Source organism: Abramis brama (assembly GCF_963993115.1).
Source record: "Abramis brama genome assembly, chromosome: 13".
NCBI lineage: Eukaryota > Metazoa > Chordata > Actinopteri > Cypriniformes > Leuciscidae > Abramis > Abramis brama.
In genome coordinates, this window is record NC_139975.1 from 39,375,638 (window position 1) to 39,447,726 (window position 72,089).

At 43.7% G+C, this 72,089-nt stretch overlaps 1 long non-coding RNA gene across 1 annotated transcript; it reads left to right on the plus strand.

The window, feature by feature from the left end:
• Positions 1-30,130: 30,130 nt before the first annotated feature.
• Positions 30,131-30,608, plus strand: LOC311095085. Its single transcript, XR_014608768.1, has 3 exons — positions 30,131-30,200; positions 30,273-30,367; positions 30,442-30,608. It is a non-coding gene; the product is annotated as an uncharacterized lncRNA (long non-coding RNA).
• Positions 30,609-72,089: the final 41,481 nt, after the last annotated feature.

A 72,089-nucleotide genomic window follows, 5' to 3' on the forward strand; every position in this document is an offset into this window, starting at 1 on the left:
TCGATAGACCACACAGATATAGCCACGTTAAGCCAGACATAGACAGGCCTCGATAGACCACACAGACATTGCCGCGTTAGGCCAGATATATACAGGCCTCGATAAACCACACAGATATAGCCACGTTAGGTCAGACATATACAGGCCTCGATAGACCACACAGACATTGCCACATTGGGCTATACATATACAGGCCTCGATAGACCACACAGATATAGCCGCGTTAGGCCAGACATATACAGGCCTCGATAGACCACACAGATATAGCCACGTTAGGCCAGACATATACAGGCCTTGATAGACCACACAGATATAGCCGCGTTAGGCCAGACATATACAGGCCTTGATAGACCACACAGATATAGCCACGTTAGGCCAGACATAGACAGGCCTCGATAGACCACACAGATATAGCCGCGTTAGGCCAGACATATACAGGCCTTGATAGACCACACAGATATAGCCACGTTAGGCCAGACATATACAGGCCTCGATAGACCACACAGATATAGCTGTGTTAGGCCAGACATAGACAGGCCTCGATAGACCACACAGACATTGCCGCGTTAGGCCAGATATATACAGGCCTCGATAAACCACACAGATATAGCCACGTTAGGTCAGACATATACAGGCCTCGATAGACCACACAGACATTGCCACATTGGGCTATACATGTATAGGCCTCGATAGACCACACAGATATAGCCGCGTTAGGCCAGACATATACAGGCCTTGATAGACCACACAGATATAGCCACGTTAGGCCAGACATATACAGGCCTTGATAGACCACACAGATATAGCCACGTTAGGCCAGACATAGACAGGCCTCGATAGACCACACAGATATAGCCACGTTAGGCCAGACATAGACAGGCCTCGATAGACCACACAGATATAGCCACTTTAGGCCACACATAAATAGGCTTTGATAGACCACACAGATATAGCCACGTTAGGCCAGACATAAACAGGCCTCGATAGACTACACAGATATAGCCGCGTTAGGCCAGACATATACAGGCCTCGATAGACCACACAGACATTGCCACGTTGGGCTATACATATACAGGCCTCGATAGACCACACAGATATAGCCGCGTTAGGCCAGACATAAACAGGCCTCGATAGACCACACAGATATAGCCGCGTTAGGCCAGACATATACAGGCCTCGATAGGCCACACAGATATAGCCGCGTTAGGCCAGACATATACAGGCCTCGATAGACCATACAGACATAGCCGTGTAAGGCCAGACATAGACAGGTCTCGATGGACCACACAGACATAGCCACGTTAGGCCATACATATACAGGCCTCGATAGACCACACAGATATAGCCACGTTAGGCCAGACATATACAGGCCTCGATAGACCACACAGACATAGCCGCGTTAGGCCAGATATATACAGGCCTCGATAGACCACACAGATATAGCCACGTTAGGCCAGACATATACAGGCCTCGATAGACCACACAGACATTGCCGCGTTAGGCCAGACATAGACAGGCCTCGATAGACCACACAGATATAGCTGTGTTAGGCCAGACATAGACAGGCCTCGATAGACCACACAGATATAGCTGTGTTAGGCCAGACATAGACAGGCCTCGATAGACCACACAGATATAGCTGTGTTATGCCAGACATATACAGGCCTCGATAGGCCACACAGATATAGCCGCGTTAGGCCATACATATACAGGCCTCGATAGACCACACAGATATAGCCACGTTAGGCCAGACATATACAGGCCTCGATAGACCACACAGATATAGCTGTGTTAGGCCAGACATAGACAGGCCTCGATAGACCACACAGACATTGCCGCGTTAGGCCAGATATATACAGGCCTCGATAAACCACACAGATATAGCCACGTTAGGTCAGACATATACAGGCCTCGATAGACCACACAGATATAGCTGTGTTAGGCCAGACATAGACAGGTCTCGATAGACCACACAGACATTGCCGCGTTAGGCCAGATATATACAGGCCTCGATAAACCACACAGATATAGCCACGTTAGGTCAGACATATACAGGCCTCGATAGACCACACAGATATAGCTGTGTTAGGCCAGACATAGACAGGTCTCGATAGACCACACAGATATAGCCACGTTAAGCCAGACATAGACAGGCCTCGATAGACCACACAGACATTGCCGCGTTAGGCCAGATATATACAGGCCTCGATAAACCACACAGATATAGCCACGTTAGGTCAGACATATACAGGCCTCGATAGACCACACAGACATTGCCACATTGGGCTATACATATACAGGCCTTGATAGACCACACAGATATAGCCGCGTTAGGCCAGACATATACAGGCCTCGATAGACCACACAGATATAGCCACGTTAGGCCAGACATATACAGGCCTTGATAGACCACACAGATATAGCCGCGTTAGGCCAGACATATACAGGCCTTGATAGACCACACAGATATAGCCACGTTAGGCCAGACATAGACAGGCCTCGATAGACCACACAGATATAGCCGCGTTAGGCCAGACATATACAGGCCTTGATAGACCACACAGATATAGCCACGTTAGGCCAGACATATACAGGCCTCGATAGACCACACAGATATAGCTGTGTTAGGCCAGACATAGACAGGCCTCGATAGACCACACAGATATAGCCACGTTAAGCCAGACATAGACAGGCCTCGATAGACCACACAGACATTGCCGCGTTAGGCCAGATATATACAGGCCTCGATAAACCACACAGATATAGCCACGTTAGGCCATACATATACAGGCCTCGATAGACCACACAGACATTGCCACATTGGGCTATACATAAACAGGCCTCGATAGACCACACAGATATAGCCGCGTTAGGCCAGACATATACAGGCCTTGATAGACCACACAGATATAGCCACGTTAGGCCAGACATATACAGGCCTTGATAGACCACACAGATATAGCCACGTTAGGCCAGACATAGACAGGCTTCGATAGACCACACAGATATAGCCACGTTAGGCCAAACATATACAGGCCTCGATAGACCACACAGATATAGCCACGTTAGGCCAAACATAAACAGGCCTCAATAGACCACACAGATATAGCCACGTTAGGCCAGACATATACAGGCCTCGATAGACCACACAGATATAGCTGTGTTAGGCCAGACAAGACAGGCCTCGATAGACCACACAGATATAGCCACTTTAAGCCAGACATAGACAGGCCTCGATAGACCACACAGACATTGCCGCGTTAGGCCAGATATATACAGGCCTCGATAAACCACACAGATATAGCCACGTTAGGTCAGACATATACAGGCCTCGATAGACCACACAGATATAGCTGTGTTAGGCCAGACATAGACAGGTCTCGATAGACCACACAGATATAGCCACGTTAAGCCAGACATAGACAGGCCTCGATAGACCACACAGACATTGCCGCGTTAGGCCAGATATATACAGGCCTCGATAAACCACACAGATATAGCCACGTTAGGTCAGACATATACAGGCCTCGATAGACCACACAGACATTGCCACATTGGGCTATACATATACAGGCCTCGATAGACCACACAGATATAGCCGCGTTAGGCCAGACATATACAGGCCTCGATAGACCACACAGATATAGCCACGTTAGGCCAGACATATACAGGCCTGGATAGACCACACAGATATAGCCGCGTTAGGCCAGACATATACAGGCCTTGATAGACCACACAGATATAGCCACGTTAGGCCAGACATAGACAGGCCTCGATAGACCACACAGATATAGCCGCGTTAGGCCAGACATATACAGGCCTTGATAGACCACACAGATATAGCCACGTTAGGCCAGACATATACAGGCCTCGATAGACCACAGAGATATAGCTGTGTTAGGCCAGACATAGACAGGTCTCGATAGACCACACAGATATAGCCACGTTAAGCCAGACATAGACAGGCCTCGATAGACCACACAGACATTGCCGCGTTAGGCCAGATATATACAGGCCTCGATAAACCACACAGATATAGCCACGTTAGGTCAGACATATACAGGCCTCGATAGACCACACAGACATTGCCACATTGGGCTATACATATACAGGCCTCGATAGACCACACAGATATAGCCGCGTTAGGCCAGACATATACAGGCCTCGATAGACCACACAGATATAGCCACGTTAGGCCAGACATATACAGGCCTTGATAGACCACACAGATATAGCCGCGTTAGGCCAGACATATACAGGCCTTGATAGACCACACAGATATAGCCACGTTAGGCCAGACATATACAGGCCTTGATAGACCACACAGATATAGCCACGTTAGGCCAGACATAGACAGGCCTCGATAGACCACACAGATATAGCCACGTTAGGCCATACATATACAGGCCTCGATAGACCACACAGATATAGCCACGTTAGGCCAGACCTATACAGGCCTCGATAGACCACACAGACATAGCCGCGTTAGGCCAGACATATACAGGCCTCGATAGACCACACAGATATAGCCACGTTAGGCCAGACATAGACAGGCCTCGATAGACCACACAGATATAGCCACTTTAGGCCACACATAGACAGGCTTCGATAGACCACACAGATATAGCCACGTTAGGCCAGACATAAACAGGCCTCGATAGACTACACAGATATAGCCGCGTTAGGCCAGACATATACAGGCCTCGATAGACCACACAGACATTGCCACGTTGGGCTATACATATACATGCCTCGATAGACCACACAGATATAGCCGCGTTAGGCCAGACATAAACAGGCCTCGATAGACCACACAGATATAGCCGCGTTAGGCCAGACATATACAGGCCTCGATAGGCCACACAGATATAGCCGCGTTAGGCCAGACATATACAGGCCTCGATAGACCATACAGACATAGCCGCGTAAGGCCAGACATAGACAGGTCTCGATGGACCACACAGACATAGCCACGTTAGGCCATACATATACAGGCCTCGATAGACCACACAGATATAGCCACGTTAGGCCAGACATATACAGGCCTCGATAGACCACACAGATATAGCCACGTTAGGCCAGACATAGACAGGCCTCGATAGGCCACACAGATATAGCCACGTTAGGCCAGACATATACAGGTCTCGATAGACCACACAGATATAGCCACGTTAGGCCATACATATACAGGCCTCGATAGACCACACAGATATAGCCACGTTAGGCCAGACATATACAGGCCTCGATAGACCACACAGATATAGCCGCGTTAGGCCAGACATATACAGGTCTCGATAGACCACACAGATATAGCCACGTTAGGCCATACATATACAGGCCTCGATAGACCACACAGACATTGCCGCGTTAGGCCAGACATAGACAGGCCTCGATAGACCACACAGACATAGCCACGTTAGGCCATACATATACAGGCCTCGATAGACCACACAGATATAGCCACGTTAGGCCAGACCTATACAGGCCTCGATAGACCACACAGACATAGCCACGTTAGGCCAGACATATACAGGCCTCGATAGACCACACAGACATAGCCACGTTAGGCCAGACATATACAGGCCTCGATAGACCACACAGATATAGCCACGTTAGGCCAGACATATACAGGCCTCGATAGACCACACAGACATAGCCACGTTAGGCCAGACATATACAGGCCTCGATAGACCACACAGATATAGCCACGTTAGGCCAGACATATACAGGCCTCGATAGACCACACAGATTTAGGCCAGACATAGACAGGCCTCGATAGACCACACAGACATAGCCGCGTTAGGCCAGATATATACAGGCCTCGATAGACCACACAGACATTGCCGCGTTAGGCCAGATATATACAGGCCTCGATAGACCACACAGATATAGCCGCGTTAGGCCAGACATATACAGGCCTCGCTAGACCACACAGATATAGCCGCGTTAGGCCAGACATATACAGGCCTCGATAGACCATACAGACATAGCCACGTTAGGCCAGACATAGACAGGTCTCGATAGACCACACAGACATAGCCACGTTAGGCCAGACATAGACAGGCCTCGATAGACCACACAGATATAGCCGCGTTAGGCCAGACACATACAGGCCTCGATAGACCACACAGATATAGCCACGTTAGGCCAGACATATACAGGCCTCGATAGACCACACAGATATAGCCACGTTAGGCCAGACATAGACAGGCCTCGATAGACCATACAGACATAGCCGCGTTAGGCCAGACATAGACAGGTCTCGATAGACCACACAGACATAGCCACGTTAGGCCATACATATACAGGCCTCGATAGACCACACAGATATAGCCACGTTAGGCCAGACATAGACAGGTCTCGATAGACCACACAGACATAGCCACGTTAGGCCATACATATACAGGCCTCGATAGACCACACAGATATAGCCACGTTAGGCCAGACATATACAGGCCTCGATAGACCACACAGATATAGCCACGTTAGGCCAGACATAGACAGGTCTCGATAGACCACACAGACATAGCCACGTTAGGCCAGACATAGACAGGTCTCGATAGACCACACAGACATAGCCACGTTAGGCCATACATATACAGGCCTCGATAGACCACACAGATATAGCCACGTTAGGCCAGACATAGACAGGTCTCGATAGACCACACAGACATAGCCGCGTTAGGCCAGACATAGACAGGTCTCGATAGACCACACAGACATAGCCACGTTAGGCCATACATATACAGGCCTCGATAGACCACACAGACATAGCCACGTTAGGCCAGACATAGACAGGCCTCGATAGGCCACACAGATATAGCCACGTTAGGCCATACATATACAGGCCTCGATAGACCACACAGACATAGCCACGTTAGGCCAGACATAGACAGGCCTCGATAGACCACACAGATATAGCCACGTTAGGCCAGACATATACAGGCCTCGATAGACCACACAGATATAGCCGCGTTAGGCCAGACATAGACAGGCCTCGATAGGCCACACAGATATAGCCACGTTAGGCCAGACATAGACAGGTCTCGATAGACCACACAGATATAGCCACGTTAGGCCATACATATACAGGCCTCGATAGACCACACAGATATAGCCACGTTAGGCCAGACATATACAGGCCTCGATAGACCACACAGATATAGCCGCGTTAGGCCAGACATAGACAGGCCTCGATAGACCACACAGACATAGCTACGTTAGGCCAGACCTATACAGGCCTCGATAGACCACACAGATATAGCCACGTTAGGCCATACATATACAGGCCTCGATAGACCACACAGATATAGCCACGTTAGGCCAGACATATACAGGCCTCGATAGACCACACAGATATAGCCGCGTTAGGCCAGACATATACAGGTCTCGATAGACCACACAGATATAGCCACGTTAGGCCATACATATACAGGCCTCGATAGACCACACAGACATTGCCGCGTTAGGCCAGACATAGACAGGCCTCGATAGACCACACAGACATAGCCACGTTAGGCCATACATATACAGGCCTCGATAGACCACACAGATATAGCCACGTTAGGCCACACATAGACAGGCCTCGATAGACCACACAGATATAGCCACGTTAGACCAGACCTATACAGGCCTCGATAGACCACACAGACATAGCCACGTTAGGCCAGACATATACAGGCCTCGATAGACCACACAGATATAGCCACGTTAGGCCAGACATATACAGGCCTCGATAGACCACACAGATTTAGGCCAGACATAGACAGGCCTCGATAGACCACACAGACATAGCCGCGTTAGGCCAGATATATACAGGCCTCGATAGACCACACAGACATTGCCACGTTAGGCCAGATATATACAGGCCTCGATAGACCACACAGATATAGCCACGTTAGGCCAGACATATACAGGCCTCGCTAGACCACACAGATATAGCCGCGTTAGGCCAGACATATACAGGCCTCGATAGACCATACAGACATAGCCACGTTAGGCCAGACATAGACAGGTCTCGATAGACCACACAGACATAGCCACGTTAGGCCAGACATAGACAGGCCTCGATAGACCACACAGATATAGCCGCGTTAGGCCAGACATATACAGGCCTCGATAGACCACACAGATATAGCTACGTTAGGCCAGACATATACAGGCCTCGATAGACCACACAGATATAGCCACGTTAGGCCAGACATAGACAGGCCTCGATAGACCATACAGACATAGCCGCGTTAGGCCAGACATCACAGGTCTCGATAGACCACACAGACATAGCCACGTTAGGCCATACATATACAGGCCTCGATAGACCACACAGATATAGCCACGTTAGGCCAGACATAGACAGGTCTCGATAAACCACACAGATATAGCCACGTTAGGTCAGACATATACAGGCCTCGATAGACCACACAGATATAGCTGTGTTAGGCCAGACATAGACAGGTCTCGATAGACCACACAGATATAGCCACGTTAAGCCAGACATAGACAGGCCTCGATAGACCACACAGACATTGCCGCGTTAGGCCAGATATATACAGGCCTCGATAAACCACACAGATATAGCCACGTTAGGTCAGACATATACAGGCCTCGATAGACCACACAGACATTGCCACATTGGGCTATACATATACAGGCCTCGATAGACCACACAGATATAGCCGCGTTAGGCCAGACATATACAGGCCTCGATAGACCACACAGATATAGCCACGTTAGGCCAGACATATACAGGCCTTGATAGACCACACAGATATAGCCGCGTTAGGCCAGACATATACAGGCCTTGATAGACCACACAGATATAGCCACGTTAGGCCAGACATAGACAGGCCTCGATAGACCACACAGATATAGCCGCGTTAGGCCAGACATATACAGGCCTTGATAGACCACACAGATATAGCCACGTTAGGCCAGACATATACAGGCCTCGATAGACCACACAGATATAGCTGTGTTAGGCCAGACATAGACAGGCCTCGATAGACCACACAGACATTGCCGCGTTAGGCCAGATATATACAGGCCTCGATAAACCACACAGATATAGCCACGTTAGGTCAGACATATACAGGCCTCGATAGACCACACAGACATTGCCACATTGGGCTATACATGTATAGGCCTCGATAGACCACACAGATATAGCCGCGTTAGGCCAGACATATACAGGCCTTGATAGACCACACAGATATAGCCACGTTAGGCCAGACATATACAGGCCTTGATAGACCACACAGATATAGCCACGTTAGGCCAGACATAGACAGGCCTCGATAGACCACACAGATATAGCCACGTTAGGCCAGACATAGACAGGCCTCGATAGACCACACAGATATAGCCACTTTAGGCCACACATAAATAGGCTTTGATAGACCACACAGATATAGCCACGTTAGGCCAGACATAAACAGGCCTCGATAGACTACACAGATATAGCCGCGTTAGGCCAGACATATACAGGCCTCGATAGACCACACAGACATTGCCACGTTGGGCTATACATATACAGGCCTCGATAGACCACACAGATATAGCCGCGTTAGGCCAGACATAAACAGGCCTCGATAGACCACACAGATATAGCCGCGTTAGGCCAGACATATACAGGCCTCGATAGGCCACACAGATATAGCCGCGTTAGGCCAGACATATACAGGCCTCGATAGACCATACAGACATAGCCGTGTAAGGCCAGACATAGACAGGTCTCGATGGACCACACAGACATAGCCACGTTAGGCCATACATATACAGGCCTCGATAGACCACACAGATATAGCCACGTTAGGCCAGACATATACAGGCCTCGATAGACCACACAGACATAGCCGCGTTAGGCCAGATATATACAGGCCTCGATAGACCACACAGATATAGCCACGTTAGGCCAGACATATACAGGCCTCGATAGACCACACAGACATTGCCGCGTTAGGCCAGACATAGACAGGCCTCGATAGACCACACAGATATAGCTGTGTTAGGCCAGACATAGACAGGCCTCGATAGACCACACAGATATAGCTGTGTTAGGCCAGACATAGACAGGCCTCGATAGACCACACAGATATAGCTGTGTTATGCCAGACATATACAGGCCTCGATAGGCCACACAGATATAGCCGCGTTAGGCCATACATATACAGGCCTCGATAGACCACACAGATATAGCCACGTTAGGCCAGACATATACAGGCCTCGATAGACCACACAGATATAGCTGTGTTAGGCCAGACATAGACAGGCCTCGATAGACCACACAGACATTGCCGCGTTAGGCCAGATATATACAGGCCTCGATAAACCACACAGATATAGCCACGTTAGGTCAGACATATACAGGCCTCGATAGACCACACAGATATAGCTGTGTTAGGCCAGACATAGACAGGTCTCGATAGACCACACAGACATTGCCGCGTTAGGCCAGATATATACAGGCCTCGATAAACCACACAGATATAGCCACGTTAGGTCAGACATATACAGGCCTCGATAGACCACACAGATATAGCTGTGTTAGGCCAGACATAGACAGGTCTCGATAGACCACACAGATATAGCCACGTTAAGCCAGACATAGACAGGCCTCGATAGACCACACAGACATTGCCGCGTTAGGCCAGATATATACAGGCCTCGATAAACCACACAGATATAGCCACGTTAGGTCAGACATATACAGGCCTCGATAGACCACACAGACATTGCCACATTGGGCTATACATATACAGGCCTTGATAGACCACACAGATATAGCCGCGTTAGGCCAGACATATACAGGCCTCGATAGACCACACAGATATAGCCACGTTAGGCCAGACATATACAGGCCTTGATAGACCACACAGATATAGCCGCGTTAGGCCAGACATATACAGGCCTTGATAGACCACACAGATATAGCCACGTTAGGCCAGACATAGACAGGCCTCGATAGACCACACAGATATAGCCGCGTTAGGCCAGACATATACAGGCCTTGATAGACCACACAGATATAGCCACGTTAGGCCAGACATATACAGGCCTCGATAGACCACACAGATATAGCTGTGTTAGGCCAGACATAGACAGGCCTCGATAGACCACACAGATATAGCCACGTTAAGCCAGACATAGACAGGCCTCGATAGACCACACAGACATTGCCGCGTTAGGCCAGATATATACAGGCCTCGATAAACCACACAGATATAGCCACGTTAGGCCATACATATACAGGCCTCGATAGACCACACAGACATTGCCACATTGGGCTATACATAAACAGGCCTCGATAGACCACACAGATATAGCCGCGTTAGGCCAGACATATACAGGCCTTGATAGACCACACAGATATAGCCACGTTAGGCCAGACATATACAGGCCTTGATAGACCACACAGATATAGCCACGTTAGGCCAGACATAGACAGGCTTCGATAGACCACACAGATATAGCCACGTTAGGCCAAACATATACAGGCCTCGATAGACCACACAGATATAGCCACGTTAGGCCAAACATAAACAGGCCTCAATAGACCACACAGATATAGCCACGTTAGGCCAGACATATACAGGCCTCGATAGACCACACAGATATAGCTGTGTTAGGCCAGACAAGACAGGCCTCGATAGACCACACAGATATAGCCACTTTAAGCCAGACATAGACAGGCCTCGATAGACCACACAGACATTGCCGCGTTAGGCCAGATATATACAGGCCTCGATAAACCACACAGATATAGCCACGTTAGGTCAGACATATACAGGCCTCGATAGACCACACAGATATAGCTGTGTTAGGCCAGACATAGACAGGTCTCGATAGACCACACAGATATAGCCACGTTAAGCCAGACATAGACAGGCCTCGATAGACCACACAGACATTGCCGCGTTAGGCCAGATATATACAGGCCTCGATAAACCACACAGATATAGCCACGTTAGGTCAGACATATACAGGCCTCGATAGACCACACAGACATTGCCACATTGGGCTATACATATACAGGCCTCGATAGACCACACAGATATAGCCGCGTTAGGCCAGACATATACAGGCCTCGATAGACCACACAGATATAGCCACGTTAGGCCAGACATATACAGGCCTGGATAGACCACACAGATATAGCCGCGTTAGGCCAGACATATACAGGCCTTGATAGACCACACAGATATAGCCACGTTAGGCCAGACATAGACAGGCCTCGATAGACCACACAGATATAGCCGCGTTAGGCCAGACATATACAGGCCTTGATAGACCACACAGATATAGCCACGTTAGGCCAGACATATACAGGCCTCGATAGACCACAGAGATATAGCTGTGTTAGGCCAGACATAGACAGGTCTCGATAGACCACACAGATATAGCCACGTTAAGCCAGACATAGACAGGCCTCGATAGACCACACAGACATTGCCGCGTTAGGCCAGATATATACAGGCCTCGATAAACCACACAGATATAGCCACGTTAGGTCAGACATATACAGGCCTCGATAGACCACACAGACATTGCCACATTGGGCTATACATATACAGGCCTCGATAGACCACACAGATATAGCCGCGTTAGGCCAGACATATACAGGCCTCGATAGACCACACAGATATAGCCACGTTAGGCCAGACATATACAGGCCTTGATAGACCACACAGATATAGCCGCGTTAGGCCAGACATATACAGGCCTTGATAGACCACACAGATATAGCCACGTTAGGCCAGACATATACAGGCCTTGATAGACCACACAGATATAGCCACGTTAGGCCAGACATAGACAGGCCTCGATAGACCACACAGATATAGCCACGTTAGGCCATACATATACAGGCCTCGATAGACCACACAGATATAGCCACGTTAGGCCAGACCTATACAGGCCTCGATAGACCACACAGACATAGCCGCGTTAGGCCAGACATATACAGGCCTCGATAGACCACACAGATATAGCCACGTTAGGCCAGACATAGACAGGCCTCGATAGACCACACAGATATAGCCACTTTAGGCCACACATAGACAGGCTTCGATAGACCACACAGATATAGCCACGTTAGGCCAGACATAAACAGGCCTCGATAGACTACACAGATATAGCCGCGTTAGGCCAGACATATACAGGCCTCGATAGACCACACAGACATTGCCACGTTGGGCTATACATATACATGCCTCGATAGACCACACAGATATAGCCGCGTTAGGCCAGACATAAACAGGCCTCGATAGACCACACAGATATAGCCGCGTTAGGCCAGACATATACAGGCCTCGATAGGCCACACAGATATAGCCGCGTTAGGCCAGACATATACAGGCCTCGATAGACCATACAGACATAGCCGCGTAAGGCCAGACATAGACAGGTCTCGATGGACCACACAGACATAGCCACGTTAGGCCATACATATACAGGCCTCGATAGACCACACAGATATAGCCACGTTAGGCCAGACATATACAGGCCTCGATAGACCACACAGATATAGCCACGTTAGGCCAGACATAGACAGGCCTCGATAGGCCACACAGATATAGCCACGTTAGGCCAGACATATACAGGTCTCGATAGACCACACAGATATAGCCACGTTAGGCCATACATATACAGGCCTCGATAGACCACACAGATATAGCCACGTTAGGCCAGACATATACAGGCCTCGATAGACCACACAGATATAGCCGCGTTAGGCCAGACATATACAGGTCTCGATAGACCACACAGATATAGCCACGTTAGGCCATACATATACAGGCCTCGATAGACCACACAGACATTGCCGCGTTAGGCCAGACATAGACAGGCCTCGATAGACCACACAGACATAGCCACGTTAGGCCATACATATACAGGCCTCGATAGACCACACAGATATAGCCACGTTAGGCCAGACCTATACAGGCCTCGATAGACCACACAGACATAGCCACGTTAGGCCAGACATATACAGGCCTCGATAGACCACACAGACATAGCCACGTTAGGCCAGACATATACAGGCCTCGATAGACCACACAGATATAGCCACGTTAGGCCAGACATATACAGGCCTCGATAGACCACACAGACATAGCCACGTTAGGCCAGACATATACAGGCCTCGATAGACCACACAGATATAGCCACGTTAGGCCAGACATATACAGGCCTCGATAGACCACACAGATTTAGGCCAGACATAGACAGGCCTCGATAGACCACACAGACATAGCCGCGTTAGGCCAGATATATACAGGCCTCGATAGACCACACAGACATTGCCGCGTTAGGCCAGATATATACAGGCCTCGATAGACCACACAGATATAGCCGCGTTAGGCCAGACATATACAGGCCTCGCTAGACCACACAGATATAGCCGCGTTAGGCCAGACATATACAGGCCTCGATAGACCATACAGACATAGCCACGTTAGGCCAGACATAGACAGGTCTCGATAGACCACACAGACATAGCCACGTTAGGCCAGACATAGACAGGCCTCGATAGACCACACAGATATAGCCGCGTTAGGCCAGACACATACAGGCCTCGATAGACCACACAGATATAGCCACGTTAGGCCAGACATATACAGGCCTCGATAGACCACACAGATATAGCCACGTTAGGCCAGACATAGACAGGCCTCGATAGACCATACAGACATAGCCGCGTTAGGCCAGACATAGACAGGTCTCGATAGACCACACAGACATAGCCACGTTAGGCCATACATATACAGGCCTCGATAGACCACACAGATATAGCCACGTTAGGCCAGACATAGACAGGTCTCGATAGACCACACAGACATAGCCACGTTAGGCCATACATATACAGGCCTCGATAGACCACACAGATATAGCCACGTTAGGCCAGACATATACAGGCCTCGATAGACCACACAGATATAGCCACGTTAGGCCAGACATAGACAGGTCTCGATAGACCACACAGACATAGCCACGTTAGGCCAGACATAGACAGGTCTCGATAGACCACACAGACATAGCCACGTTAGGCCATACATATACAGGCCTCGATAGACCACACAGATATAGCCACGTTAGGCCAGACATAGACAGGTCTCGATAGACCACACAGACATAGCCGCGTTAGGCCAGACATAGACAGGTCTCGATAGACCACACAGACATAGCCACGTTAGGCCATACATATACAGGCCTCGATAGACCACACAGACATAGCCACGTTAGGCCAGACATAGACAGGCCTCGATAGGCCACACAGATATAGCCACGTTAGGCCATACATATACAGGCCTCGATAGACCACACAGACATAGCCACGTTAGGCCAGACATAGACAGGCCTCGATAGACCACACAGATATAGCCACGTTAGGCCAGACATATACAGGCATCGATAGACCACACAGATATAGCCGCGTTAGGCCAGACATAGACAGGCCTCGATAGGCCACACAGATATAGCCACGTTAGGCCAGACATAGACAGGTCTCGATAGACCACACAGATATAGCCACGTTAGGCCATACATATACAGGCCTCGATAGACCACACAGATATAGCCACGTTAGGCCAGACATATACAGGCCTCGATAGACCACACAGATATAGCCGCGTTAGGCCAGACATAGACAGGCCTCGATAGACCACACAGACATAGCTACGTTAGGCCAGACCTATACAGGCCTCGATAGACCACACAGACATAGCCACGTTAGGCCAGACATATACAGGCCTCGATAGACCACACAGATTTAGGCCAGACATAGACAGGCCTCGATAGACCACACAGACATAGCCGCGTTAGGCCAGATATATACAGGCCTCGATAGACCACACAGATATAGCCACGTTAGGCCAGACATATACAGGCCTCGCTAGACCACACAGATATAGCCATGTTAGGCCAGACATAGACAGGCCTCGATAGACCACACAGACATTGCCGCATTAGGCCAGACATATACAGGCCTCGATAGACCACACAGATATAGCCACGTTAGGCCAGACATATACAGGCCTCGATAGACCACACAGACATAGCCGCGTTAGGCCAGACATATACAGGCCTCGATAGACCACACAGATATAGCCACGTTAGGCCAGACATATACAGGCCTCGATAAACCACACAGACATTGCCACGTTAGGCCATACATATACAGGCCTCGATAGACCACACAGATATAGCCACGTTAGGCCAGACATATACAGGCCTCGATAGACCACACAGATATAGCCACGTTAGGCCAGACATAGACAGGCCTCGATAGGCCACACAGATATAGCCACGTTAGGCCAGACATATACAGGCCTCGATAGACCATACAGACATAGCCGCGTAAGGCCAGACATAGACAGGTCTCGATGGACCACACAGACATAGCCACGTTAGGCCATACATATACAGGCCTCGATAGACCACACAGATATAGCCACGTTAGGCCAGACATATACAGGCCTCGATAGACCACACAGATATAGCCACGTTAGGCCAGACATAGACAGGCCTCGATAGGCCACACAGATATAGCCACGTTAGGCCAGACATATACAGGTCTCGATAGACCACACAGATATAGCCACGTTAGGCCATACATATACAGGCCTCGATAGACCACACAGATATAGCCACGTTAGGCCAGACATATACAGGCCTCGATAGACCACACAGATATAGCCGCGTTAGGCCAGACATATACAGGTCTCGATAGACCACACAGATATAGCCACGTTAGGCCATACATATACAGGCCTCGATAGACCACACAGACATTGCCGCGTTAGGCCAGACATAGACAGGCCTCGATAGACCACACAGACATAGCCACGTTAGGCCAGACATATACAGGCCTCGATAAACCACACAGACATTGCCACGTTAGGCCATACATATACAGGCCTCGATAGACCACACAGATATAGCCACGTTAGGCCAGACATATACAGGCCTCGATAGACCACACAGATATAGCCACGTTAGGCCAGACATAGACAGGCCTCGATAGGCCACACAGATATAGCCACGTTAGGCCAGACATATACAGGCCTCGATAGACCATACAGACATAGCCGCGTAAGGCCAGACATAGACAGGTCTCGATGGACCACACAGACATAGCCACGTTAGGCCATACATATACAGGCCTCGATAGACCACACAGATATAGCCACGTTAGGCCAGACATATACAGGCCTCGATAGACCACACAGATATAGCCACGTTAGGCCAGACATAGACAGGCCTCGATAGGCCACACAGATATAGCCACGTTAGGCCAGACATATACAGGTCTCGATAGACCACACAGATATAGCCACGTTAGGCCATACATATACAGGCCTCGATAGACCACACAGATATAGCCACGTTAGGCCAGACATATACAGGCCTCGATAGACCACACAGATATAGCCGCGTTAGGCCAGACATATACAGGTCTCGATAGACCACACAGATATAGCCACGTTAGGCCATACATATACAGGCCTCGATAGACCACACAGACATTGCCGCGTTAGGCCATACATATACAGGCCTCGATAGACCACACAGATATAGCCACGTTAGGCCACACATAGACAGGCCTCGATAGACCACACAGATATAGCCACGTTAGACCAGACCTATACAGGCCTCGATAGACCACACAGACATAGCCACGTTAGGCCAGACATATACAGGCCTCGATAGACCACACAGATATAGCCACGTTAGGCCAGACATATACAGGCCTCGATAGACCACACAGATTTAGGCCAGACATAGACAGGCCTCGATAGACCACACAGACATAGCCGCGTTAGGCCAGATATATACAGGCCTCGATAGACCACACAGACATTGCCACGTTAGGCCAGATATATACAGGCCTCGATAGACCACACAGATATAGCCACGTTAGGCCAGACATATACAGGCCTCGCTAGACCACACAGATATAGCCGCGTTAGGCCAGACATATACAGGCCTCGATAGACCATACAGACATAGCCACGTTAGGCCAGACATAGACAGGTCTCGATAGACCACACAGACATAGCCACGTTAGGCCAGACATAGACAGGCCTCGATAGACCACACAGATATAGCCGCGTTAGGCCAGACATATACAGGCCTCGATAGACCACACAGATATAGCTACGTTAGGCCAGACATATACAGGCCTCGATAGACCACACAGATATAGCCACGTTAGGCCAGACATAGACAGGCCTCGATAGACCATACAGACATAGCCGCGTTAGGCCAGACATCACAGGTCTCGATAGACCACACAGACATAGCCACGTTAGGCCATACATATACAGGCCTCGATAGACCACACAGATATAGCCACGTTAGGCCAGACATAGACAGGTCTCGATAGACCACACAGACATAGCCACGTTAGGCCATACATATACAGGCCTCGATAGACCACACAGATATAGCCACGTTAGGCCAGACATATACAGGCCTCGATAGACCACACAGATATAGCCACGTTAGGCCAGACATAGACAGGTCTCGATAGACCACACAGACATAGCCACGTTAGGCCAGACATAGACAGGTCTCGATAGACCACACAGACATAGCCACGTTAGGCCATACATATACAGGCCTCGATAGACCACACAGATATAGCCACGTTAGGCCAGACATAGACAGGTCTCGATAGACCACACAGACATAGCCGCGTTAGGCCAGACATAGACAGGTCTCGATAGACCACACAGACATAGCCACGTTAGGCCATACATATACAGGCCTCGATAGACCACACAGACATAGCCACGTTAGGCCAGACATAGACAGGCCTCGATAGGCCACACAGATATAGCCACGTTAGGCCATACATATACAGGCCTCGATAGACCACACAGACATAGCCACGTTAGGCCAGACATAGACAGGCCTCGATAGACCACACAGATATAGCCACGTTAGGCCAGACATATACAGGCCTCGATAGACAACACAGATATAGCCGCGTTAGGCCAGACATAGACAGGCCTCGATAGACCACACAGATATAGCCACGTTAGGCCATACATAGACAGGCCTCGATAGACCACACAGATATAGCCACGTTAGGCCAGACATATACAGGCCTCGATAGACCACACAGATATAGCCGCGTTAGGCCAGACATAGACAGGCCTCGATAGACCACACAGACATAGCTACGTTAGGCCAGACCTATACAGGCCTCGATAGACCACACAGACATAGCCACGTTAGGCCAGACATATACAGGCCTCGATAGACCACACAGATATAGCCGCGTTAGGCCAGACATAGACAGGCCTCGATAGACCACACAGACATAGCTACGTTAGGCCAGACCTATACAGGCCTCGATAGACCACACAGACATAGCTACGTTAGGCCAGACATAGACAGGCCTCGATAGACCACACAGACATAGCTACGTTAGGCCAGACATATACAGGCCTCGATAGACCACACAGATTTAGGCCAGACATAGACAGGCCTCGATAGACCACACAGACATAGCCGCGTTAGGCCAGATATATACAGGCCTCGATAGACCACACAGATATAGCCACGTTAGGCCAGACATATACAGGCCTCGCTAGACCACACAGATATAGCCATGTTAGGCCAGACATAGACAGGCCTCGATAGACCACACAGACATTGCTGCATTAGGCCAGACATATACAGGCCTCGATAGACCACACAGATATAGCCACGTTAGGCCAGACATATACAGGCCTCGATAGACCACACAGATATAGCTGTGTTAGGCCAGACAAGACAGGCCTCGATAGACCACACAGATATAGCCACTTTAAGCCAGACATAGACAGGCCTCGATAGACCACACAGACATTGCCGCGTTAGGCCAGATATATACAGGCCTCGATAAACCACACAGATATAGCCACGTTAGGTCAGACATATACAGGCCTCGATAGACCACACAGATATAGCTGTGTTAGGCCAGACATAGACAGGTCTCGATAGACCACACAGATATAGCCACGTTAAGCCAGACATAGACAGGCCTCGATAGACCACACAGACATTGCCGCGTTAGGCCAGATATATACAGGCCTCGATAAACCACACAGATATAGCCACGTTAGGTCAGACATATACAGGCCTCGATAGACCACACAGACATTGCCACATTGGGCTATACATATACAGGCCTCGATAGACCACACAGATATAGCCGCGTTAGGCCAGACATATACAGGCCTCGATAGACCACACAGATATAGCCACGTTAGGCCAGACATATACAGGCCTGGATAGACCACACAGATATAGCCGCGTTAGGCCAGACATATACAGGCCTTGATAGACCACACAGATATAGCCACGTTAGGCCAGACATAGACAGGCCTCGATAGACCACACAGATATAGCCGCGTTAGGCCAGACATATACAGGCCTTGATAGACCACACAGATATAGCCACGTTAGGCCAGACATATACAGGCCTCGATAGACCACAGAGATATAGCTGTGTTAGGCCAGACATAGACAGGTCTCGATAGACCACACAGATATAGCCACGTTAAGCCAGACATAGACAGGCCTCGATAGACCACACAGACATTGCCGCGTTAGGCCAGATATATACAGGCCTCGATAAACCACACAGATATAGCCACGTTAGGTCAGACATATACAGGCCTCGATAGACCACACAGACATTGCCACATTGGGCTATACATATACAGGCCTCGATAGACCACACAGATATAGCCGCGTTAGGCCAGACATATACAGGCCTCGATAGACCACACAGATATAGCCACGTTAGGCCAGACATATACAGGCCTTGATAGACCACACAGATATAGCCGCGTTAGGCCAGACATATACAGGCCTTGATAGACCACACAGATATAGCCACGTTAGGCCAGACATATACAGGCCTTGATAGACCACACAGATATAGCCACGTTAGGCCAGACATAGACAGGCCTCGATAGACCACACAGATATAGCCACGTTAGGCCATACATATACAGGCCTCGATAGACCACACAGATATAGCCACGTTAGGCCAGACCTATACAGGCCTCGATAGACCACACAGACATAGCCGCGTTAGGCCAGACATATACAGGCCTCGATAGACCACACAGATATAGCCACGTTAGGCCAGACATAGACAGGCCTCGATAGACCACACAGATATAGCCACTTTAGGCCACACATAGACAGGCTTCGATAGACCACACAGATATAGCCACGTTAGGCCAGACATAAACAGGCCTCGATAGACTACACAGATATAGCCGCGTTAGGCCAGACATATACAGGCCTCGATAGACCACACAGACATTGCCACGTTGGGCTATACATATACAGGCCTCGATAGACCACACAGATATAGCCGCGTTAGGCCAGACATAAACAGGCCTCGATAGACCACACAGATATAGCCGCGTTAGGCCAGACATATACAGGCCTCGATAGGCCACACAGATATAGCCGCGTTAGGCCAGACATATACAGGCCTCGATAGACCATACAGACATAGCCGCGTAAGGCCAGACATAGACAGGTCTCGATGGACCACACAGACATAGCCACGTTAGGCCATACATATACAGGCCTCGATAGACCACACAGATATAGCCACGTTAGGCCAGACATATACAGGCCTCGATAGACCACACAGATATAGCCACGTTAGGCCAGACATAGACAGGCCTCGATAGGCCACACAGATATAGCCACGTTAGGCCAGACATATACAGGTCTCGATAGACCACACAGATATAGTCACGTTAGGCCATACATATACAGGCCTCGATAGACCACACAGATATAGCCACGTTAGGCCAGACATATACAGGCCTCGATAGACCACACAGATATAGCCGCGTTAGGCCAGACATATACAGGTCTCGATAGACCACACAGATATAGCCACGTTAGGCCATACATATACAGGCCTCGATAGACCACACAGACATTGCCGCGTTAGGCCAGACATAGACAGGCCTCGATAGACCACACAGACATAGCCACGTTAGGCCATACATATACAGGCCTCGATAGACCACACAGATATAGCCACGTTAGGCCAGACCTATACAGGCCTCGATAGACCACACAGACATAGCCACGTTAGGCCAGACATATACAGGCCTCGATAGACCACACAGACATAGCCACGTTAGGCCAGACATATACAGGCCTCGATAGACCACACAGATATAGCCACGTTAGGCCAGACATATACAGGCCTCGATAGACCACACAGACATAGCCACGTTAGGCCAGACATATACAGGCCTCGATAGACCACACAGATATAGCCACGTTAGGCCAGACATATACAGGCCTCGATAGACCACACAGATTTAGGCCAGACATAGACAGGCCTCGATAGACCACACAGACATAGCCGCGTTAGGCCAGATATATACAGGCCTCGATAGACCACACAGACATTGCCGCGTTAGGCCAGATATATACAGGCCTCGATAGACCACACAGATATAGCCGCGTTAGGCCAGACATATACAGGCCTCGCTAGACCACACAGATATAGCCGCGTTAGGCCAGACATATACAGGCCTCGATAGACCATACAGACATAGCCACGTTAGGCCAGACATAGACAGGTCTCGATAGACCACACAGACATAGCCACGTTAGGCCAGACATAGACAGGCCTCGATAGACCACACAGATATAGCCGCGTTAGGCCAGACACATACAGGCCTCGATAGACCACACAGATATAGCCACGTTAGGCCAGACATATACAGGCCTCGATAGACCACACAGATATAGCCACGTTAGGCCAGACATAGACAGGCCTCGATAGACCATACAGACATAGCCGCGTTAGGCCAGACATAGACAGGTCTCGATAGACCACACAGACATAGCCACGTTAGGCCATACATATACAGGCCTCGATAGACCACACAGATATAGCCACGTTAGGCCAGACATAGACAGGTCTCGATAGAACACACAGACATAGCCACGTTAGGCCATACATATACAGGCCTCGATAGACCACACAGATATAGCCACGTTAGGCCAGACATATACAGGCCTCGATAGACCACACAGATATAGCCACGTTAGGCCAGACATAGACAGGTCTCGATAGACCACACAGACATAGCCACGTTAGGCCAGACATAGACAGGTCTCGATAGACCACACAGACATAGCCACGTTAGGCCATACATATACAGGCCTCGATAGACCACACAGATATAGCCACGTTAGGCCAGACATAGACAGGTCTCGATAGACCACACAGACATAGCCGCGTTAGGCCAGACATAGACAGGTCTCGATAGACCACACAGACATAGCCACGTTAGGCCATACATATACAGGCCTCGATAGACCACACAGACATAGCCACGTTAGGCCAGACATAGACAGGCCTCGATAGGCCACACAGATATAGCCACGTTAGGCCATACATATACAGGCCTCGATAGACCACACAGACATAGCCACGTTAGGCCAGACATAGACAGACCTCGATAGACCACACAGATATAGCCACGTTAGGCCAGACATATACAGGCATCGATAGACCACACAGATATAGCCGCGTTAGGCCAGACATAGACAGGCCTCGATAGGCCACACAGATATAGCCACGTTAGGCCAGACATAGACAGGTCTCGATAGACCACACAGATATAGCCACGTTAGGCCATACATATACAGGCCTCGATAGACCACACAGATATAGCCACGTTAGGCCAGACATATACAGGCCTCGATAGACCACACAGATATAGCCGCGTTAGGCCAGACATAGACAGGCCTCGATAGACCACACAGACATAGCTACGTTAGGCCAGACCTATACAGGCCTCGATAGACCACACAGACATAGCCACGTTAGGCCAGACATATACAGGCCTCGATAGACCACACAGATTTAGGCCAGACATAGACAGGCCTCGATAGACCACACAGACATAGCCGCGTTAGGCCAGATATATACAGGCCTCGATAGACCACACAGATATAGCCACGTTAGGCCAGACATATACAGGCCTCGCTAGACCACACAGATATAGCCATGTTAGGCCAGACATAGACAGGCCTCGATAGACCACACAGACATTGCCGCATTAGGCCAGACATATACAGGCCTCGATAGACCACACAGATATAGCCACGTTAGGCCAGACATATACAGGCCTCGATAGACCACACAGACATAGCCGCGTTAGGCCAGACATATACAGGCCTCGATAGACCACACAGATATAGCCACGTTAGGCCAGACATATACAGGCCTCGATAAACCACACAGACATTGCCACGTTAGGCCATACATATACAGGCCTCGATAGACCACACAGATATAGCCACGTTAGGCCAGACATATACAGGCCTCGATAGACCACACAGATATAGCCACGTTAGGCCAGACATAGACAGGCCTCGATAGGCCACACAGATATAGCCACGTTAGGCCAGACATATACAGGCCTCGATAGACCATACAGACATAGCCGCGTAAGGCCAGACATAGACAGGTCTCGATGGACCACACAGACATAGCCACGTTAGGCCATACATATACAGGCCTCGATAGACCACACAGATATAGCCACGTTAGGCCAGACATATACAGGCCTCGATAGACCACACAGATATAGCCACGTTAGGCCAGACATATACAGGCCTCGATAGACCACACAGATTTAGGCCAGACATAGACAGGCCTCGATAGACCACACAGACATAGCCGCGTTAGGCCAGATATATACAGGCCTCGATAGACCACACAGACATTGCCACGTTAGGCCAGATATATACAGGCCTCGATAGACCACACAGATATAGCCACGTTAGGCCAGACATATACAGGCCTCGCTAGACCACACAGATATAGCCGCGTTAGGCCAGACATATACAGGCCTCGATAGACCATACAGACATAGCCACGTTAGGCCAGACATAGACAGGTCTCGATAGACCACACAGACATAGCCACGTTAGGCCAGACATAGACAGGCCTCGATAGACCACACAGATATAGCCGCGTTAGGCCAGACATATACAGGCCTCGATAGACCACACAGATATAGCTACGTTAGGCCAGACATATACAGGCCTCGATAGACCACACAGATATAGCCACGTTAGGCCAGACATAGACAGGCCTCGATAGACCATACAGACATAGCCGCGTTAGGCCAGACATCACAGGTCTCGATAGACCACACAGACATAGCCACGTTAGGCCATACATATACAGGCCTCGATAGACCACACAGATATAGCCACGTTAGGCCAGACATAGACAGGTCTCGATAGACCACACAGACATAGCCACGTTAGGCCATACATATACAGGCCTCGATAGACCACACAGATATAGCCACGTTAGGCCAGACATATACAGGCCTCGATAGACCACACAGATATAGCCACGTTAGGCCAGACATAGACATGTCTCGATAGACCACACAGACATAGCCACGTTAGGCCAGACATAGACAGGTCTCGATAGACCACACAGACATAGCCACGTTAGGCCATACATATACAGGCCTCGATAGACCACACAGATATAGCCACGTTAGGCCAGACATAGACAGGTCTCGATAGACCACACAGACATAGCCGCGTTAGGCCAGACATAGACAGGTCTCGATAGACCACACAGACATAGCCACGTTAGGCCATACATATACAGGCCTCGATAGACCACACAGACATAGCCACGTTAGGCCAGACATAGACAGGCCTCGATAGGCCACACAGATATAGCCACGTTAGGCCATACATATACAGGCCTCGATAGACCACACAGACATAGCCACGTTAGGCCAGACATAGACAGGCCTCGATAGACCACACAGATATAGCCACGTTAGGCCAGACATATACAGGCCTCGATAGACAACACAGATATAGCCGCGTTAGGCCAGACATAGACAGGCCTCGATAGACCACACAGATATAGCCACGTTAGGCCATACATAGACAGGCCTCGATAGACCACACAGATATAGCCACGTTAGGCCAGACATATACAGGCCTCGATAGACCACACAGATATAGCCGCGTTAGGCCAGACATAGACAGGCCTCGATAGACCACACAGACATAGCTACGTTAGGCCAGACCTATACAGGCCTCGATAGACCACACAGACATAGCTACGTTAGGCCAGACATAGACAGGCCTCGATAGACCACACAGACATAGCTACGTTAGGCCAGACATATACAGGCCTCGATAGACCACACAGATTTAGGCCAGACATAGACAGGCCTCGATAGACCACACAGACATAGCCGCGTTAGGCCAGATATATACAGGCCTCGATAGACCACACAGATATAGCCACGTTAGGCCAGACATATACAGGCCTCGCTAGACCACACAGATATAGCCATGTTAGGCCAGACATAGACAGGCCTCGATAGACCACACAGACATTGCTGCATTAGGCCAGACATATACAGGCCTCGATAGACCACACAGATATAGCCACGTTAGGCCAGACATATACAGGCCTCGATAGACCACACAGACATAGCCGCGTTAGGCCAGACATATACAGGCCTCGATAGACCACACAGATATAGCCACGTTAGGCCAGACATATACAGGCCTCGATAAACCACACAGACATTGCCGCATTAGGCCAGACATATACAGGCCTCGATAGACCACACAGACATTGCCGCATTAGGCCAAACATAGACAGGCCTCGATAGACCACACAGATATAGCCACGTTAGGCCAAACATATACAGGCCTCGATAGACCACACAGACATTGCCGCATTAGGCCAAACATAGACAGGCCTCGATAGACCACACAGATAGGCTATACATGAATTTATTTTATTTTTTTAAACCACATAGAGACAAAGCCGTGCAAGGCCGTAAGCGTAACACCACCACCAGTATTTGCATGGAATTTACCTGATTTGTTACTGGAGAGCTTGCTGAGCTTCGAGAATGGTTTTTGGATCAGGTCTGATGTAAAATTTGAATGCTGAGGAAGACCATCTGCCCATGATCTTAATAGCTGACGTAGAGATTCCTTGTTCAGCTGCTGTAGTAGCTGCCCCGATTCTGAATGAATGGCCGGTATAGAGAGAGGGGAATAGACTGCACCTTTTGAGGACAAAAACTAGATGAGTCCCGAACCAGGCTTTAGAGAGAGATGCTTCGTTAGGTAGGAAAATAGGGGGAGTGATCTGAGAATCTAGGGCGGATTTTTAGGAATTTAATCATAGATAGAAGGGACAAAATTTATTGCTAATTTCAGAAACTGTTAATGTGATACCAGAAACTTGAGTCATTTGGAGTGCTTAAAAAGAGTAAAGAAATTAGGTGAGAAGGTGAATCAGAAAAAGAAAGATCACGGGCAAGATCAAAGTGTTTAGATCTGAAGTAAATTCCCCTGGGTGCATGAGCCATGAATGCTGATAAACATGGCATCTGAATATGAAGATAGAAAGAGAAGAGACCATTTCGGATGGGAGGTAATTAAAGGGGGCTTAAATGGATTTCACTTCCTGTAATGTTGCTGTTAAAGCATTTCAACAACTTTCAACAACAACATTTCAAGCATGGAAGATTTAATTTAAAGAGATTGCTTTGTAAGGACTACAACAACGCTGAGAGGGACTGTGCTGCATTCCTTCCAGATAAGTGGCATCACAAACCCTAAACTTACATAAATCCAGCTCCCAGCTCCCCCTCATAATATGATTTATAGCATATTGAGACAGAATGAGCTAATGAATGACTAGAAGATAACTACGCATAAGCTACATAATTCATCAACTAACCATCCGGAAATGGGGTCTACATGTTGACACTTCTGAGTCTCTCCATCTTTGTCTGAGTCAGGTTTGAACATAAAGCTAAAAGTTTTGAAATTGTCTGTGAGAGAGTAATCGAAGCTGCAAAACGAGCTGTTGAAACTCCACCCCCTGTGCCGGGAGCAGCAGCCCGACTGGATCCAAAGGGACAGACAAAAACTATGCAGTTTACTCACCCTCAGTGACAATTCCAGCATAGTATATGAAAATATCTTTGAGGCATTCCAAGTCAAACCCCTCACACACACCCTGGGGACACTGGAGACCCACCACACATTGATTTCGTAATTGTAGACAAGGAAGGAATAACCGGCCGTGATCAGGATGGGAAATAAAGGAATCTGAAAAGAAAAGCGAAACATTATAAACAAATACTGCAGAAATATAAGCTTTTAAGGTGTAGGGAGCCACGCCTTCAGTGATATACAGTCTAGCTGGATTGAGCAGAGCGACTAATTTACATCATCACTGTTAGAGGACGCAGGGTGATGGATAAGGGTTGCTGAAGGGCGAAGCCACCTGAAGACTAAACTGCGTAGCTATAGCATTGCAGTGGTCAGGAATGTGCTCATGCGACCTTAATCATGAAATTGGCGACTACTATGCCAAATAAACATCTCAGGAATAGCATGATCGTCTAACAAGAAGATCTGCCTTAGTGATGCAACCGAGCTTCATTAGCACATGCAACATAAGTTTTGCCACCACTTCGAACCCCAAAGGTTGTTAGCAGCCGCTATGTCTACTACGGCATACGCATAACATCCAATGACCAACTTGCTTTCTTAAAGGTCAGCTTCTTTATGATATGGACATATTTACATGTATCATTTTCATTTTCAAATTTTACAACTCTTTTTTAAATGTATAACTTTCCCAGCGGTCGGGAAGTGATTTGGCAAAACATCTCCATAAATGCCGACGCAATAACGAATTCAGAGAAGGCCGTAAAAAAAGTTGAATAGGTAACTTACTGCTCCTTTAAGATGGAAGGCACTCTCACATGGTGAGTGAGCAGATGAGGAGCGCGAACTGTAAATATGGCATATAGGCCTACTTATAAAGCCGATTTAATATCTTAGTTGCTCTTAAGCTTGTTTTAAATCTATTCAGCAACCCAGTTGTTAGTATTTTGCAACTAACCATGAGTGTGTGGGATCGACAACGCTGAAAATAGATAGCACTGCGCTGTGGATATCAGTTAGGTTAATCTTTGCTTACACTTGCTACAACCATTCAGTGAACTATCCGGCCCTACTTTTTAGAGCGTTACAGTATGTTGCGTTGCAGACTGCTGTACATGTATCGGCAGTTTTTAAGAAAACTACCACATCGCCACAGTCACCATTTTAACTTTACCACTGATGAAGGGAGCAGAAGAGTAGCAAGTTTATACTTACCTGAATGAAGTTTAATCATAGTACGGGGACATGTAAACAGTGGCCGCTGTAAGCGCCTACCAACGTAAAAGCCTTGAAAGTGGAACTTGAACTTGAAAAACCCTGTGAGGAGATTGTCTCTCATGAGATTTAAAGCCGCCACGTGCTTGTTTCCTACACAAGTGTGTCGCACTCGCGCACCGCGAAAGTTGCTGAGATCAAATCAACGATATGACTTGTTGTTATGATTGGAATCAAAACGCGAATGAGTGAACGGCGGTGTCGGTTTCTGCGAACTGAATTGTCGCGTCGGCATCTGCAAATTCAAACACATGTAAGTACCGATCTTTTATACAGAAAGTATAAAGAGGTGATTGGATAGAGATGAAGGTAATAAGTGACGTAGTAATTAAGTCTTCTTGGCAGAACTTAAGCTAAAGCTTTCATTTTGAGAGGAATAGTGGCAAAACCGAAAAACAGACTCAAGCGTAAAGCTGCTGCGGACATCCATGCAAAAGCAAATGTTCCGGTTGATGGGGCCGCGAGAGACGTCGATTTCATACCACAGACTTCGGCCCGGAAGAAGACAAGACGATCAGCTGCTAAAAGTATGTGAACAAAAAAAGCTGTTGGATTGGTTTCTGTTCATTCTAAATCAGATGCGGATAAAGTAGTAGAGTATGATAATGTTTTATTTGGCTGTAATAGTGAGTGATCGCCTGTGTGTGTGTGTGTGTGTGTGTGTGTGTGTGCTGCGCACATGCGTAGGCCTATACAAAGTGACAATGCGTTAGTTTAGAACTGTTGTTGACATAACAACATTTAAAACATTTAATACATTTGTGGTGATGTAATCAGCCATCATAGGGTTAATTCCCAAATATGGTGTTCTGCGGGTATAAAAAGGGATGCGGCAGGCATCTAGACAAGCGTGCTATCCCGAGTCCGGGAGGTGACGTCATTCTGGGGCGCCGGTTTAGGTTTAGGAGGTAAGTGCTTTTGTGGCAAGTGCATGAATGTTTGGGTCAGAAAGGGTAATTTGGGACTCGCTTAACTTGCAGTGTGGTGGAGGAGAACGTGGAGTGAACTCTTATCATGGCGAGCCTTTTATTAGCACGCCTTGAGTGCACTGCGCGGCATGAGTTAATTACCGCAGGTATGTGATGCATTTTTTTTATGCCTAAGCTAACGAGATGATTATCTCCTAAACCTAATGTTATGTTTTAATAGTGGTATGAGGCGTGGAGGTGTTGCAGCAGGCTTAGCGGGCTTTGCAGATTCTGGGAGCATTGAAGACGCTGTCGGTTCGTACTACTTTCTGTAACTCTTATTTATGTGTGACGCTGAACGACTTCGAACGGATTGTGTTTTACCCCCAAGTCGCTGTGTTCGCCCGCCCTTCCGTCTCTTATTTGAACTACAGTTTCTGTGAACTTGTATGCGAATTCCATCCGGTCAAGGACGACGTCAGAGCTGATCAAAATACGCGCCGAGCATACAGCCTGCCAGGATACATCTAAATTGGGGCTGTCACAGTGTTTCTCGACGGGTGGACTGAGGACGGGTAACCTTACCGCGACGAAGGTCTATGTGTGTCACCCTTATATTTATATATTATTAGGAGTGTTTGGTTTTCTTTTGTATTTTCTGTTTTGTTTGTGTTGAATTGATTTTCTGTGTGTTGAATTGATTTTCTGTTGTGGTTAATATGTTTGTCAAGACATGGGGGAATGACCCATTAACGCCCGTTATCGTGCTGATTACGGTCCACGAGCATCAGCTGGTTGGCTGGTATTGTTACTGAGAAAGACAGGCCTTTACGGCCGGGTGTGACTATATGCTTCATTGACAGAGTTTTATGTGGAAAGAGTATGTGTTTATTGTTATATTGATTGTTCTTGTCTTTTCTCTTCAGAATCTGGGGTACCCGTGGTTCCTGAAGTATTCTGGGTGTGGTGGTGGTTTGACTGACAGTCTGCAGTGTTCACAGTGGGTGGAGTGTCGTGAGAGAGCACGAGTGGTTGCTGTGTTGATCTAATAGTCAGGACAAATCCCCCAGGTTCTGAAGTGGTATGTGTGTGTGTGTGTGTGTGTGTGTGTGATTGTTGTTTTATCTGACTCTACGATTTGTTATTGAAGATCGTGTTGTATTTATTAAATGGTGTCTTCTTGAATAAAAAAACTGTTTTGTACGATCATCGTTGTCTGTTATCTAACTCAGCCACTACGTATCTGCGTGCTTTGTGTACCTGAACAAGTTCCCGGACTATTTCCGGGTGGCGTAGTCGGATTTAACCTAAAATTGCAAACTGCCACACATTTAAAAACATAAAACATAAACTTGCATATATAGTATGCATTTGTTTATCATTTTTAACTAACTGTAATGGAGAACGATGTGTAAAAGTGGAGATATCTCTTTTCAAACCCCTTTATAAATGAGTAAGTTGAAAAAAAATATATACTTTTTCTTAACAGAGGTGGTCGTGGTTGACAATGCAGTTCCCGATATAAATGATGTTCAGAGCTGGAGTGATGGTCTGATAGAATTGTGGGATGACTGTGTATTTACACCAGTTAAAGAAACACAGTGGTCTGGTCCATCCAGCGAGCGTGTGGTGGCTGTGGAAGAATCCGACCCTGAAGAGCTGCCTTCAAATCAGGAGGCTACTGTGGTTTAAATAAAAAAACAAGCAAATCTGGTTTAAAAATGGCTAAACATTGTCAGGAGTCAGATGATTTTGATCAGGGTCGGGTAGGTAGGTTTAGACGAGACGAGGGCAGTGTGGTACCCCTTGAGCAGTGCAGTACCACAGAAACATTGCTCTGTTTAATTCAGACAATGGAGGATATGAATAGGTCTGAGTCATCAACTGATACATTGGTAGAATTATTAAACATTATGTGATCGATGTCAGATGAAGATCCTGAACCAAATTCTGATTTTGATCTTGTATCTTCTCACCAGTCAGGAGAGGGATCGTGTACCCACTCACACCGCACACTCAATCCTGATGCACCAACATGGGTCTGACACATAGCGATATAGAATCACTAGTAAGAGAGGGTGGCGATGTGAGTGGGTACACTGTACTGCCACAAGCTCGGTTCAGTGGTCTGGAAATCCAGAGATGACATGATCACTCAGATTACATGACACACTTTCTGAAATTGTGGTGTTTTCCAGACTGTTAGGCGGGGACTAGGGACGTCACTAGGATTGGAAGACGGGGGGGCTTAGCCCCCAGGGTATTTGTAACTTGCGTTTATAGAAAATCTTAGTGAATTTGAGTAAAAAACAACTATGTATATGTTTAGCTGTATTTGTCTCTTCAACCCCGTTACCATCTTCAACCCTGTTACCCTAGTCTCAACCCCGTCACACTACCTAACCCTAATTTAATGTTTGTTGAACTTAGTCAGAAATGTTCAGAGCAATCATAAGAATACTGATTTTAGTTCAAATTCTGAGTTAAGCCACATCTTAGGCACTTTTTGTGACAACAACCCTATCATTTTTGATCAAGCTTCAAAAATGATAGGGTTGCTGTCACAAAAAGTGCCAATTTCAGGCTTTAGTATAGCATAAGTGTAAATTATGGTGCATGGTACAATTTCTGGTAAGCTATGCTTTTTTATTATTTCAATTCAATTCAATTATTGTAATTTGATTTAATATTGACTCATTTGGATAAATATTAGGTACTCAAGATAGGTGTTAATTTTTCTCAAGAAAAAAATAACTCACCTAATGCTGTAAACATACAGAGAGCCCTATCAGCTGGTAGTATTTAAGGTTAAAAATAACTCAAATTAAATAATAACAACAACTTTATTAATGATATAAGTAAAAAATATAATAAATATGTAATATAGAACACATATTTAGCAAAATACTCTCTATAGCTCATTTTTTCTTGCCAACTACGTGCTAGCCTATATACAAGTTCATTAAATGGCTTTCCTGAGGTAAATGTGACAATTGTTCTCCAGCTATGTTATTGACCTCTTCACGCTGATAAAAAAACACTGATTGATCGATATTATGTATGAGGAATATACATTTCGGTAAGTTGTAGCCTACTACTGTATCTTTCAACAGTGTTCGTGTTTTTTTACTATTAGCTAGTAGAGATGATCGGTTCATGTGCGCTAAGGATCTGTCGCGTCACATCTACAAGCCCCAAAACGGTATTTATTGTTTGAATTTCGTAATAAAATTGACAGAATCTGAGAGTTGAGATTCTTTTATATCATAAAGTAACCTGCTCTGTCTAAGTATGTTGGTCTTCGTCACTCCGTGTCCTTTTTGCTTCGCGATTTTTCTGTGCGTAAGTAAATGTATGTGTGGCGTGAGAGAGTGTGAAAAGTGTCAATTGCCCAGTAGCAGCACGACTCTTTGTACTGTCCAACTTCTGACTTTTCGGCTATTTTTTGTAGATGGATATATATCATTTGTTGCGCCTAAATATGAATGAGGATACGGTTATTGATAAATCGAATTGTTATTGTTTTTCTTATTATCATTAACTGAGATCAGAGATATGAATTTACTGTTTTGAGAAAAAAATTATTTGAAAATGAAGATAAAGCAATTAGGGATTAATCTCACTGAAAAATAGGAATTTTGTGCGGTAGGTGATGAATTTGTACAATGTGGGGGGTTCCGGTTATGGCCGCCATAGAGTAAGACGCGAGAAGCATCGCTCCCACACAAAATCCTTTTTTTATTGCACTATTCTGAGTAAAGCGCGGATTTACTTGTATTTTTCTTTTTCCGAACTGGACTGACATCTTTGGGCAACTTTTGAGGATGCCTCCTAAGAAAATATTCGAGAACAAGAAGGAAACGGCTACCGAAGATTCCTCTGCGTTAGCCTTAGGGGCTAGCCCGACATTGCCACCTCAATGGTTCCAGACAGAACTGGAGAAAGGGCTTGCGAAGCTTCAAGTCATGATCGAAGGACGTATGTGTGAAATCCGCGACTCTGTTGACAAAGTACACAGTGACCTTCAGGAAACGAGACTAAAGCTGAGCGAGTTGGAATCGCGTCAGGACGGATTTGAAGAAGCCATTGTTAATGTGCGTGAGGACATTGCTGAGGGTAAAAAGCACGTGGAGTACGAAATACTCACTCTGAAAGATAAGGTTGATGATCTTGAAAATCGCTCCAGACGCAACAATTTGCGCCTTGTTGGTTTTCCTGAAGGAGTTGAGGGATGCAGTGTCATTTGTGGAGGAATGGCGCCCTAAAATCATCGGTATGGATCAAGAACGGCCCTTTGAAATTGAACGAGCTCATCGTACCCTTCAGCGCCGGCCGTCGGAACACGAAAGACCGCAAGCCATTGTAATTAGACTCCTTCGTTTTAGAGATACAGTCACGATATTGAATGCTGCACGGGAGAAAAAAGACCTGACATAGGCTATGGAAACTCATAAATAATGATCTTCCGAGATATGTCAACAACTCTCTACAAGAAGAAACAGGCATTTGCTTCTGTTAGAGGGCGGCTCCGGGACCACAACATCTCCTACAGTATGCAGTACCCAGCTACTCTGAGAGTGGTTCTTCCTGAGGGTGCACGATCCTTCGGTTCAAAAGATGCCGCGGAGGCTTACTTAAAAGCTCACCATCCAACACTTTTGTTGCCAGCGAGTTCGGAGTGAGACTGTAGGTAGGCTACATTATGAATAGTGACTGCATTTACGAAGGACTCTGAGTAGCTACCGAACGGTAACTGCTGAAACCTAATACAAAGTAGTCCGAGATTGTTTTGATATTGAGTCACAAGTGCCTTTATGCCTATGGCCACTTTGGTGATTTGTTTGCAAAGTTTTACCTGTAATGTTCGGTAGATGGCGTTATCTGCGCTAATTATTTCCTGATTAAAGTTGGGATGCCTTAGCTTGAAGTTGTGCACGTTCTGTATGCAACGTTACGCGAATGTGTTAGATATTGTAGTTGTTTACGGGGAAAGTGTTATGTCTGTGGGTGGGTGGGAGGCTGGGAGGGGGGTTTGTGCCACTTTTTTTTCGTTTTCTTTTCAATTTGACTGATAACTGATAGAGATAAGTATAAATATCTGTCCTGGAATGTTAATGGGATTAATAATAATTTAAAGAGAAAAAAAATTCTGTTGTTCTTAAGAAAAAATAAGATAGACATTGCTCTCCTACAAGAGACACATTTGACTGAAGAAGATCACTGTAAGTTATTACGTCAATGGTCTGGACAAATATTTTTTTCATCATATAGCTCTCATTCAAGAGGGGTTGCTATTATGATCAATCGCAGAGTGCCTTTTGTTTTTGAAAGCATGGTTAAAGATAATTATGGAAGATATATTATTCTTAAAGGATATATTGCTTCTGAGAATGTTACAATAGCAAATGTATACGCCCCCAATCAAGATGACCCTCAGTTTTTTTCATAATTTTCATTTTAAACTGTTTTTGCCCAGTACAATCATTGGAGGTGATTTTAATTTGGTTTTAGATTCAGCAGACAGATCACCTACCAAAGGTTTTGTCTTAACTCCATCAGCAAGAGTTGTGAAACATATAATGGCTGAACTAGAACTGTTAGATATTTGGAGAGCTTTGCATAATAAGCAAAATGATTTTTCTTTTTATTCTCGACCCCATAAGAGTTTCTCTAGAATTGACCTTTTTCTTTTACATAAAAGACAAGAACACTTAGTTGAATCATGTGAATACCTCCCACGAACTTTGTCTGACCATTCCCCTTCAGTTCTTACAATTTATACCCCTACTACTAAATTATATATTAGAAGATGGCGGTTCAGTAATTATCTCCTTAACGACCTTGATTTTATAGACCTTCTAAATAACAATATAGAAAATTTCTTGAATTTCAATGCTGGTTCTGCCGCTTCAGGTATGATTTGGGAATCACTTAAAGCTTATCTGAGGGGAATAATCATAGCATACTCATCCGGAAAAAAGAAAAAATATCAAAGTCAACTGAATGAACTTTCTAAAGATATTAAAAAGTTGGAACAGTACTATTCTATATGTGGAGATGAAAGTATTCTACATAGACTAAATTCATTGCAGCTTGAGTATGATATGCTGTCCACTAAGGAAGCAGAGTGTATCCTCCTCAGAACCAAACAACGATATTACGAGCATGGGGACAAAATTGGCAGATTATTGGCCTGGCAAATAAGAAAAGATGATGCAGTGAGGTCTATAAATGCAATTCGTCAAGTAGATAACACTGTCATCAGAGACCCTAATATTATTAATCAGGAATTTATGCAGTTTTATAAGCTGTTATATACCTCACAGCATACAGATATGGCGAAAATACACTCTTTCCTAGATAGACTTGATATACCTTCACTTACCGAGGAATGCAAGGACTGTTTGGAGAAGGACATAACGGAAATTGAAATACAAGAAGCGATATCTTGCTTAGCTGTTGGCAAATCACCTGGTATGGATGGTTTCTCCATGGATTTTTTTAAGGCTTTTCTACCTAAATTAATCAAACCACTAAATGATATGTATTTACAGGCTATAGAGACTCAGCGTTTACCTGACACTCTTGAACAGGCTATGATAACTCTTTTACTTAAGCCTGGTAAAGACCCTCGTTTATGTGGCTCCTATAGGCCGATTTCATTACTTAACTCAGACTACAAGATTTTTGCCAAAATTATTGCTTTAAGATTGGAAAAAGTTATCTCACAATTGGTACACATGGATCAAACAGGATTTATTCAAAATCGATGTCTCTTTGACAATGTTCGGAGACTTTTGAATGTCATTTTTTCTGCTTCTCAAGTTGATTCTCCTGTTATTGCTATATCTTTAGATGCCGAAAAGGCTTTTGATCGTGTTGAGTGGCCCTATTTGTTTACAGTCCTTCAAAAGATGAACTTTGGTTCTAAATTTCTTAATATGGTCAAAATGCTTTATAACCATCCAACAGCAGTCATTCAGACCAATAACGAGATCTCGGCACAGTTTTCTTTGGAGCGGGGTACAAGGCAGGGCTGCCCACTATCTTCTCTTTTATTTTCTCTTGCAATAGAGCCTTTAGCTATTGCAATTCGCTCACATGACACTATCAGTGGTTTTACAACCCTTCAATCTAAACATGTAATCTCTTTATATGCGGACGATATTATGTTGTATTTGACAAATGTAGATTCTTCCATACCAGCCTTGTCAACTCTATTACAAGAGTACGGGATTATATCTGGTTATAAAATAAATGTGAATAAGAGTGTCTCTATGCCTCTTAATAGAGCCGCTTCGCAATTGTCCCTTGAAAATTTCCCTTTTGTCTGGAACACAGATACATTTCTATATTTGGGATTACAAATACCTAGAGATTTGTCTCAATTATATAATTTGAACTATGCTCCCCTGCTTAGAAGTGTAGAAAGAGAATTAGATAGATGGAAATCTCTTCCTATTTCATTAATTGGTCGGATAAATTCTATTAAAATGACTGTGTTGCCAAAATTTTTATATTTGTTTCAGGCACTCCCCCCTGTGTTACCAAAGTCTTTTTTTAAGGATCTCCATATAGGTATTTCTAGGTTCTTATGGAAAGGGAAAGTTCCTCAGGTAATATTAAATTCACTGTTTATGCCTTTTCAGAATGGTGGACTCAAACTGCCTGACTTTTATTTATATTATTGTGCAGCTCAGCTGCGCATTGTCTGGATCTGGCAATCAAAATGTATTTCCCCTCCTGCTTGGCGACAATTAGAAGAGGCCCAAGTACAGGGTATAACCCTTGCTGCAATACCTTTTGTCTCTATAAACTATTTGAAGAAATTGACCTCTAACCCACTAATTGTTGGTACTTCTAAAATTGTTGCAGACCTCAGGAAAAAGATGAAATGCAAGCAGACTATGTTCAGATCCACTGCTTTTTATTACAATTCTTTTCTACCCCCTGTCCTTAAAGATGGCATAGCCAAACAGTGGTATGATCAAGGCATCCAAACCTTTGACAAATTTTATGAGGTGGATACACTCATGTCGTTTGAGCAACTACAACAGAAATTTACCCTTCCCTCTAAATTTTTCTTTAAATACCTGCAAATTAGACACTACATTCAGACCCAACAAGGTGGTCGTTTATCTAAACTTCCTCTTTCACCTCTTGAGGCTATCTTGGCAGAGAAAAAAGGTCCTAAGGGTCTCATCTCTTTTATCTATACCAAGTTGTTACAACTGATGGCTGGTAACATTCGTGACGTAAAATCTAAGTGGGAAAAAGACTTGGAGTGCTCATTCACAAATGATGAATGGAAAGCAATATGTGAGAAAGCTCAGACTTTTTCTATCAATAGTCGTCATAAACTCATCCAATTTAATGTGATACATAGAGTTTACTATACTCCAGGTAGATTGCACTCTTTTAAAAGCTCCTACTCAGAGATATGTCCTAGATGTAAAGCAGATAGAGGGACTCTTCTACATATGCTGTGGTCTTGCCCTGACTTGGAAGAATATTGGAAAGGGATCTTAGAGATTATTGCTATAGTTGTAGGTACTAATGTGCCTAGAGAACCTAGACTTACCCTCTTAGGGGATACTACACTACTTGATCAACAAAGAATTAATCTGAGATTTGTCAGACTAGCTCTACTAGCAGCCATAAAATGTATAACTTTGAGATGGAAGGATTCTAATCCACCTTCTACTTCCATGTGGATTAAAGAAGTGTCATCTTACATGCCTTTGGAAAAAATTGCATTTCGTTTGAAAAAGCGTCAAGATTTGTTTGTCAAATACTGGGGTAGCTTCATTTCTTACTTGGGTTTAACAGGACAGAATGCTTAGAACCTAACTTTTTATATTTTCTTGTTTAATTTTATTCATGGTTTATTTGTGGCATTATGGGTTGAGGTTTGGGGCATGTTTAGGGCAGTATGTGCGGGGATGAAAGATTTGCTTTGATTATTCTGTACTTTGTTGTACTTTGTGTTTAACTTGGAAAAACCCAGTAAACAATGTTCAAAAAAAAAGAATTTGTACAATGTGAATTGTAAGGTAAGGAAGCATTGAGGTCCACTAAACACAACCACTGTGGCATGAGAACATACAAATTTATATGAATTAGCCACCAATTTGCCAAGATTGAGCTTTGCATTAGTTCAGGCTGGCCACGTCAGTCAAGCTTGCACCAGCTGACAGTCAGTTCCTGACGTTTACCAATCCAGTTGTGACACTCATCACAGCGTTTCCTTTAAATCCCCATTGATTCAGCCTCTCTATTGCTTATCTGCACACTGCATCTAACTCCTCCTCCATCCCCAGCTCCACCTAGCTGAATCTGTAATATTCAAGCAGTCAATTGGTGAAGTTCGGCGAGAGCGCGCAAGTGATTTTTTCTAAATACACCAGTTCTGCTGTTATTCAGTGTTGCATTTGACTCAAGGTAAGGCTATTTTCGATTCTCTGTTTATTTTGCATTTTTACCTTCTCACTAATCTGTATTTTATCTAGACGCGTTAATACTGTATCTAACAGCCGCGAGTGGAAATTATTATTAGGCTATTATTGCAGTTTAATTGAACTTAAGTATTGTCTTGTAGCAGTTTCGATTTGGGCCATTTTCGCTTTATTGCTTTAATTGCTCGGCAACACAGCTGTCCTCACTCAGGCAGTGACAGCACTATATCTCTGTAGTCCGCGCGCTGTCGCGGAAGCGTCAGCGGGAGCGTTCAGCTCTCGTGTTCAGCCTCCTCGTGTGAAGACCGACTCGGGTAAAGACCATCGACTCTACCTGTGCGACTCCACCGAGCAAGGACACCAGAAAGGCACTTAAGAATCTCCTTTTCCCTTTCCCTTCCCACTTTTCCTGTTATATTACACCTTACTCAACATGTGCTTTCAATACATTCCTGTTATCTCTCGGCAACGCCCTTTCAACAGGCGCAAAAGGCAGCTCAATACTGCTAATCTGCATCCCATTTTCTCATCCTCACACACACCTCTCTCTCTTTCCGTGGGTCTATGGAATTGTCAGTCAGCAGTCAATAAAGCTGACTTTATTCAAGCCTTTGCATCTTATTCTACTCTTAGTATCCTGGGCTTGACTGAGACCTGGATTCTTCCAGAAGACTCAGCAACCCCCGCTGCTCTCTCCAGCAATTTCTCCTTCTCTCACTCCCCTCGCCAGTCTGGGAGGGGTGGGGGTACAGGGCTTCTCATTTCTAACAATTGGAAATACTCAGCACTCTCTTCTCTATGCAACAACAACTCATTTGAATACCATGCTATTACACTTACAACTCCCAATACGATCCATATTGTAGTCATTTATCGCCCCCCAGGTCAGCTGGGTAACTTCGTAGAGGAGCTGGATGTGCTGCTGTCCTCTTTCCCTGAGGACGGCACCCCACTTCTAGTCTTTGGTGACTTCAACATTCATCTCGAAAAGCCGCATGCAACAGACTTCATCTCTCTCCTAGCCTCTTTCGATCTCAAACGACTCATCACCACAGGAACTCACAAATCAGGCAACCAACTGGACCTGGTTTACACACGCAACTGCATCACAGACAAAATTTTGGTGAGACCTCTCCATGTTTCAGATCATTTCCTCATTACTTTCAGTCTACAACTCTCTACCCCTGTACCACCAACCCCACCACCAGTCACTTTCAGACGAAACCTGCGTTCACTTTCTCCCGCCCATCTTTCCTCTGCCGTGTCTTCTTCTCTTCCCCCACCCTCACAATTCTCATCTCTGGATATGAATACCGCAACGGATACCTTATGCTCCACTCTAACCTCTTCTCTAGACAATATCTGCCCTCTCTCCTCCAGGCCAGCACGCGCTAACCCCTGGTTATCTGAGGTTCTTCGTGAACACCGGACCGAACTCAGGGCTGCGGAGAGGAAATGGCGCAAATCAAAAGACACATCCGACCTGAGTATGTATAAATCTCTCCTCTCTTCCTTTTCTGTTGATGTTCATGCTGCAAAATCTTCATACTTCCACAACAAGATCAACAGCTCCTCCAACACACGATCACTCTTCAAGACATTCAACTCTCTCCTCTGTCCACCTCCACCACCACCCTCCTCCTCTTTAACTGCTGACGATTTTGCGAACTTCTTCACCAACAAAACAACAACTATCAGCAGTCAGTTCTCAGCTCCACAGACACAGGAGCCCAGACCGACCCCTTCCACAGCCAATATCCCTCTGTTCTCCTTTTCTCCGCTAACTGAGGAAGAAGTATCTACACTTCTCCTCTCCAGTCATCCTACCACCTGCCCTCTTGACCCCATCCCCTCACACCTTCTACAAGCCATCTCTCCCACACTTTCTACCAGCACTTACACACATCATCAACTCATCCCTCCATACTGGCACTTTCCCTATAGCATTCAAGCAGGCTCGGGTTACTCCACTGCTTAAAAAACCAACACTAAACACATCATCTGTAGAGAATTACAGACCTATCTCTCTCCTACCATTCATTGCGAAAACACTTGAAAGAGCTGTTTTCAACCAAGTAACATCCTTCTTGTCTCTAAACAACCAGCTGGATGTCAACCAATCCGGCTTCAAGAAAGGGCATTCAACTGAGACTGCACTACTGTCGGTCACAGAAGCCCTACTGATCGCAAAAGCTGCTTCCAAATCTTCTGTCCTCATTCTCCTGGATCTGTCTGCTGCCTTCGACACTGTGAATCATCAGATCCTTCTGTCCAGCCTCTCATCACTGGGCATCACAGGAACTTCACTCCACTGGTTCAAGTCCTATCTCACAGGTAGGTCCTTCAGGGTCGCATGGAGAGGCGAGGTATCCAGAGCACATCAGCTGACCACAGGGGTTCCCCAGGGTTCAGTTCTTGGTCACCTCCTCTTCTCCATCTACACCACATCACTGGGACACATCATACAGGCACACGGCTTCTCCTACCACTGCTATGCTGATGACACACAGCTCTTCCTTTCATTTCAACCAGATGATCCCACAGTAGCTGCACGGATCTCAAGCTTCCTGGCGGACATCTCGACATGGATGAAGGTACATCACCTGCAGCTCAGCCTGGCAAAGACTGAGCTTCTCGTCCTCCCTGCCAATCCGTCTCTACAACACGACTTCACTATCCAGCTAGACTCATCATCAATCACCCCATCAAGGTCGGTCAGAAATCTTGGAGTAACGTTTGATGACCAGCTGACTTTCACAGATCACATTTCAAAGACAGCTCGATCATGCAGGTTTGCACTGCACAACATCAGGAAGATCAGGCCTTTCCTTACTGAGCATGCAACACAACTTCTCGTCCAGGCCCTGGTCATTTCTAGGCTTGACTACTGCAATGCTCTTCTGGCCAGACTTCCATCATGTGCAACTAAACCTCTACAAATGATTCAGAATGCTTCAGCTCGTCTTGTCTTCAACGAGCCAAAAAGGGCCCACGTCACTCCTCTGTTCATCTCTCTGCACTGGCTACCTCTCGCTGCTCACATCAAGTTCAAGGCATTGACGCTTGCTTACAGATCTATCACAGGCTCAGCTCCCTCCTACTTTCACTCACTCCTACGAGTCTACACCCCTATCAGAAGCCTACGATCGGTCAAAGAGCGACGTCTCGTGGTTCCATCACAGAGAGCCACAAAATCTCTTTCCAGAACATTCTCATTCACAGTTCCATGCTGGTGGAACGCTCTCCCCACCCTCATCCGGAATGCAGAATCCCTGACAACATTCAAAAGACAACTGAAAACCCATCTCTTCCGTGAGCACTTAACCTCTTAAAAAAAAAAAAAACTAAAAAAAAACGTCCCTTTCCCTTTAAAAACCTCGCTTATCGGGCTTATGCTACTCTGAATAATGCCTGAACTTCGTATTTTGAGCACTTCTTGCGTTGTTTTTACCTCTTCATGATGACTCGCTTAACTTAGTCCTAATCTGTAAGTCGCTTTGGATAAAAGCGTCTGCTAAATGACTAAATGTAAATGTAAATGTAATATAATCAATTCTAATTGATTGTAATTATGTATGCATGATTACTGGATGTGTTAAGTTACTCCAGGGGGTTTTACTTGCTGCTCTCGCCGCTCTGTTCAGGCATGGCTGAATAGACGGCCGTGTGGATTTTGCCCATAACAGAACCATACCGCCAACACTAACTGTATGCACCATTATAATAAATATACATTTGATGAAAGTGGCCCTGACTGAATTGTAAATTAGTTATGAATTACCTATTGAACTACAATAGTGATGTACAAAGCACTTACCCATGTCTCAGTTTTTGACGTCTTTAGAGTGAGAATGTGTTGCTCTTCCAATGGTTTCTGGTGGTTTTATCTGGTGGTTTTGAACTCTGTGTGGTTGCAGTTCTCAGCTCACAAATTCTGACTGTGGTTTCAGTGATAGGCCTTCAATTAATCATCAAGGGTATTTCAATTAATGTTATTTCCACTACAAGTCTGTGTCTATTATATTAATATTATCTTTTCTCTGTTGGGGGCCTAATGGTTAGAGAGTCAGACTTGTAACCAAAAGGTCGCAGGTTTGATTCTCAAGAATGATAGGTAATGTCACTACTCACTGCTCCTAATGTGTGGGCACTAACTTGGATGGGTTAAATGCAGAGGACAAATTCCCAGTATGATAATAAAACTTAAATATAGCTGCGAGCAGCGATTGCGGGCCCAAGCCGGTGTTACACTAAAGCCACCGGGGTGGTGGTGTCACCGGCTTGGGCCCTCCATCGCTGCTCGCAGCTATATTTATATATATATATATATATATATATATATATATATATATATATATATATATAACAAAAAATATATATATAAACATTATATATATATATATATATGTAACAAAAAATAAATAAAAATATAGATATATATAGATACAATAGGCTAACCTGACTTTGAACACAAGAGGGCAGTATAGCACTATGAATGACATTATTTATTTATTTTTGGACTAAAAAAACATTCTGGATGTTTTTAAACTTAAACAATTATTAAATTGAAAAAAAAAAAAAAAGAATAAAATGGGTTTAGTTCTGATATTTGTATAATTTTATATAGAAATAAATGGTGTATAATTACATTTTTAGAAGATAGGAGGTTTTTAGTGTTAACTTTTTTGACATTACTTTAATCCCTCGCCATAGCAAAACCGTTTGAGATATTTATTATCTGTTTACAATTTAGCATCTTTAATGTATTTTCATCATGTTGAAAAAGTTTGGTGGGAATAAAATAAATAGTTTAAGAGGAGTGGCTAAAAATTCAGAGGCTGATTTTGCAAAAAAATCCACATTCAGACCAAAATATCTGACTTCCTGATGGCTGGAGCTAATGAATGTAAATTAGAAAGTTGTCCGGCTTGATGAGAAAAATATACAAACTATTTTTTTTTTACTGTATTTAAAACTAACCCCCCCACTTTTGTCAGAAGCATGTTGAAAGTGACACACTTCCTGCTGCCAGTTGGTGGCGCTATAACTTTCACTCACAATAGTTACATCCATCTGATCGGCCTCTTACCACGAACACACTGCTGAAGTTTCATCAAGATCAGTTAATGTATGCAGAAGTTATTCCACTTCGCGTTTCTCTTTTCTCGCCATAAATTCGATTCCTCGCCACGGCCAAACCGTTCGAGATATCAAAAATCCGTCCGCAATTTAGCATCCTCAAAGTCTTGACTACATGCACACCGAGTTTGGAGGGGACACGGTGAATTTTCTAGGAGGAGTATTTCACATTCCACAGCAAGCGTTTTCCAAACAACCCATAATAGCTGACTTCCTGTTGGGCTGGCGTAAAACTTGACCAGGGGAAAGTTGTTTGGCACGATGAGATCTATATGTGTACCGAGTTTCATATTAATTCATGCAAGCGTGTTTGATATATGGACCAAGTTTTAGAACCCCGTTCAAGGGGGCGCTGTTGAGCCCCCCTGCCACGCCCGGGTACCAGCTTCAGCCCGGCCCTCATGGCCTTGGGTTCTGAACTGTGTGCAAAGTTTCAAGAGTTTTCGAGCACGTTAAGGGCCCCAAAAGCCCCTGAAACCTTGAAAAACAAGATTTAAACTCAAAAGACCCCCCCACCCCCCCACCCCACCCCACCCCACACACACACACAGAGACGCAGGGTCAGAGAGAGAGAGAGGGAGAAAATCCACATTCAAATCAAAATATCTGACTTCCTATTGGTCGGAGGTAATGAATGTAAATTAGAAAGTTGTCCGGCTCGATGAGAACAATATACATACCAAGTTTTAAGACTCTATGTAAAACTAAGCCCCCATTTTTGACTAAAGGTGGCGCTACTGAGCCCCTCACCACGCCCGTTTCTGAAACTTTGCACATGTCTACTGGCTAATAAATGTGATGTGTCTGTCGAGTTTCATCCAATTTCAAGCATCTTAAAAGTCTCAAAAGCATCCAAAAAGAAAATTAAAGTTTGATGCGTTGCCACGGCAACAGTATCTAAGATATCAATAATCCTTTCACAGGTCTACATCTGCCGTGTGTCTACATTATACATATAAAGTTTGAAGCAAATCGGGTAAAAATAAGAGGGTGATTTCAAAGCATTTTGAAAGTGACACACTTCCTGCTGCCAGTTGGTGGCGCTATAACTTTGACTCACAATTGTCACATCCATGTGATCGGCCTTTTACCACGAACACACTGCTGACGTTTTATCAAGATCAGTCAATGTATGCAGAAGTTATAACACCCTTCCTGTTTCTCTTTTCTCGCCATAAATTCGTTTCCTCGCCACGGCCAAACCGTTTGAGATATCAAAAATCCGTCCGCAATTTAGCCTCCTCAATGTCTTGTCTTCATGCACACCGAGTTTGGTTGCGATTGGACGAATTTTCTAGGAGGAGTATTTCAAATTCCAGAGGATGCGTTTTTCAAACAACCCATAATAGTTGACTTCCTGTTGGGCTTTTGTAAAACTTAGAGCACGAAAGTTGTTCGGCCCGATGAGATATATATGTGTTTCATATTATTACATGCAAGCGTGTTTGATTTATGGACCAAGTTTTCGGACACCATTCCAGGGGGCGCTGTCGAGCCCCCCTGCCACGCCCGGGTACCAGCTTCAGCCCGGCCCTGATGGCCACGGGTTCTGACGTGTGTGCAAAATTTCAAGAGTTTTTGAGCATGTTAAGGGCCCCAAAAGTGGCAAAAAAAATTTTAAAAAAATAATATATATATATATATACAGCTGCGAGCAGCGATTGCGGGCCCAAGCCGGTGGCACCGCCACCCTGGTGCCTTTAATTACACTAAAGCCACCGGGGTGGCGGTGTCACTGGCTTGGGCCCTCCATCGCTGCTCGCAGCTATATTTATATATATATATATATATATATATATATATATATATGCCAGTTGGTCGCGCTATAACTTTGACTCACAATAGTTACATCCATCTGATCGGCCTCTTACCACGAACACACTGCTGAAGTTTCACCAAGATCAGTTAACGTATGCAGAAGTTATATTACTTTGTGTTTCTCTTTTCTCGCCATTGTTTCCTCGCCACGGCCAAACCGTTCGAGATATCAAAAATCCGTCCGGAATTTATCATCCTCAATGTCTTGACTTCATGCTGACCGAGTTTGGAGGCGATTGGATGAATTCTCTAGGATGAGTACATTAAATTCCACAGCATGCGTTTTTCAAACAACCCATAATAGCTGACTTCCTGTTGGGCGGAGCTAATAACATAGAGCGCGGAACTTGTTCGGCCCGATGAGATCTATAAGTGTACCGAGTTTCATATTAATTCATGCAAGCGTGTTTGATATATGGACCAAGTTTTTAGACCGTGTCCAAGGGGGCGCTGTTGAGCCCCCCTGCCACGCCCGGGTACCAGCTTCAGCCCGGCTCTGATGACTGTGGGTTCTGACCTGTGTGGAAAGTTTCAAGAGTTTTTGAGCACGTTAAGGGCCCCAAAAGCCCCTGAAACCTTGAAGAACAAAGATTAAATGGAATAGACAAATCCCCCCCCCACACACACACACAGACACACAGAGAGAGAGAGAAAATTCTCCAGAAAATCCACATTCAAACCAAAATATCTGACTTCCTGTGGGTCTGAGGTAATGACTGTAAATTAGAAAGGTGTCCTGCTTGAAGAGAACAATACACCTACCAAGTTTTGTGATTCTAGGAAAAACTAAGCCCCCATTTTTGACTAAAGGTGGCGCTACTGAGCCATTCCACCACGCCCATTTCTGAAACTTTGCACATGTCTACTGTATAATAAATGTGATGTGTCTGTCGAGTTTCATGAATTTTCAAGCATGTGAAGAGTCTCAAAAGCATCCGAAAAGAATATTAAAGTTTGATGCGTTGCCACGGCAACAGTATCTAAGATATCAATAATCCTTTCACAGGTCTACATCTGCCGTGTGTCTACATTACACACATAAAGTTTTAAGCAAATCGGGTAAAAATAAGAAAGTGATTTCAAAGCATTTTGAAAGTGACACACTTCCTGTTGCCAGTTGGTGGCGCTATAACTTTGACTCACAAAGGTCACATCCATGTGATCGGCCTCTTACAACGAACACACTGCTGAAGTTTCAGCAAGATCAGATAATGTATGCAGAAGTTATAACACACTTCCTGTGTCCCATTATTCGCCATAAATTCGTTTCCTCGCCACGGCCAAACCGTTCGAGATATCAAAAATCTGTTCGCAAGAATTCATCCTCAATGTCTTGACTTCATTCACACCGAGTTTGGCGGCGATCGGATGAATTCCCTAGGAGGAGTATTTCACATTCCATTGTATGCGTTTTCCAAACAACGTATAATAACCAACTTCCTGTTGGGCTTTTGTAAAACTTAGAGCACGAAAGTTGTGCGGCCCGATGAGATCTATATGTGTACTGAGTTTCATATTATTACATGCAAGCGTGTTTGATATATGGACCAAGATTTCGGACCCCATTCCAGGGGGCGCTGTCGAGCCCCCCTGCCACGCCCGGGTACCAGCTTCAGTCCGGCCCTGATGGCCGCGGGTTCTGACCTGTGTGCAAAGTTTCAAGAGTTTTTGAGCATGTTAAGGGCCCCAAAAGTGGCAAAAAGGCAAAAAAAAAAAAAAAAAAATCCTTACGGAAACAATAGGACCTTCACCCTTTCAGGGCTTGGGCCCTAATAATAAAAAATATAGCTGCGAGCAGCGATTGTGGGCCCAAGCCGGTGGCACTGCCAACCTGGTGCCTTTAGTTACACTAAAGGCACCGGGTGGTGGTGTCACCGGCTTGGGCCCGCAATCGCTGCTCGCAGCTATATTTATATATATATATATATATATATATATATATATATATATATATAAAATTCAGAGGCCAATTTTGCAAATAAATCCACAATCAAACTAAAATATCTGACTTCCTTTTGCTCTGAGCTAATGACTGTAAATTAGAAAGTTGTCCGGCTCGATGAGACAAATATATATACTGATTTTTGTAACTGTTCGTAAAACTAACCCCCCCACTTTTGTCAAAAGCATGTTGAAAGTGATACACTTCCTGCTACCAGTTGGTGGCGCTATAACTTTGACTCACAATAGTTACATCCATCTGATCGGCCTCTTACCACGAACACACTGGTGAAGTTTCATCAAGATCAGTTAATGTATGCAGAAGTTATAACACTTCATGTCTCTCTTTTCTCGCCATAAATTCGTTTCGTCGCCACGGCCAAACCGTTCAAGATATCAAAAATCCGTCCGCAATTTAGCATCCTCAATGTTTTGACTTCATGCACTCCGAGTTTGGTGGGGATGGGATGAATTCTCCAGGAGGAGTAGTTCACATTCCACAGCAAGCGTTTTCCAAACAACCCATAATAGCCGACTTCCTGTTGGGCTGGCGTGAAACTTGACAAAGGGAAAGTTGTTCGGCCCGATGAGATTTATATGTGATCCGAGTTTCATATTAATTCATGCAAGCGTGTTTGATATATGGACCAAGTTTTCAGACCCCGTTCAAGGGGGCGCTGTTGAGCCCCCCTGCCACGCCCGTTTCTGAAACTTTTCACATGTCTAGTGGCTAATAAGTGTTATGTGTCTGTCGAGTTTCATCTAATTTCAAGCATGCTAAGAGGCTCAAACGCATCTGAAAAGAATATTAAAGTTTGATGCGTTGCCACGGCAACATTATCTAAGATATCAATAATCCTTTCACAGTTCTACATCTGCCGTGTGTTTACATTATACACATAAAGTTTGAAGCAAATCGGGTAAAAATAAGAAGGTGACTTCAAAGCATTTTGAAAGTGACACACTTCCTGTTGCCAGTTGGTGGCGCTATAACTTTGACTCACAATAGTTACATCCATCTGATCGGCCTCTTACCACGAACACACTGCTGAAGTTTCATCAAGATCAGTCAATGTATGCAGAAGTTATAACACACTTCCTGTTTCTCTTTTCTCGCTATAAATTCGTTTCCTCACCACGGCCAAACCGTTCGAGATATCAAAAGAGATATCCGTCCGCAATTTAGCATCCTTAATGTCTTGACTTCATGCACACAGAGTTTGGTGGCGATTGAATTAATTCTGTAGGAGGAGTACATTAAATTCCACAGCATGCGTTTTTCAAACAACCCATAATAGCCGACTTCCTGTTGGGCTGGCGTATAACTTAAGAGTGCGAAAGCTGTTCGGTCCGATGAGATCTATATGTGTGCTGAGTTTCATATTAATTTATACAAGCTAGTTTGATCTATGGACCAAGTTTTCTGACCCCATTCAAGGGGGCGCTGTTGAGCCCCCCTGCCACGCCCGGGTACCAGCTTCAGCCCAGCCCTGATGGCCACAGGTTCTGACCTATGTGTAAAGTTTCAAGAGTTTTCGAGCATGTTAAGGGCCCCAAAAGCCCCTTAAACCTTGAAAAACAATTATAAAAGCAAACCTCTCCTAACAGACAAATCCCCCCACCCTTCACACACACAGAGACGCAGAGGCAGAGAGAGAGAGAGAGAATTCTCCAAAAAATCACATTCAAACCAAAATATCTGACTTCCTGTTGGTCAGGGCTAATGAGTGTAAATTAGAAAGTTGTCCGGCTCAAGGAGAACAATATACATACCGATTTTTGTGACTTTACGTAAAACTAAGCCCCCATTTTTGACTAAAGGTGGCGCTACTGAGCCCCTCACCATGCCCGTTTCTGAAACTTTGCACATGTCTACTAGGTAATAAATGTAATGTGTCTGTCGAGTTTCATGCAATTTCAAGCATGCTAAGAGTCTCAAAAGCATCAAAAAATAATATTAATGTTTGATGCATTGCCATGGCAACAGTATTAAAGATATCAAAAATGCTTTCACAGGTCTACATCTGCCGTGTGTCTACATTATACACATAAAGTTTTAAGCAAATCGGGTAAAAATAAGAGGGTGATTTCAAAGCATTTTGAAAGTGACACACTTCCTGTTGCCAGTTGGTGGCACTATAACTTTGACTCAAAAATGTCACATCCATGTGATCGGCCTCTTACAACGAACACACTGCTGAAGGTTCAGCAAGATCAGTTAATGTATGCAGAAGTTATAACACACTTCCTGTGTCCCATTATTCGCCATAAATTTGTTTCCTCGCCACGGCCAAACCGTTTGAGATATCAAAAATCTGTTCGCAAGAATTCATCCTCAATGTCTTGACTTCATTCACACCGAGTTTGGTGGTGATCGGATGAATTCCCTAGGAGGAGTATTTCACATTCCATTGTATGCGTTTTCCAAACAACGTATAATAACCGACTTCCTGTTGGGCTTTTGTAAAACTTAGAGCACGAAAGTTGTTCGGCCCGATGAGATCTATATGTGTACTGAGTTTCATATTATTACATGCAAGCGTGTTTGATTTATGGACCAAGTTTTCGGACCCCATTCCAGGGGGCGCTGTCGAGCCCCCCTGCCACGCCCCGGTACCAGCTTCAGCCTGGCCCTGATGGCCGCAGGTTCTGACGTGTGTGCAAAATTTCAAGAGTTTTTGAGCATGTTAAGGGCCCCAAAACTGGCAAAAAGGCAAAAAAAAAATAATGAAGAAAAAAAAAAAAAATCCTTACGAAAACAATAGGGCCTTCGCCCTTTCAGGGCTTGGGCCCTAATAAATAATCCTACCGGAAACAATAGGGCCTTCGCCCTTTCAGGGCTTGGGCCCTAATAATAAATAATCCTACCGAAAACAATAGGGCCTTCGCCCTTTCAGGGCTTGGGCCCTAATAATAATCCTACCGAAAACAATAGGGCCTTCGCCCTTTCAGGGCTTGGGCCCTAATAATAAATAATCCTACCGAAAACAATAGGGCCTTCGCCCTTTCAGGGCTTGGGCCCTAATAATAATCCTACCGAAAACAATAGGGCCTTCGCCCTTTCAGGGCTTGGGCCCTAATAATCCTACCGAAAACAATAGGGCCTTCGCCCTTTCAGGGCTTGGGCCCTAATAATAAATAATCCTACCGAAAACAATAGGGCCTTCGCCCTTTCAGGGCTTGGGCCCTAATAAATAATCCTACCGAAAACAATAGGGCCTTCGCCCTTTCAGGGCTTGGGCCCTAATAATAATCCTACCGAAAACAATAGGGCCTTCGCCCTTTCAGGGCTTGGGCCCTAATAATAAATAATCCTACCGAAAACAATAGGGCCTTCGCCCTTTCAGGGCTTGGGCCCTAATAATAATCCTACCGAAAACAATAGGGCCTTCGCCCTTTCAGGGCTTGGGCCCTAATAATCCTACCGAAAACAATAGGGCCTTCGCCCTTTCAGGGCTTGGGCCCTAATAATAAATAATCCTACCGAAAACAATAGGGCCTTCGCCCTTTCAGGGCTTGGGCCCTAATAAATAATCCTACCGAAAACAATAGGGCCTTCGCCCTTTCAGGGCTTGGGCCCTAATAATAAATAATCCTACCGAAAACAATAGGGCCTTCGCCCTTTCAGGGCTTGGGCCCTAATAATCCTACCGGAAACAATAGGGCCTTCGCCCTTTCAGGGCTTGGGCCCTAATAATCCTACCGAAAACAATAGGGCCTTCGCCCTTTCAGGGCTTGGGCCCTAATAATAAATAATCCTACCGAAAACAATAGGGCCTTCGCCCTTTCAGGGCTTGGGCCCTAATAATCCTAAGAAAACAATAGGGCCTTCGCCCTTTCAGGGCTTGGGCCCTAATAAATAATCCTACCGAAAACAATAGGGCCTTCGCCCTTTCAGGGCTTGGGCCCTAATAAATAATCCTACCGAAAACAATAGGGCCTTCGCCCTTTCAGGGCTTGGGCCCTAATAATAAATAATCCTACCGAAAACAATAGGGCCTTCGCCCTTTCAGGGCTTGGGCCCTAATAATCCTACCGGAAACAATAGGGCCTTCGCCCTTTCAGGGCTTGGGCCCTAATAATCCTACCGAAAACAATAGGGCCTTCGCCCTTTCAGGGCTTGGGCCCTAATAATAAATAATCCTACCGGAAACAATAGGGCCTTCGCCCTTTCAGGGCTTGGGCCCTAATTAAAAAAAAAACTTAATGAATAACAGAAAATTGCGGGGAAAGAGTTAATTTATCTACTCTACATTTACAGAGGTGCTATATAATTTAATTTAAAGCTTTTAAACATTTAAGTAGAGATGGTTTAAGTAGATATTATCCGTGTTTCTTACTGAAACCACAGTCAGAGCTCAGATGTGAGATCTGAGATCAAACCAGCAGATAAACCAGAAACCAGCAGTAGAAAAGAGAAGAAAGAGCAAAAACGCAGACAGAACGAGAGAAGAAATCTATCAAGACTGCAAACGTTCTTATGCCATGAGCACAGCACTGCAGAAATCTCCTGAATATATCTAGGTAAGACATGGTTGTTTATTTTACTTCACTTTTAGTTATTAAAGATGAACTGACATGATGTGATACGGACTACCCTTATGAAAAGAACATATAATTCCCTATATGAATAATCATTATATGAAATGGTTTTACAGTATATTTAAAAATATACAGAGAAATATGTTGTGTTCATATATTACAATATATTAAATAATACATAGGGAATTATCGAAAAATGTGACAATATATTTACTAATAAATCATAATGTATGTAATTTTATATTCAGTAATACACTTCATAATATATAGATGTATATGTGATCAGATATGGTACTGCATGTGTAATATATTGCAGATATATTTACATATGTAGAGAAATATATAATGTAATATATTTATACTTTTTCATTATTTACATTATAAATGTTTCATATTTTCAAAAGCACCAGAACACCTGCATGTAATAAAGTATTTAGCCAAGAGACTATCACTGTGCTGAAGAGAGCACAGACATTACTTTTAAAATATAATAATTATAGTCTTAATAATGTTCGGCCAATCATCAACCGAACCACAGGCTCTACTCTTCAGCACAATGACCCCAAAAACACACACACCAGAAAACCTTTTATACTCCAAAATAATAGAGCATTAAACACTAGTAGATCTCAAAACACATTAAATAACACTTCATTTTAACATTTGCTCTACTTTAACAGTCAGAGGCAAAGCATGCTGGGAACTAGAAATCTGTTGTAACACATTCCGTGAATGTGTGTGTGTGTGTGAACATAAATTCTTATTTATATGTGAACATGTATGTGCAGTATTTGTACACAATAAAGGATAAAACTTTGTGAATATTACATGTAATGCTATTTTTGTCTTCATTTATAAATATGTTATATGTATTAATATACAGCCATACACAGTCAATTCATATATTGCAGCATATTGAAAAATATAAGCACTAGTTTCCCATATATGGAAATGTATTATGTAATATATCGCATTATATTTTGCAGTATATTTTGTTTCATAAGGGTAGAATGCATTAATATTTTCAGTCTGAATATTTTCAGTTGTGTGTTCAGCTGGAATGAGCTTTGAGTCTTCTGGAAGTTACTCAGCATTTATTCAGCAGATACTAATTTCACTTTTTCATTTATTTAATTACATATTTTCAGCTGGATATCGCAAACAGATCAAAGACAGACTGGAATATGGAAAATTATACATTTGACTGGAATCTGGTCCCTCAACAGATAAGGGTCAGATCGTCCATCTTCATCATCATCTGTGGGTGTGCAGGTCTACCAGCTCTTGTTTGGTGTGCCAGAGATCTAATTCATCACAGAAAGAATGGACAGCGTATTTCAGCCTTCATCATCCTCCTCCTCCTCACTGACTGTGTTGAGATTTTCTTGAGTCCCGTCATACTGGTAAAACTGTTCTCAAATGAGCTCGACTGGACTGAACATTGGACATATCGTGTTTCTGTATCTTTATTGTCCTCATCAAGACTCTGTGGTCTCCTCCTGAACCAGCTGGTGGCGCTAGAGGGAATTCTCTCAGTGAAATATCCACTGTACACTGCTTCGGTTTTCTCTTCACCCTTTTTCATCGCTTTCTACATACTGGTGTTTCTCTGTATCATTATCTGTGACATTTTGTTTTTGTTTGGGTTTTTCTATTTGATAGAATTTTATTTTTTGTTCATTATATCAGTGATCACATGGATAATATCTCGTTTAGCTTCGTGTTGTACTGATCGTCACTCTCACACATCCAGAAAACCAGATCGTCATATTCGTGTTGTGTTCAAGTTCACTCTGGTGGTGCTTTTTCTGCCCAGTGTTTTCCTATTGTTTTATCATTCTTTTCAGCCTCTTCAAGTTATTTCTTGGTTCTTCTTGGGGAGTGTGAGATTGATTTCAGACCCTCTCGTGTGTGTGCTGGTCTGCAGGCAGAATCTCAGTGTTCAACATCTCAACCCGACAGGACCAGTTTAGTCTGAGCTGGTCTGCTAAGATGAACTCGTTGTGATGACATCTCCAAATGAATGCAGATAAAGACATTAAGACAGTCTCTTTTACATGTTTGCTGTACTCCAGTACTAGAATGAAGGCCAGTATGACCAACACTGATACTGATGCCTCTATTTGTTGGATATATTTATTATTTTTAAATTTCTGGGGATAAAATTGGTAATTATGGTCATTCAGCATACAGTAAAAAGGATTTTTATTTATTTAATAGGCCTGAAATTGACAGATGTTTATGTTTATCTTTTATTAAAGATATTCTAAATTCGAAATATTATAGCAACTTTTAATTGACATAAACTTTACTTTTATTTAAAGCTGCAGTCTGTAGCTTTTTTGGGGTTAAAAATTATCCAAAATTATTTTTTGAGCAAGTACATATCCAGCCAGTGTTCAGAACTCTCTGCTTGCCTTAGCTCGATTCAGAACGGTAAGCTTGTAATAATGTTTTAATTCCAGTGGTACTGGTGGGAATTCGATCATGTCTTTGAGTCATTACGTCACATCTGTCCACATAAAGTAACATCTGTCCACATAGTCACATCTGTCCACATAAAGTCACATCTGTACACATAAAGTCACATCTGTACACATAAAGCCACATCTGTCCACATAAAGTCACATCTGTACACATAAAGCCACATCTGTCCACATAAAGTCACATCTGTACACATAAAGTCACATCTGTACACATAAAGCCACATCTGTCCACATAAAGTCACATCTGTACACATAAATCACATCTGTCCACATAAAGTCACATCTGTTCACATAGTCACATCTGTCCACATAAAGTCACATCTGTACACATAAAGCCACATCTGTCCACATAAAGTCACATCTGTACACATAAAGCCACATCTGTACACATAAAGTCACATCTGTACACATAAAGCCACATCTGTACACAAAGTCACATCTGTACACATAGTCACATCTGTCCACATAAAGCCACATCTGTCCACATAAAGTCACATCTGTACACATAAAGCCACATCTGTACACATAAAGTCACATCTGTACACATAGTCACATCTGTACACATAGTCACATCTGTCCACATAAAGCCACATCTGTCCACATAAAGTCACATCTGTACACATAAAGCCACATCTGTCCACATAAAGTCACATCTGTACACATAAAGTCACATCTGTACACATAGTCACATCTGTCCACATAAAGTCACATCTGTACACATAAAATTACATCTGTCCACATAAAGTCACATCTGTTCACATAGTCACATCTGTCCACATAAAGTCACATCTGTACACATAGTCACATCTGTCCACATAAAGCCACATCTGTCCACATAAAGTCACATCTGTACACATAAAGCCACATCTGTCCACATAAAGTCACATCTGTCCACATAAAGCCACATCTGTCCACATAAAATCACATCTGTCCACATAAAGTCACATCTGTTCACATAGTCACATCTGTCCACATAAAGTCACATCTGTACACAGTCACATCTGTCCACATAGTCACATCTGTCCACATACAGTCACATCTGTACACATAAAGCCACATCTGTCCACATAGTCACATCTGTACACATAAAGTCACATCTGTCCACAGTCACATCTGTCCACATAAAGTCATATCTGTACACATAAAGTCACATCTGTACACATAAAACCACATCTGTCCACATAAAGTCACATCTGTACACATAAAGCCACATCTGTCCACATAAAGTCACATCTGTACACATAAAGTAACATCTGTACACAGTCGCATCTGTACACATAAAGCCACATCTGTCCACATAAAGCCACATCTGTCCACATAGTCACATCTGTCCACATAAAGTCACATCTGTCCACATAAAGTCACATCTGTCCACATAGTCACATCTGTCCACATAAAATCACATCTGTCCACATAAAGTCACATCTGTTCACATAGTCACATCTGTCCACATAAAGTCACATCTGTACACAGTCACATCTGTACACATAAAGTCACATCTGTACACATAGTCACATCTGTACACATAAAGCCACATCTGTCCACATAAAGTCACATCTGTACACATAAAGCCACATCTGTCCACATAAAGTCACATCTGTCCACATAAAGTCACATCTGTACACATAAAGTCACATCTGTACACATAAAGCCACATCTGTCCACATAAAGTCACATCTGTACACATAAAGCCACATCTGTCCACATAAAGTCACATCTGTACACATAGTCACATCTGTACACAAAGTCACATCTGTACACATAAAGCCACATCTGTCCACATAAAGCCACATATGTCCACATAGTCACATCTGTACACATAAAGTCACATCTGTCCACATAGTCACATCTGTACACATAAAGTCACATCTGTCCACATAAAATCACATCTGTCCACATAAAGTCACATCTGTTCACATAGTCACATCTGTCCACATAAAGTCACATCTGTACACATAGTCACATCTGTCCACATAAAGTCACATCTGTACACATAGTCACATCTGTCCACATAAAGTCACATCTGTACACATAAAATCACATCTGTCCACATAAAGTCACATCTGTACACAGTCACATCTGTCCACATAAAGTCACATCTGTACACATAAAGTCACATCTGTTCACATAGTCACATCTATCCACATAAAGTCACATCTGTTCACATAGTCACATCTGTCCACATAAAGTCACATCTGTCCACATAAAGTCACATCTGTACACATAAAGCCACATCTGTCCACAGTCACATCTGTACACATAGTCACATCTGTACACATAAATTCACATCTGTACACAAAGTCACATCTGTCCACATAGTCACATCTGTACACAAAGTGACATCTGTACACATAAAGCCACATCTGTACACAGTCACATCTGTACACATAAAGACGCATCTGTCCACATAGTCACATCTGTCCACATAAAGTCACATCTGTCCACATAGTCACATCCGTCCACATAGTCACATCTGTACACAAAGTGACATCTGTACACATAAAGCCACATCTGTATACATAAAGTCACATCTGTCCACATAAAGTCACATCTGTACACATAGTCACATCTGTCCACATAAAGTCACATCTGTCCACATACAGTCACATCTGTACACAAAGTGACATCTGTACACATAAAGCCACATCTGTCCACATAGTCACATCTGTACACATAAAGTCACATCTGTCCACAGTCACATCTGTCCACATAAAGTCACATCTGTACACATAAAGTCACATCTGTACACATAAAGCCACATCTGTCCACATAAAGTCACATCTGTACACATAAAGCCACATCTGTCCATATAAAGTCACATCTGTACACATAAAGTCACATCTGTACACATAGTCACATCTGTACACATAAAGCCACATCTGTCCACATAAAGCCACATCTGTCCACATAGTCACATCTGTCCACATAAAGTCACATCTGTCCACATAAAGTCACATCTGTCCACATAAAGTCACATCTGTCCACATAAAGTCACATCTGTACACATAAAGCCACATCTGTCCACAGTCACATCTGTACACATAGTCACATCTGTACACATAAATTCACATCTGTACACAAAGTCACATCTGTCCACATAGTCACATCTGTACACAAAGTGACATCTGTACACATAAAGCCACATCTGTACACAGTCACATCTGTACACATAAAGACGCATCTGTCCACATAGTCACATCTGTCCACATAAAGTCACATCTGTCCACATAGTCACATCCGTCCACATAGTCACATCTGTACACAAAGTGACATCTGTACACATAAAGCCACATCTGTATACATAAAGTCACATCTGTCCACATAAAGTCACATCTGTACACATAGTCACATCTGTCCACATAAAGTCACATCTGTCCACATACAGTCACATCTGTACACAAAGTGACATCTGTACACATAAAGCCACATCTGTCCACATAGTCACATCTGTACACATAAAGTCACATCTGTCCACAGTCACATCTGTCCACATAAAGTCACATCTGTACACATAAAGTCACATCTGTACACATAAAGCCACATCTGTCCACATAAAGTCACATCTGTACACATAAAGCCACATCTGTCCATATAAAGTCACATCTGTACACATAAAGTCACATCTGTACACATAGTCACATCTGTACACATAAAGCCACATCTGTCCACATAAAGCCACATCTGTCCACATAGTCACATCTGTCCACATAAAGTCACATCTGTCCACATAAAGTCACATCTGTCCACATAGTCACATCTGTCCACATAAAATCACATCTGTCCACATAAAGTCACATCTGTTCACATAGTCACATCTGTCCACATAAAGTCACATCTGTACACAGTCACATCTGTACACATAAAGTCACATCTGTACACATAAAGTCACATCTGTACACATAAAGCCACATCTGTCCACATAAAGTCACATCTGTACACATAAAGCCACATCTGTCCACATAAAGTCACATCTGTACACATAGTCACATCTGTACACAGTCACATCTGTACACATAAAGCCACATCTGTCCACATAAAGCCACATATGTCCACATAGTCACATCTGTACACATAGTCACATCTGTACACATAAAGCCACATCTGTCCACATAAAGTCACATCTGTCCACATAAAATCACATCTGTCCACATAAAGTCACATCTGTTCACATAGTCACATCTGTCCACATAAAGTCACATCTGTACACATAAAGTCACATCTGTCCACATAAAGTCACATCTGTACACAGTCACATCTGTCCACATAAAGTCACATCTGTACACATAAAATCACATCTGTCCACATAAAGTCACATCTGTACACAGTCACATCTGTACACATAAAGTCACATCTGTTCACATAGTCACATCTATCCACATAAAGTCACATCTGTTCACATAGTCACATCTGTCCACATAAAGTCACATCTGTCCACATAAAGTCACATCTGTACACATAAAGCCACATCTGTCCACATAGTCACATCTGTACACATAGTCACATCTGTACACATAAATTCACATCTGTACACAAAGTCACATCTGTCCACATAGTCACATCTGTCCACATAGTCACATCTGTACACAAAGTGACATCTGTACACATAAAGCCACATCTGTACACAGTCACATCTGTACACATAAAGACGCATCTGTCCACATAGTCACATCTGTCCACATAAAGTCACATCTGTCCACATAGTCACATCTGTACACAAAGTGACATCTGTACACATAAAGCCACATCTGTATACATAGTCACATCTGTCCACATAAAGTCACATCTGTACACATAGTCACATCTGTCCACATAAAGTCACATCTGTCCACATACAGTCACATCTGTACACAAAGTGACATCTGTACACATAAACCACATCTGTACACATAAAGTCACATCTGTCCACATAGACGCATCTGTCCACATAGTCACATCTGTCCACATAAAGTCACATCTGTCCACATAAAGTCACATCTGTCCACATACAGTCACATCTGTACACATAAAGCCACATCTGTCCACATAAAGTCACATCTGTCCACATAGTCACATCTGTCCACATAAAGTCACATCTGTCCACATAGTCACATCTGTCCACATAGTCACATCTGTCCACATAAAGTCACATCTGTCCACATAAAGCCACATCTGTCCACATAAAGTCACATCTGTACACATAAAGCCACATCTGTCCACATAAAGTCACATCTGTCCACATAAAGTCACATCTGTCCACATAGTCACATCTGTCCACATAGTCACATCTGCACACATCTGTCCACATAGTCACATCTGTCCACATACAGTCACATCTGCACACAAAGTGACATCTGTACACATAAAGCCACATCTGTACACATAGTCACATCTGTACACATAAAGACGCATCTGTCCACATAGTCACATCTGTACACATAAAGTCACATCTGTCCACATAGTCACATCTGTCCACATACAGTCACATCTGTACACATAAAGCCACATCTGTACACATAAAGTTACATCTGTCCACATAGTCACATCTGTACACATAAAGTCACATCTGTCCACATAGTCACATCTGTACACATAAAGCCACATCTGTCCACATAGTCACATCTGTCCACATAAAGTCACATCTGTCCACATAGTCACATCTGTCCACATACAGTCACATCTGTACACATAAAGTCACATCTGTCCACAGTCACATCTGTCCACATACAGTCACATCTGTCCACATAGTCACATCTGTACACAGTGACATCTGTACACATAAAGCCACATCTGTACACATAGTCACATCTGTACACATAAAGACGCATCTGTCCACATAAAGTCGCATCTGTACACATAAAGTCACATCTGTCCACATAAAGTCACATCTGTCCACATAAAGTCACATCTGTACACATAAAGTCACATCTGTCCACATAAAGCCACATCTGTCCACATAAAGTCACATCTGTACACATAAAGTCACATCTGTCCACATAAAGCCACATCTGTACACATAAAGTCACATCTGTACACATAAAGTCACATCTGTCCACATAAAGCCACATCTGTACACGGCAGAATTAACATTTGTCAAATGAGATTTTCAATCGAACCGCTGCCAGACGATCAAGGACTTTAAGAAGTCTCTCTTCGTGCTCTTCTAAAGTTCGGCCAAACACAATCAAGTTATCGAGGTAGACAAGGACTTCAAGCAGATTCATGTCACCCACAGCCTTCTCCATTAATCTTTGGAAGGTGGCTGGGGCTCCAGTTATCCCCTGCGGAATCCTCTCAAACTGGAAGAACCCCAGTGAGCAGATGAATGCCGTCTTTTCCTTATCTTCCTCGGCCATGGCGATTTGGTAATAACCGCTCTGCAGATCAAGAACAGAGAACCACTTGCTTTCGGTCATTGAATCCAACAGCAAAAAGGAGAGAAATTATCAGATTTCCTTTGACGTCTAGAGAGGTCTCTAGCTAAGGTGATTCAAAGAGGTGGCCTCCCTGCTAGCGGCAAGGATCAAGCCCGACTGGAGCAACTGCTGAGGGGTGCTATCGCCTCAGACCTGATGCTGATCCAGCTGTGCTTGAGAGAAAGGAAGGCTGCACCCCCAAACTTTCTGCAGCTGTTGACTGAGATTCGTGCTGAGGAAGAGTACGAAACTTCTAGAAAGAAGCTCAGTGCCTCAGTACATCAAGTGCATGCTAATAAGTCAAGTCAATTCAAGTCAAGTTTATTTATATAGCGCTTTTCACAAAACAGATTGTATCAAAGCAGCTTCACAGTATTAAATTAAAATAATACATCAATGTTTGTTTCTAGTGGAAACGTCCACTTTGGTAATGCTGATCAATAGTATTGTTGATTGATTAATTAAATTAAATATCCCCAACTGAGCAAGCCAAAGGCAACAGTGGCAAGGAACCGAAAAAACTCCATCAGGTGACCTAATATAAAAATAAAAAAAAACCTTGGGAGAACCCAGGCTCAGTCGGGGGCCAGTTCTCCTCTGGCGTTTATGATCTAGAGGTCGGATTTAACCCTCTGAGGTCGGATTTTCTTCACATTGTAGCAATATAAACTTAAATTTCTCCGTCATTTATGGTCATACAGAAAAAAGAAATATAAAAAGAGAATCTGTGATATTTCTACTTTTGTATGTGTCCACTTACAATCAAATCAAAATATTGTGCTTTTGTAAAATAAAGAAAATAAACAGGGTGTGCGTGCTGCCTCTCTGTCTCGCTGAACTTTTTTTTCTTGAGCACGTCTATAAACTGAAACAAAACTCAGCGAATACTTGTCACACATTTATGAGCCATATACCTTGGCTCAAGGTATTTAAGTGTGTACTTTTAAATGATCGGATTCAAACTGAAAACAAATATTCTCTGTTTAAGTAATTTGTATAAAACCAACAAGATGTCCAGCTTCTCAAACGCTTCCTAATTATTTTAAATTTGACCACGCCCACTCGAGCAAAAGAGATTCACATGCAAATTTCCACATGGAACGCAAACGCGCTCATTACCTCAAAAACAAAGCACCAAAACACTTCACAAGTCTCTGCTTTTCGTCGAGTTTGAAAGACGCGCCGTGAGCTTACGTTGGATTTACATCAGAAGAAGAAGAACGCGATTTGAAGACAAGAAAGATGTAAGGTAAGAAATTCTTACATATTAGTTTGTTATTGTTGCATAAATGTCACATTGCAGTTGAACTGTTGCTAGATATATGGTGAATATTATAATATTTAGACCCGTGTTTACTGTTACTGTGTTTGTGGATATCTGCTCAAACGTAGATATGTAGGCTATATGGTAACCATAATGTTTTATATTTGAGCGCGATCGCGTTTGAATGTATCATATTTTGGATCGCGATCGCGTTTGAAAAGCAAAACGCACCAAACAGCTTCATCTTCAGCTTCATAATTGTTACTGAAATCTTTTGGAAGATTTATAGGCTGCTATAGGTTATTGTTATTATTTTATGCAGCACTGCGCATAGCCTATGCTTACAAGGCACAACAAACCTGGTCTTCATTATATTATATATTGTTGGAAACATTTGTGTGTGTGTGTGTGTGTATTCTGTGAATTTTAAAAAGCAATTTTAACCAGAAAAATCTAAAATTTATTCCCAAAAAGCGTACAGGCCTTTCTCTTGATATCAGTATGTTCACTTTTTTTTTACTTTCAGGGCCCAGATGCCACTGAGTCCTGCTGACTTCAACATTCACACGAGTCTCTGTACATGAACATGGTAAAGTGAAAATCAAACACCTTGGAAATGAAAGGTATGTACAATGTTTTTAGGAATGGCAGAAAGGTCTCTGTCTTTGGATCATTGTTTCCAGTAAGTGCTTTTTTGTCATTTGTTGTGTATCTTTGGATTATGTTGTGTTGTAAATAAATCCAAACAATCTAAAAGCCATTCTTTTTTAAATCTCTTCATTCTTTGTGAAAGGTTGCTCAGAATGACAGGGCCTGATAGCTCCTAATAGGGCCGTTAGGGGAGGGTCTTTGTCTTTCTCAGGTGTGAAAAGCTTACATATTAATGACCTTCCGCATAGAGCTTTCTCACACAAAACACGCCATCAAAATTTTAAATCAATATATTGTCTTCTCTGAATGAGCAGTCAGGGTGATTTTCACATAGTTTTAGAGCAAATATTCTAGGCCACGTCACAAAATTTTTCTAAAGTCTTGTGAAGAAATAATCAGTATGGGTTTCATGGCCTTATTTCAGTGAGAATGTTTTTTTGTATTTTCACAAACCACGCATAAATGTCATTATCTCAAAACTACAAACTTTTACATACATGTAAGAAAAAAATACATGTTACATACATGCTGCTGATATATTATTGTAGCAGAGTTTGTGCTGAATACAGTGTAATTAGACTTTAGCCATGAAAATGTCACAAGTAACAGAAATAACCACAAATGTCAGAGCATGTCAGAACACCTCCAGGGCCCAGAAAACAGCTCAGACCCCAGAGGGTTAACTGTAAGATTAAAAGTACTATATGAATGCCTGGCTGATGAGATGCGTCTTTAATCTAGTTTTAAACTGACAGATCAATAAATAAAATAAAAATAAAATAATAAAAATAAAAGAAATTATAAAAATAATGATAGTAGCCAGAATTTTCAACTTTGTCTTTTTAACTGCAGAAACAATAAATGCTAAACTGGAGTGGCAGTCTTTTTAGCTAAAAATGTTCACACTCACAGCATCCAAAAATCAAATTAGAACCGTCTTAAAAGTTTTGAAATCACTTACCCTACCTGATCGAGAGAACAAATCCAATCTTTCACTCTGTCTGTGTCCGTTGGAGTCTTTTCAAATTGTGCGCTCGGATAAAATACATTCTAACGTGAAACTTAACGTTAACGTTAACGTTGGCCGGCAGAAGTGCGATCATGGTTTTCCTGATGCTAAATCCAGCCTTGGAGAATATCCTTTCTGACGGCGTACATCCACACTTTATATTTTCTTATCCCAGACATTAAAGATTTAAATCCTTGTCGCCAAGACGCTCCTCTGTCGGTTACAGATTGAATGTGAAACTTAAATCTGTCACGCGGACGCGGGGTGTTTGGATTTATTTACGCACGTTAAAAAATATTTATTAAAAGCTTATTTCTTCGCACATTTTTATATACAGCATAATAGGCTGAATATTAACGTATTGACAGAAAACCGGTAGTTCTATGTGAAATCAGACATTGCGCGCCCTCATATAGCCAAAGTGGCATGATCATCGTTTCATCATAACAACTCTGCGAAGATTCGACTATGAGATCGGTAGTCGAATCAGGCTCCTCCAATCGAAGCATCGAATCTTTGACTATTTGGGGTCAGCCCTACTGGAGTTATGATCGATTTTTCTCCATTTAAATAGACAAAATGGTAGCGGTCAGATAAGTATGATCTGAACCAGCTTAATGCTTGTCCTTGAACACCAGTATAATTTTGTAGTCGATCTAAGAGTATTGTGTGATCTATAGTATCGAACGCAGCACTAAGATCAAGTAAAACTAGTATTGAGATGCAGCCTTGGTCAGAAGCTAGAAGTAAATCATTTGTGATTTTAACGAGCGCAGTTTCAGTGCTGTGATGCGGTCTGAATCCAGACTGAAACTTTTCATAATGTCATTTTCTTGCAAGAAAGAGCCCAGTTGAGCGGACACCACTTTTTCTAGTATTTTAGACATAAAAGGAAGATTTGAAATGGGTCTATAATTTGCTAGATTATTATGATCTATGAATAATTATGATTATGAATTGTGGTTTCTTAATGAGAGGTTTTATAACTGCCAATTTAAATGTTCTTGGAACATGACCTAAAGATAAAGATGAGTTAATAATATTGAGGAGAGGCTCTTCCACTACAGGTAACACTTCTTTCAGTAATTTAGTTGGTATAGGGTCTAATAAACATGTTGTTGTTTTAGATGAAGTGATAAGTTTATTTAACTCTTTTTGTTCTGTAGTTGTAAAGCACTGTAATTGTTCTTGCGGGGTGATAGTTGAGGCTGAATTATAAGGTGCGATTGAGGACTGAACGTTTACAATTGTGGTTCTGATGTTTTCTATTTTCTCAGTGAAGAACTTCATGAAATCATTACTACTAAACTGTAACGGAATATTTTGTTCAGGTGACGTCTGTTTATTTGTTAGTCTAGCCACGGTGTTAAATAAAAACCTAGGATTGTTTTGGTTGTTTTCTATTAGTTTGCGGAGGTGCTCAGCCCTGGCCAATTTTAGGGCCTTTTTATAACGTGACATACTGTCTTTCCATGCGATTCTAAAGACCTCTAAATTAGTTTGTTTCCATTTACGCTCTAAATTACGGGTTTCTCTCTTTAGAACATGCGTAGTATTGTTGTACCAGGGTACAATACAGAAGTGGATACCAGGCAAGCTGAGATCCAGAACTTAAAGGCTGAAATAAAAGAGCTAAAGTCAATGGTTGCATCAGTAGTGACCAAATCCACTCATGTCAAAGATGATTACATGGAGGTTAAAACCAATTAGTGCACCGCCTGACTCTGAGAACCAGCAAAATGCCGAGCTGGCTGCCTTGAAAAAACAACTGAAACGACAAGAACAGAAAACTAGCAACAAGATGCCGGAGCAAGATGCTGCAGTGGCTGTTTCAACCATGGAGGCTTCTAAACAGGTCCCCAACTCCCCCAAGGGAGCACCGAAAAGGTCAGAAGAGAATTTCTGCTATAGGTGTGGTGAGAGCGGACATTTTGCCACAAAGTGCCGCAACCCTGAGAATCAAGCCAAGGTTATCAGAAAGCTAATTCATACTTTGAAGGTGACAAAAGACAGACAGCAGTCTGGGGATGCCACCACCAATGACGTTAACTGTGGGGTCAAGAAAAGTGCGGTTACCTCATCAGAGCCGGCTGACATCCCTGAAGGCTTGATTGGTCCACCCAGCATAGTACCTGTGAAAGTAAATGGACATTGCTGTGATGCCTTGTTTGATAGTGGCTCTCAGGTCACCATTATCTTTGAGTCTTGGTATCAAACTTACCTGTCTGATGTCCCAATACGCCCTGTGTCTGGTTTAGCCCTGTGGGGACTAAGTGAATCTGAGATCAGTTATCCATACCGTGGCTATATAGTGGTCGACATTGAATATCCAGCAAAGGTTGCAGGTGCCGATCAGACGGTGACAGTTCTCGCTCTCGATCTGCCCCCAGCCCTGAACTGCAGACCAGACTCCTATCATTGTGGGGACCAATGCCAGTCACATCCGACGTCTTGTACAGCAGTGTAAGGACAATGGCATTGACATCACCCAGACACTGGGGATACAAGCCTGTTACAGTGACAACAAGCTAACAGCGCCTGGCATGGCCACAGCCCTGGAGGAGGAGGGTGATATTGGCTGTGTGTTATGGCAAGGCCCTGGCCCACTGACTCTGCCCCCTGGTGGTGACTGTACTGCAGTCTGCAAAGTCAAATACAAGCTCCAGGTTGACAAAGAAATCCTCATGGTTGACTCGTCTCCTGTAGCTCCTCCCAGCGGGTGTGCTACTTCAGCCCACGGTGGTGCCCAGCGAAGAGGTGAACGTCAGCCATTTCAGAATCTTGGTCCCAAATGAGTCCTTGACAGAGACCGTCATACCAGTGGGAACAGTTATCGGGCATATGTATCTGACAGATGCAGTCACTCCTCTCTCTCCATCCAAAAATAGCTGACACCGAGTTCGATGTGAATTGCCAACGTGAATTGCCGATGTGAATCTGCTCCTGTCTGCCTCGCTGCCTGCTGTGAGTGTGTTTGCTTCGGTGCTGTAAGCTCCTTCTTAGCCTTGTATTTCCTTGTTTTGAACCATCATTTACTACAATTTCTAGTTGTTTATACTAATACTAAATACAGCTTACCCAACATCTCAGATTAACCTGACATCGCTAGCTTCCATTACTACTATTACAACACGCTAGTAATTCGCTAGCCTGTTAACGCGCCACCTGTGCGCTCAGCTATTTTTATTTATTTATTTTTCTCTCGCGCGCCCGCGCCTTTGAGTTCATAAAAAGCTCAGGTGAGTAAGAATCACTCAACAAACACGGTGAGTAATGTCTTGTCCTGTTATTGTCACCTGCACTTCATGTCACATGTTTAGCATAGCCTTCTCTGTCGGCAATATAGGATTTATATGTGATAAATGCAAGGAGACAGTTAGGCTAACAGAGAAGATTTCAGAACTAGAGACACGCATCCAAATTTTAATTGAGGATAGTAAGAGTGCTAGTGCTTTAGATGCTTTGGATGCGCCTAGCATAGTGACATGATTCGGTTCCAGCTGAATTAGTGCCTGCGCAGCCAGGCAAATGGGTGACAGTGAGGGATCGCTCTAGTCGCGGATCAAAAAACCACTCTTCCGTTCCGATTACCATAACAAATCGATTTGCCCAGCTCAGTGAAACACCCACTGAGAATGATTGTGCCCTAGTTATTGGCGATTCTATTACACGGAACGTGAAAATAGAGACACCAGCCACCATAGTCACATGTTTGCCAGGAGCCAGAGCGCCTGACATCAAAGCAAATTTAAAAGTGCTGGCAAATGCTAATCGTAAATTCTCTAAGATCATTATTCATGTCGGCACTAATGATGTTCGACTCCGCCAGTCGGAGATCACCAAAATTAATATTAAAGAGGTGTGTGAACTTGCAAGTACGATGTCAAGGACTGTAATTTGCTCTGGCCCCCTTCCTGTTCGCAGGAGTGATGAGATAGTTAGTAGATTGTGTTTGCTTAACGGTTGGCTGTCTAAGTGGTGTCCGCTTAATAATATAGAATTCATAGACAATTGGAAAAGTTTTTGGGGCAGACCTGACCTGTTGAAAAGAGATGGTATTCATCCCTCCTGGGATGGTGCTGCTCTTCTCTCTAGTAATATGGCACATAGTCTTAGAGCTCAAACATGACAATCTGGGGCTCAGGTCAGGAAGCAGACAGACTGGCTTAACCGACCGTCTGCTAGCGGCCTCGCGTCACCCAGGTCAGATAAATCCCATCACATAGAGCCTCTTTCACCTAGCTATCATCATATAGACACTGTGCCTTATCCCCGAACTTGGAAATCCAAAAACCGTTTAAACCCATCTAAGGTTAAAAATGTAATTGATGTTCAACAAATAAAAAACAGCTATAATACAGATGAGCAAATGCTAAAGCTTGGGTTGCTGAAAATTCGATCGCTTACTTCAAAAGCACTCATTGTTAATGATATGATTTCAGATAATAACCTAGATGTGCTGTGTTTGACAGAAACCTGGCTAAAACCAAACGATTACATTAATTTAAATGAGTCCACCCCACAAGATTACTGTTAGAAACATGAGCCTCGTCTGAAACGCAAAGGGGGAGGAGTTGCTGTAATTTATAGTAATATTTTCAAAACCACTAAGAAATCAAGTTTTAAATATAATTCTTTTGAAGTGTTAGTACTTAATGTAAAAATATATAGTATAAATGATAAATCACGTTTGAGATTTGTGCTGGCTACTGTATACAGGCCACCAGGTCACCATAAAGATTTTATCAAAGAATTTGCGGACTTTCTATCAGAATTAATATTGACTGCAGATAAAGTACTAATTGCTGGTGATTTTAATATACACATAGATAATGAAAAAGATGCATTGGGTTTGGCATTTAACCCTCTGAGGTCGACAAACGCGCAGGCGCGTTTTGCTGGATTTTCTCCACATTGAAGCACTATAAACTTAAATTACTCCATCAATTATGGTCATACAGAAAAAAGAAATATAAAAAAAGAATCTATGATATTTCTACTTTTGTATGTGTCCACTTACAATCAAATCAAAACATTGTGCTTTTGTAAAATAAAGTGCTTCTATAAACTGAAACAAAACTCAGCGAATACTTGTCACACATTTATGAGCCATATACCTTTATAAACATTTAAGTGTGTACTTTTAAATGATCGGATTCAAACTGAAAACAAATATTCTCTGTTTAAGTAATTTGTATAAAACCAACAAGATGTCCAGCTTCTCAAACGCTTGCTCATTATTTTTTTTTAATTTACCACGCCCACTCGCGCAAAAGATATTCACATGCAAATCTCCACATGGAACGCAATCGCGCTCATTAGGCCTACCTCAAAAACAAAACACCAAAACACTTCACAAGTCTCTGCTTTTAGACGCGCCTGAGCTTACATTGGATTTACATCAGAAGAAGAAGAACGCGATTTGAAGACAAGAAAGGTGTAAGGTAAGAAATTCTTACATATTAGTTTGCTATTGTTGCATAAATTTCACATTGCAGTTGAACTGTTGCTAGATATATGGTGAATATTATAATATTTAGACCCGTGTTTACTGTTACTGTGTTTGTGGATATCTGCTCAAACCTAGATATGTATATGGTAACCATAATGTTTTATATTTGAGCGCGATTGCGCTTGAATGTATCATATTTTGCAGCGCGATCGCGTTTGAATGTATCATATTTTGCAGCGCAATCGCGTTTGAATGTATCATATTTTGCAGCGCGATCGTGTTTGAAAAGCAAACGGCTTCATGTTTTTACTATTATCTCATTTCATATCATCATAACGAATGGATACATTTGAAGTAACATGATAATCAATATATTTTTCTCTAGCTTAGTTGTTACTGAAATCTTTTGATTTATACTGCTATAGGTTATTGATATTATTATTTTATCCAGCACTGTGCATAGCTTATGCCTACAAGGCACAACAAACCTGGTGTTCATTATATTATTGTTGGAAACATTTGTGTGTGTGTATTCTGTGAATTTTAAAAAGCAATTTTAACCAGAAAAATCTAAAATTTATTCCCAAAATCGTGCAGGCCTTTCTCTTGATATCAGTATGTTCACTTTTTTTTTTTTTCAGGGCCCAGATGCCACTGAGGACTTCAGTGAACATGAACATGGTAAAGTGAAAATCAAACACCTTGGAAATGAAAGGTATGTACAATGTTTTTAGGAATGGCACAAAGGTCTCTGTCTTTGGATCATTGTTTTCAATAAGTGCTTTTTTGGCATTTGTTGTGTGTATCTTTGGACTATGTTGTGTTGTAAATAAATTCAAACAATTTAAAAGCCATTCTTTTTTAAATCTCCTCATTTACAGTATTGTGCAAGGTTGCCCAGAATGACAGGGCCTGATAGCTCCTAATAGGGCCGTTAGGGGAGGGTCTTTGTCTTTCTCAGGTGTGAAAACAATACATATTAATGACCTCCGCATAAAGCTTTTTCACAAAATCAATATTTTTTTTTTAAATCAATATATTGTCTTATCTGAATGAGCAGTCAGGGTGATTTTCACATAGTTTTAGAGCAAATATTCTAGGCTACGTGATACAATTTTCAAAAGTCTTGTGAAGAAATAATCAGTATGGGTTTCATGGCCTTATTTCAGTGAGATTTTTTTTTTTGTATTTTCACAAACCACGCATAAATGTCATTATCTCAAAACTACAAACTTTTACATACATGCTGCTGATATATTATCGTAGCAGAGTTTGTGCTGAATACAGTGTAATTAGACTTTAGCCATGAAAATGTCACAAGTAACAGAAATAACCAGAAATGTCAGAGCATGTCAGAACACCTCCAGGGCCCAGAAAACAGCTCAGACCTCAGAGGGTTAAAGACATTGTAAACTCTATTGGAGTTAGACAACACATGTCAGGACCTACTCATTGTCGTAATCATACTCTAGATCTAATATTATCACATGGAATAGATGTTGATGCCGTTGAAATTCTGCAGCAGAGCGATGACATCTCAGATCATTATCTAGTCTCGTGTAAACTTCATTTAGCCAAGGCTGCAAAGCCGACTCCGTGTTTCAAATATGTTAGACCTATCACTTCTGCCACTATAGATTGCTTTATTAATAATCTTCCTAATCAGTTTCATCATCTCAGCATCCCAGATAGCTTAGAAGAACTCGATATTGCAACAAAAACTTTTAACTCTCTCTTTTC